We start from the raw sequence: 72,089 nt of genomic DNA, 5'->3' as shown, positions 1-72,089 counted from the left end.
TCTTGTTCCTACTCATTTGTGAATGGTTGCTTCTCTAATTATTGAACCACATTGTATTTCAGTTAGTATTGTTATTACAGCAGTGGAAGCATTAGGTACTTCAATCTTGCTTGTTAGTATATTTGTGCTAATGAGGGTATAATTGACCTGCTCCATGTTTTATAGATGGTGGTAACTTGAAATGCTTGATGTTCACTATTGTTTCTAATATGCAACTGTATAGTGAAAAAATATAACAGCGGAAATGTTACTGATATAACTGTATATCTCAGACAAATGCTCTGATCAGGGGCATATACATATTTCTGTATGAGAGTAATTAGTTACATAAGTTTTTATTTTTTAAATTACACGTTTCACGCTTATCCTGTCATTAGTGTAGGTACAAGTTGTGTCCTTGGGAGCTGTCAGAACACAGCCATTACATGGTTAAGTAAAGGGTGTGGAGTCTGTCAGGTGTCAGTTTTGCTGTTTGTATGTGCATGGGATCTTAGGCTTTGACCTAGGTAGTGATTTTGTGTGCTATCCTTTGCCTTTTAGCCAGAGTCAGGGTGTAATGTTCATGCTTCCATTTGCCAGCACCATATGCAACTGGTGATTCTCCCTCAGACTCCTCATCTGTACCTGCTGCTGCTAGTCCTGCTTTTAGTCCTTGAAAGTGCTGTGCTGCCCTTTGCTGTCCTTAATGAACCTGTTTCCTGGGAATTACATTATATAACATGGCTTAGACTGTAATTATTTCAGCAGAGGTGCCTGAGTCATACTGCAGTGAACTCCTGATGTGTGTTGACACCAGTTTCTTGATTTAAGCAAACTAAACACATGCTCTTTGATATTCCTGGCTTGAGTATGGGTCTCGTATACTTACTCAGTGGGGTAATGGGTTTTATCACTGGTGTCATAAGCCAGGGCACCAGTGTATAACCTGCTTCCTCCATTAGACATCCTTGAGGAATGTCACCTCTAGCAAACAGGTGTACAGCTCACAAGTATGCCATATGTCAGAGTCATGGAAACTGCCTGGCTAACCTGCACAGACATTGTAGAAGATATTTTGGGCATTGCAGACAAACTGACAGTTTATAGAGTGGAAACCATTTTGGTTGATGTACCTCTCTGTTCCCTGGATGGTGCATTTATTTCTATATGTATGCAGTCTATGGCCACCAACACTTCAGTGAAGTGTGCTACTGCATATAATTCATACATGGTTCTGGCTCTTTCCTGCAGGTTGTGTGGGAATAAGGTGTGATGCATTGCATGTAGTAGCATTGTATTTAAAAGCGGATTTATTATTCTAGAGGCTGATGCATGTGGCTCCCCTAATATATCCTCTGTGGGTTTCTGGAAAGTACCAGTATCTAGTATACATAATGCTACATATACTTTAGGTTCCATGGGGATAAGTTCTCCATGATTTCCCTGGGGCCTGAGATGAGGGCAGTAGAGGCTGCATATTTCCTCCACTGTTTCCCTGTCTACTCTGTATCTCACGTTTTTTTCTGTCTCATTCAGTCCATGATAAGTCAAATGGAGTCAAAACACGCTTCTCCTTCCTGAGGTCTGGCAGCAGCAACATCCTGATTTACAGCCTGTTGCACATACAGCATAACAATAGCAGAAGCAACTCCTAACATGTTTGTTTTCTAAGTATGATCGTGCCTGTATTCCAAAGAGTTTTGGTGTGCAAGACAAAAGTCTACACTGAGTATACATGATTACTTTATAGCTTTCTGAATAGCTCCACCAGGTTGGATTGGATCTTTATTTTTTTCATTAGCATATTCTGCCATTTCACTTTGTTTAGCAGCTCTACAAATCATGTAGACCTGCTTAATGAATGCCAGATAGAATGCTATCATGTTTCTGGTACACACGAACTACACTTCATGTAGCTGTTAATGAATTCGGCCCTTTTTCTTATGAAGAATGATATCAAAAGCATAGGATCATCATACAAAACTAATAATCAGACTCTTTATGATGAAGTATATGAAGGCTTTCTTCTTGACCTATGTAACAGTTTTATGAACATATTTTTTGAACATTCATGTTTTCAGTAATACCTTATTTACCATTTATTTAAGTAAATGTGTAAAATATCTTGAAATAAAAAAGTACACATTTAAAAACCTTCATAATTTCTAATTATGATATTGTTTTTGAATGAGTTAAGGAAGTATAATTGGAAAAATTTGGAAGAACAGGAATGTGAAAATATGGCTTGTTGGTTATCTGCATTTTTGGAACCTAATAAGCTTTAAATGGGGAGATGTAGTAATTTACTAGCTGCAATACTTCTAAAGTGTATCAGATTAGAGTTTTTGGTAATTGCAGTAGCGACTGGATAATCTATCTAGCTACCTGCACTTGTTCATCTTTTTATGTTGGACAGATGTCAAGACCCTTCAGACACCGCATAAGCAAACATTTAAGTGAGATCAGAAATAAAAGGATTTCCAACGCCCTTTATAAGCACACACACAACTGCTAAATTCCATTTCACCATAATAGACAAAATTCAAATGCACATAACTACCAAAGCAGGTTGGCATGACATATTAAATAATAAGGAATACTCTTGGATTATTAGGTTAGGGGCTTTATTTAGACCTGGCCTTAATGAATTAAGTTAGATTCTGACTTGGTGGTTCTGTTCAACAATAGTCTTATCTATTTCAGGTGTATCTCTTTAAATACATTGATATTAAAGCAGACACTAAGATGTGCTCTAATAGAATATTTTGTTGCACTGATGAAGGTTTGAATCTTCAGCCGAAACCGGTTTGCTTGTTATTCTACATGGAGTTGCCACAATAAAGCCTTTATTTATTTTTACTTCTCCTTGTGCTGGATTACTTTTTTACAGTATGGACTAATTTGGTACAATCCGTGCACTCTGTCTACCTTGCATGGCTTTTGGTTTGTCCCTTTTGACACTCGTTCACACACTGGAGATGCTTGGGAAGGCTGGCTGCATCGATCAGTGGCCAAACACACATCGTCTGCTTTTTCTATTTTTTCAGTGGATAACTATTTTTTGTGTCAGGTGAACAAAAGTTTTTTCTTTGGGAACATTTTCATTTTTCGGATGCTGGATTAATATCGGCACGTTGGTTTCCTTACTAAATGCCCATACTGGATGCTGTATTCAGCAGATGTCACGAATTAGGGTCGCAAAAGATTTGGTCTACAATTACACTCTAATCCTAAAATTTGGACACTGAACTGTGTTCTCTGCAAAACCGATTCAATTTTGGAATTAATCTGAAGGTGAGACTGTGACTACAAGCTAGATACTTAGTGTGCGGGACTGGGCCTCAAAGCCGGGAACTGTGTTAACTTCTCCTGTGTTTGTTGCATTATCTGGTGTACAGACTTTCTAATTTGAGTAGAGCATCCTATTTTCAACATCGGTCTTGCACCTTTTGTTTCTGAACTTACAACTTCTACATGGACAGCTCGATATACACATACTACTAGATGTTTTTGTCGAAAATAATATTATTAAAATTTTTGGCATTATTAGAAATATATTTTTAGTGTAATTGGTTAGACTTGATTTTTATTAGACATTTATTCTTTATGTATCTGTCTATGGGACAGGGTTGCTAATGGTTTGAAATTGTGAATCTTGGAATGTGGATTATGGAAGGACGCCATTCTCGTAGCTAAACTGTGAGCGCCCGAGACATTCAAAACATTCAAAGTCACGTCTATATTTTTTGATGGGATTTGGATTTACTAGCTATTATTTGAGATCTGTCTATTGATCGCTGGACACTTTGGATATCTATACTCTTTAATTGTGCATTAATATTTTTCATTGTTGTAATGTTCTACATTTATATGCTGTATGGCTATTTCTGACTATGGTTTAATAGAGTGTTTTTTCTATATGTAGCCACACATCCATACATTAGTTGGAAAGGACCAGTGTTATTTGTAGTTTATACTATATAGATATCTGGATGAGGGACTTATGGTTTGAGAATGTATTTACAGACAGAAACCAATCCCGTTATTACGCACTTTTGATATACTACTTTCTAAGTTTTGGTTATTTCATTGGTGCACAGGTTTATTGAAATACAATATGTTGAAACAATAATTTTTACTTGGGGACTAAAACATGAGCTCTATAGTGTTGATTTATTATTTGAGCCTTGAATTTTGAGTTTACCAATTGCTAACTACACAACTGTGGACTCTATTGGTTGCTCACTGGTCTTAACTTTGGGGAACTTTCAGTTTTCTATGACTAAGTATTGCCATTTAAGCAGGCGACAGAGATATAACTGGCCATTTTCCATATAAGATACTAAAGAGCTATTTTTGTTACACTAAGTTCAGTTGTTTGTAGGAATATCAATGTTGCATGTGGCTAAGACGAAGGTCGGCCACAATTTTGATCTTTCTAAATAAACATACATGAACACCAATGTGATATCTGGCTAAGACAAAGGTCTGCCACAATTTTGATTCTTTCAAACAATTTTGAGCTATTCATTATTACCTATTTGGAATTTACATTTGGTCAGCAAGGCCTGTTTTCTTTTTCCAAGATATGTATGATTGGTATTTGGCCAGATAATGATTCTCCTGTTTTTTCTTTTCATATATTTATATGTGACTAGTGGTTGAGACAAAGGTCGGCCACCAATTTGATTATTTATAGTCTTTTTTCAGACTTTTGTCTATAGACTATGTTTTCCCTTTTTGTAGGGTTGTTATGAGTAGCACTTGGTTATCTCAATTGCTCTTTATATTATTAGTAATATAATTATCTGTATTAGTTTGACGAGCTCTAGTTTATGACCCAAGCAAAACGTTTATATTAGGCCAATATATTACACATATATTATATATATATTTTTGGTACAAAAAAAATTTTGATTTTTATATTCTTATATATGTGTATTTACATATATTGGCATAAGAATAATATTGCCTTATTGTGTTGCATTACTTGGCATCATGGATCTCACCGGGCCTTTCTGCTGACAAAGACAATTTGGATGTTTTTGGCTTACAGCCACCCAATTCTAGTGGTTTTACTACTGATATTGTGGATGATAAACATCTCTGTGGGGTATTATTTCTGAAACTGCCTAAGAATATGAGAACATTAAGGGCCAACATTTGACACCTTAAACTGTTTAAAGCTTATAAACTCAAAAATATAACACCACGAAGTCTAAGAGTTAGAATTCAACCACTGGTGGGCTTAATTGATGACCAGCTGTCAACAGATTGGGCCCAAACACAACACCAAGCATCTATTCTGTTTGTAGATACACTAATTGCATATTACGAAAGGATGATAGAAACATATACTTTAGAAATTAATGCCAATTGTCAAGAAGCCAAAACTTATGAGTCTGAAAGCTTTTTTAATAGCCATTTGACTAATTTAGCTAAGGACTTAGCCACATTAGAAGAACAACTCATTAAAAAGAAAACTCAGAAATTCCAAAGAGACATTGCTGACTATGAAAAAGGGAAACCTTTTGGCATCCAAAAAAGTGTCCGGTTTTCTGATCCTAGATACAAACCTACCAGCAGAAGGCAGAGACCAAGATCTATACTTAGAAAAACAATGCAATCACCAAGTGGTACTTCAGTGGAGGAGTCCTCCTCTGTCACTGATTTTGATTGCCCTCCTAACCAAGATTCTCCAGTTGCCAAACGCAAACACCCTTCAGACCCTTTAGGCACAAAAAACATAGAGGGGGGAGAAAACATAGAAAGAAACACACAGAACATACAACAATTGCTGCAGAAAATTGTAACTCAATAGACAATATTCACAATATCTCCTCATACGAATTGTCAGATATACATAATAAAGTACTAAACAAGGGTCTCAATTTTGTACCTACTTCTGTTGTACCTTAGCATGTTTTAGTTAATGAATTGAATAGTTTTTGTAGATTACTTAATCTCAAAATATTTTTTTCAGATACTGAAAACACTCAAAGATCTACTGGGTTCCAGTTTGGAAGATCCGAGTTCCAACCCCCCCATGGACAAACATGTGGCTATATTTAAAGAATGTGTTCTTAAGGATTTGCATTTCTCTCAAGAGTATCAACTAACCAGACATAATCTGACAAAGCAAGAACATCAAGCATTAAATGAGCTTAATTCTAACCATAATATAATCATTCCATTCCATTGTATCTGGCAAGGGTTCTCTAACTGAACCTCTATCGGCCTTCCTGACTCAATACTTACAACTGCTATTGTCCATGGTTAGGACCAGATTAAAAGACACTACAGAATTTTTGAATATTATTTGGGGTACACAATTGGAATCTAACTGGTATCTTTGTACACTGGATGTCACCTCCCTCTACACAAGTATACCACATGGGGCTGGATTATAGGCCATCCAATACTGGCTAGAGAAATCTAAAATATACACTCCTGTTTTCAACAACTTTCTACTTACCACAACAGAACATGTGTTAAAAAAAAATATTTTCTATTTTTATGGTAAGTCTTATTGGCAGGTCAGAGATACAGCTATGGGAGCATCCTTTGCTCCCATTTATGCTGACCTATTTATGGGTTTTTTTGAAGAGCAGTTAATTTATGACACCAATAACAATTCCTTTTTAGAAGAGTTAGACATTTGGAGACGTTATCTGGATGATTGTTGGATGGTGTGGCGAGGAGATGTAACATATGCACATGAATTCGTTAGATGTCTCAATAATAACAGATGGGATATTCAGTTTACACTAAACATTGAATATCAACAAATTATTTTTTTTGATGTAGTTGTTACTCGACAAGAAGATCATACGTTGGAAACCCGGGTACATAGAAAATTTCCAAAATATAATACTTTACTTCATGCTTCCAGTCATCATCCCTGCCACATCATCAACAACATCCCCAAGTCCCAATATTTACGTATCAAACGTATATGCTCTTCTGAACAAACTCACCAAGAGTGTCAACAAGATTTAACAAATAGGCTGGTAACCAGAGGCTATAGTAAAGATCACATTTCCCAAGTTGTAACCCAGGTAAAACAAACTGAGAGATCCCAACTTTTGGAATACCAAAATAGAACTAGTCAACATAAGATAAAAGAATCACAACCGGTTAGACTAGTGAAAACATTTCATAGTAACGAAGATTCAGAGATATTATTAACAATCACTGGGACATTCTACTTGCACATGAACACTTGAATGGGGTTCTTCAAGACATATGTTTATTTTCTTATCGGAGAGGCAGAACCATTAATTCATATTTCACTCATTACAAACGTTACAATCCACCTATACCTACGCAGAAAACACTATTTGGTGATACACTAGTTGGTTGTGTCCCCTGTGGTCACTGTAGCGCATGTACACACATTTTCAAAACAAAAGAATTTACTAGCTGCAATACTTCTAAAGTGTATCAGATTAGAGTTTTTGGTAATTGCAGTACCAACTGGATAATCTATCTAGCTACTTGCACTTGTTCATCTTTTTATGTTGGACAGACATCAAGACCCTTCAGACACCGCATAAGCGAACATTTAAGTGAGATCAGAAATAAAAGGATTTCCAATGCCCTTTATAAGCATACCATCACATACACAACTGCTAAATTCCATTTCACCATAATAGACAAAATTCAAATGCACAGAACTACCAAAGCAGGTTGGCATGACATATTAAATAATAAGGAATCCTCTTGGATTATTAGGCTAGTGGCTTTATTTAGACCTGACCTTAATGAATTAAGTTGGATTCTGACTAGGTGGTTCTGTTCAACAATAGTCTATTTCAGGTGTATCTCTTTAAATAGATTGATATAAAAGCAGACACTAGGATGTGCTCTAATGGAATATTTTGTTGCACTGATGAAGGCTTGAGTCTTCAGCCAAAAACGGTTTGCTTGTTATTCTACATGGAGTTGCCACAATAAAGCCTTTATTTATTTTTACTTCTCCTTGTGCTGGATTACTTTTATACAGTAGAGATGTAGTAATCTACAATATTTCATTTATTGTTGAGGTTAACTTATTCATGCTTAAGAGAATACTGGTAACTTAAATACAGCACTAGAGTTTACTTTAGCATAAATTATATTGATTTTACAGTCTAAGGATTACCAGGAGAATATGTATGTATGTTTCAGGTGAAAGAAAACCTGAACTGATCGATGCACAAAGGCATCAGAAGAGTATTGTAAGGGGGTAAACACCCTGGGCATAAGCTGTTAAGGTACATGATTGGCAGTTTGAAGGACCCTGGGCATAAGCTGGTAAGGTACATGATTGGCAGTTTGAAAGATGTGTCATTAAATCTCTGAAAGCTGTAATTATCATTATGTATATAAATTATAACACAGTCAGGGTTTTCTAGGAGAAAAAAAGTGCTATTATGGGTTTGCATAACAGTTTTACACAGATTAATTTACTTGTAGTCATCATTCTAGTTTGTCAGAAGCTATTTGCTACAGTTTAGCAGGGGCTATTATGCTCTTATGAGAAAAAGTGTAACAAAAAGCTATGATGCACGTACATAATCCCTCTCTCATTATGCTGAATAAATCTGTAATTTCATTTTGGTCCTCAAATTTGATGGCTTCTTAAGGTTGTCACTCAGGTGATGGGGAACCAAAAGCGGGGATTACTTAAGGTACCAATCGACCTTGCTGAAATTCTGTTAACATGCATTTTATTTTAATAAGAGCATGATGTATTAGATGTTTTACATTTAGAACTTTCTCTACACTTTGTCTGTATAATAATCTCAGCTAATTATGCTATAAAATTAACACATCAGACACTCCCTTGCAATACATAAAGCTGCATTTTAGAAATACTAAAATGTTATGACTTTTTGTATGCCACAAAATCATATTGAGTTATTATTGATATTACATAATTTTTCATACTGTCTGATTCTATCTAGCTTTCTTCAGCTGGGCTGATTTTAAACATGGAAGTTAAATTTTCCAACTATTTCCCAGTTCTAGGTTGTGGAAAACAATGGGAAGATAAGACATTGGTGTGTACCAGAGAAGAAAAATAAAGAAGAAATAAAATAAGAAAATGAAAAATAACAGAAAATCACAATATACTTCCTTATACAAGACCACAAATAAAGTTTTGAAAGCAGCTCTGGTGTGAACTGAATGTGATACTTTAGTTTTCAAATCAGATATTGCATAAACATTTTTTACTCAGTACAAAGATCTCATTTCTGAATAAATTATAACAAAGCAAAGTAAGATGCAATAAATATTTTTCTATTGCTTAGAAGAAGGCTTCAAGTTGTATTTCCAATAACATGAAATAAAATGAAATAGTTCAGGCATGGTACTGCAGTTATAGTCAATAGACTTTATTTTGATAGAGCACTCTGTGTATTATAAATTTAGATATTTGCAGGATATTTTTATACATAGTCCTAAAATACTGAAAGCTTAGACTGAATCTGTGGAAACCCCCATTTTCCATGTTGGTGTTGGACAGAAGATGAAATGATAGCCTTTTTATGAAAGAGTATCTTGGTATTTAGTCTGTTCACATTGCAATGACTTTGCTTTAAACATTTTCTGCTCAGAATTAAAAGAAATTCACAGGTTAGCAGTGGTATAGCTTCTTTTGAAAGACATCTTCCCAGGGGTCTACTACACTGACAATATGCTCCACAGAGGTGATCCAGTTTTTTCTTTTTTTTTTTTTTTTGATTTAGAAACTTATTTGGACTGTGACCTAACCTTTTACCAACATGTGTCTCTTGTTTTAAGAAAGTCCTTCTATATTGCACAGCTTATAAACAAAAGGACTGTGTCTAGATCTAAAAATGTCATTGTCCCCCATTACTCAGCCCTTATTAGGCCAATCATTGAATACAATACCCCATTTAGCTTGTATCTGTCTAGACACATGCAACAGCTGGAATGCCCATAGGGAACCCTTACTAAAAGAATACAAGGCCTAAACAATATGTCCTACATTGAGCAACTCAAAACCCTGTCAGGATGCTTGGTATTCTATAGACTGCCAAGAGGTGACCTTGGCTGTCATGCAAGGCATATACTGACTGATTACTGACAGATGTACTGTACATCAGCAAGTCAAATGGCATCAGAAATACTCGGTCTAGAGATCTAAACCTCTTCTGTAACATCAACAGAAAGGTTTGCAGTAATAGGTACATCTCATAGAGGATATTGCTGCTGTGGAACAGACTCATCCATATTCAAGTGCAACTTGGATCTATGAAAGGAAAACAGAAAATTTGCACCAGAACTTCCCCCTGTACTACAAATGGACAGATATGCCTCCTAAATGCTTTATCTCATGTATGAATCGACACAAAATATGTATGGTTTGATCCCAGTTTTTGTATCGGGGTAATATGTAATTATCAACCACAGGGTGGGTAAGACCAATCTCTAATCAGAGGAGATAGGTTATTTTGAGCTCAAAAAGGGGAATCGGTTAGGAAAGAACAGCTGGACTGTTACTTAGCTATAAAGCAATGATAAGCATTTATCATGAATGAAATGCTTTCATATTTACTACACTGTTATGATTGTCCTCCTCTTTTTTTGAGTAAGTTAGCAGAATCAGTGTGATCAGAAAAAAATACTTTAAAGTGCTGTTTCTTAATATCCCATGCTGTTTTTAATAACATTTGGAATAGTTACACATCCAGAAGGCAATATAATGACCGTTTACACAGGCATGACAGCCAAATCTTTAGTAACCACTTCAAATAATTATATTACACCTCTATAGTTATCAGAAATTTCTAGAAAAATTAAACACAGACCGCTAACTGATCAGATTTAGGGTCTGTTAATAAATCTGAAAGTGTAATAATAATTTTAATAATTCTTGTACAGCGTCCCTTATATTCAGTAAAAAAGTGCAATGTATCATGAAACAATTCTCTTCAACATGTTGCATTTAAGATGTGTGGCTAGCATAAATCCTCCATGAATCTGCCGGATTTGTATACTTCTTTGGATGATAGGATCATAGGAGGTTACTAGGCTATTGGCCCTATGGCCTCTACAAGCTTAGCAATGTTATACCCTTGTTCCCTTATGGACCCAAGATATACAGTCTATGTTTACATGCAAATCTAAGATCAGCACTGGCTGCCCCTGTCTAACAGGGACATGGGTAATCCCAGTATAAATTTATGGCTTCCCATCCAATTGTCCAGTTATCCTGAAATAGGGTAATTGAGGAGCTCTGTTTTACATGAATTGGGAGGTTGTTCCAGAGGATTGGCAACCTCTGGGAGACATATCTGTCTCTCCAGCATGTCCTGTTAATATCACAGGCTAGGTTAAGATCCATAGAGTGAGTGACTCTTGTCCCATTGAATTTGCAGATGTGCAGCAGTTTCATCAAGGCAGCATCTGAGACTGCTCTGTAGGCCAGGCACAAGTTACCTCTAAGAAGTCTATACAATACTGAGTAACGTGATAAGGCCTTCAGTCTGTCCACATAGGTCATGTGTTGTAAGCCCTGAATTTTCTTGATGAGAAACCTCTGAGGTTTCTCCAGCTGCTGCAATGTCTGGTGAGGTACATATAGAAGGGAGCATTGTATTCTATTATTGGCCTGATGAGAGCCGAATACAGGGGAGTTATAACCTCCTTAGCTTTGGATGCTATACGCTTGCTTGCCAATTTACAGGCCATGAGTATAAACTTTTTATGGCATTATAATTAGATGATGTTAATATTTCCAATGTTTTCTTTAGCCGATAGACTTTAAGCATAGGCGGAGTTCTGAGCATATAAATCCGTAAAGTTTTGTTCATTTCTGACAGCATTAATTTCTTTTTCCTGACAATTTACTAATGAAATAGCAAATGCATTTGGACATAGCTTAACATTTTTTCTCAACAACTTCATATATTTGCTTTTATTTCATGTTAGAAAATCCTAGATTGTTCAATGTGATAGCATGCTTCTTGGTTACAGAGTTTGAAGTGTTTCATCACACTCTCTCATTGCATTTTGTTAAAATCCTCTGTCTGAATTATCTAATTCATATTTCTACTCATTAGATTGTATTATATATTTTAATATTTTAATTTTATACAACTCTGACCTCTCTTCTGCTTTTGCATGTCTTCTTCAAATTTAGTCTTCATAACCTGTATTTTATGATCACATTATTCCACTGAGCATTTCTATTAATTTTTCGCAAGGCTATGGATAGACCATTGTTGCAAACCATATCATGTCCTATTAGTACTGCATGTGCCTTTGATCTGTTTTAATTTTCTACTCCCAATCAGGCAAAATCTTTCTGATGTGCAATGAATAACCCAAGCTCCAACAATGGGCTATCCTTGCCTGGAGTTGTTGTTGTTTATCTGTTTTATTATTATTATTATTATTATTATTATTATTATTATTATTATTAATTTTACTATTATTATTATTATTATTATTACAGGCAGTATGCACATTTTATCAAGAATATTGTCAAAACATGCCAAATACATATCACAATTCACAGCATTTTTTTCATCTCTCGTAATTATGATAATACTCAATTGAATGTTCTCTCTATTCATTTAGAAAAGGTTCATTTTTATGTTTATTAGGTTATAATTGTACATCATCCTTTGCAAGCTTGTCATCATTTTTTTTAAATATCAATAAAGTGCATATAAAAACACTGAACATTTGTTATATGGCTTAATTCAGAGCTTTGCTGTTATGCTTATACAATTAATTTGTTTAAAAATAGTTACTGCATCTGGTATGAGGGCAGAAGCAACAGAAACAAAGTGTATCATGGATTGCAATGCTACCATGCATTTAGTTAACATACCTGACAGTAATGCTTTAAGACTGAATTAAATAGAGACTTGATCCATTATTTCAGGAATCCAAGAAGTTGATGGATAGTGGGAGATGCCCTGAAGTTTATTAACAAAAGCAGCAGAAATATTAAACAGTTGTTGACAAATTAACTCAAACCTATCATGGACAGCCACAATAGTAAAAATGGAATTTATAAGTATTTTTCTTGTTGAATCTGAGCATTTATGAGTATAATTAAGCAGCTAAAAACAAAATATACTGAACCTACTGATATTGCCATCATCCTGGCAGATAGATTCACTGCAAACTTCACCCCCCTCTCACCTTCAAAAGGGCCCACAACAATACCAGAAAAGTGTAGTGTCCCAAAAATCACAGACACACAGGTGAAAACAGCCCTTACAAAAGACAAAAACACAGAGTCAATGGGACCAGATGGTGTCCCAAGCTGCGTCTTGCATAAACTAACCCCCCACCCAAACAGGCTGTTCAACCTCAGCCTCTCCACAGGCTATGTGCCCACAGAATGGCACACAGCAATGGTTATTCCTCTCCACAAAGGAGGGGCCACAACTGACCCTGGTAACTATCACCCCATAAACCTGACTAATCTGGTCTGCAAGGCTATGGAGTGCATCATCATGGAACTCGTTAACAAAGACATTGTGAGCCTCCAAACACATGACCTGACCCAGTTTGGCTTTGTTAAGGGCAGATCATGCCTACTAAACCTGGTTGACATTTTTGAGACAGTCACCAAGGCCATAGATGAAGGAAAGGTGATTCACACAGCCTACCTTGACCTCACCAAGGCGTTTGACACAATTCCCCATTCAGGTATTACAGAAAAACTCACCAGCTTGAACATAAACCCCTACATCACGAGATGGGTTGCCAACTGGCTTACAGACAGAACTCACACAGTAAGAATAGCGGGCTCCAGGTCCGACTCTAAACCAGTCACGAGTGGTGTCCCACAAGGCTCAGTCCTGGGACCCCTACTGTTTGGCATATACTTCTCAGAAGTACAGGCAAACACAGGAGGACTATGGCTAACCAAGTTCGCCAATGACTGCCAACTGCGAGCCATAATTGACTCTCTGGCTGACACGGACATCCTCCAAAAGGGCCTTGCTGAGATGGACACCTGGTGTCAAAGTCATGGCCTCAAACTAAATGCCAAAAAATGCATAGTCATCCCATTTGGGAAAAACAAAACACCCACGAATTACAACATAAGAGGCAGTCCCCTTAATACAGAAGAGGTAATAAGAGATCTGGGGACCCAGGTAGATAGCAATCTCTCCTTTGCAATCATATTGCCAAAATAGATAGGAAATCCTTCTATGTGGCCCATCTAATTACTAAAGGATTCACATCTAGAAATAAAGAGGTTATAGTGCCCCTCTACGCGGCACTCATTAGACCCATCATAGAGTACAATGCCCCAATTGGGATGTACCTCACAAGACACTTCCAACAGCTGGACACAAAAGTACCTCACAAGCAAATTACTGGCCTCAAACATATGTCCTATGCAGCCCAACTGAAAAAACTCTGGCTGTACTCAGTGGCATATCGCTTACTCAGAGGTGATCTCTGTCTGACTTACAAAGCCATGTCCAATTCAGAATTGATGGACATGCTCCACCTAAAGAAATCCAAGCAACTGCGAGACACGTGCTCCAGTGAGCTAAACCTCACCACAACAATAAATAGAACATGCTGGAGGAATAGATTCCTGTCACAGAAACTCCCCATGCTTTGGAACAAAATTCCAAATTACATCAGGCAGAGCCCCTCACTAACACTCTTCAAGGTTAACAGAAAATACACCCCTGGGATCACTTCATTGGCTCTGCTTGACAGAGGATCAGTTAATTAATCAATGGGGTGGCAAAAGCTGACACACTCTGGCTAGGCATATAAAGGACCTCGGGCAGATAGCCTAGTACCTACCTATGAATGATGTGTAACTAATGCCTTGACTAAGCATACCACTAGCTTTGGAATTTTTTACAATTTTTTTTTTTACATGAAACTGCCAGGTAAGAGGAAAAGAGGAAGGCCTAAGATAAGGTTTATGGATGTAGTGAGAGAGGTCATGCAGGCAGTTGGTGTGACAGAGCAAGATGCAGAGGACAGGAAGAAATGGAAACAGTTGATCTGCTGTGGTGACCCCTAACGGGAGCAGCCGAAAGAAGAAGAAGAAGCTCGATTTCTTTCTGGTTAGACTATTATCAGAATTATATTATTTTACTAACTAGAGTTTTTAGTATGTTTTTTATTTCCTTATCTGACTGGGATTTAGTGGTATCTGTAACAGTTTACCCACAGATGTCTGCATGTTATTATCATAACAGACATTTTTTTCTGCTGAATCCTGCAAGTTTTTGAATTCTTTAAACTCTGCTCTGAAATCTGAAGGAATTATTCCACTGTTGCTGAGTAAATGTCAAAGAAATTTTCTGCATCTTGCTGCGGTGGCTTATTTAGTCAGATCTCAGTTTGTATGGCTTAGAAATGGCACAGAATGGTGTATCACAGATTTAATCAGATTGCCTTTTGACAAACATGTCAGAGGTGCAACAGGTAGGACATTCATCTTTGGTGCATAACACTGTGGGTCCTATTCCAGAAACAGGAAGATGGTTTGCTGACACTTAATGAAGCATAAACAGGGTGTGCATTCCAGCATATGTCATCCTTCAAATGAGACTTGAAACTGAGGTCTCATCGGCTTGGGTTGATAGCATCTCATGTCCATGTAAACAATCCCATGACACCTATGTAATTAAAAGAATAGAGTATGCTCCCTGATGCCCTGGCTCAGTTTCCCCCTAATAGTGTAAATACCACCTTGGGTCTCCACTGAAAAGAGGCTACTCATTCAACAAAGGATAAATAAACTAAATGCTTTTATTTAATACAACCATACAATGATAGTGTACATTCAATAGAAAGGATTTCTTTCTTTTTTATTGAATATTCATAGTTCATCAATAAATCTCAGTGGTGCCTTTTAAAACTAGCATTCCCAATGGAGGCTTATTTGAACAAGGTCTAAGTCAGTAACTGTATTTTTACTTTCAAATTAATATCAATATGAATTTTATATGGAGAGGTTACTTTTATAATAGGGACCCTCTTCTTGTTCCCTGACGGTTTGAGTCTGAATGTTGGATCTCCATATATTTTTTAAATATAGGAGAATGAAGAGAATCAAAAGTAGCTGGGTGGGGATGCTATGGCCTCAGTGCTTTTTCACCCTAAGCAAGGGTTTCAGGTTTGGGTTAGGATTTCTTGACACTGGTAAATAGTGAAGTATCATAGAAACAGTGATTGCCTTTCTTTATGACAGTATCTCTGCACTTGAATAGAGATCTTTGACCGGTATGCAAACCCATCCACTTATTGCCATGTGGAGGGCTATCCCTTTAAAGTGCGATATATATGGTACAAGATGGGCCTAGCCACAGACTTACTTTATGGTAGTGCTATAATTGTTTCATTAAAATTGCACTATGCCCTGTGGTTTCTATCCCTCCAGGTCTCTAGACCATATATTGTCCAATGCAAGGCAAAAACTATAAAAGTTGTAATTGGAAATGAAATTCATCTAAGTAGACTGCACCACATTTAACTAATTTGAGAATGTTCCAGGATCAAGACATTGCATATTTCATATGGTGTACCATCCATCAGTTTACATTCTGTTTTTTTTCTGAAAGAATCCATTGATTTTCATCTTGCTCTAATTCATAGATCTACTAGATGGCTGATCCTTGCTGACTTTCATGAGAGGATTGATGATGACACCAGCAAGTATGCCATGGTGCTTCTGAGACTTTTAGAGAGATTCAGCTGCAACCAGTATTTGGACTTGATATTCTAACTTGGTCTTAAAACCCAGAACTTGTTATAAGAGCTATACATATGAGTTGACCATTTCCTGGTCCATTTCAAACTTGAATTCCTAAGTTATCACCCACTGATATGGACCTAGTCACATTTTCAGACCTAAGGAAGGTCAAAGATATGATTATGTGTCTCTGATTAACTAGCTTCTAGAGGGGATCAGTGGAATGGATACAAATTCACATCTAATAACATCAAAGCCTTATTAGTTATTCTGTATAGTCATCCTCAAGCTTCACTGCATTTTAGGCCTGTTGCATGGAAATCGTTAGTTGACTATGATCTGCTTTTATTGAGTAGGCTTGGATGGAGGTTGAAACAAAAATAGTAGATGACTCATTATCTAGAATAAGATTAGCCTCATTAATATTATGCCTGGATGGAACGCCTTCTCTGTCCTCCCCGCATTTGAGTGATGTTTGAAAGATATGCAGGTAGGTGTATGCATGAATGGGTGTGCCTTCTTTGAATGTTGGGCATTGGGCTGGCAACTTGGCACCAAAAAACCCACTGCCAATCATTAGCGGACTGCAGTTCCACTGTGGTGACCCCTAACCGGGAAAAGCCAAAAGAAGACCAGATGGTAAGATTACATAAGCAAACATTGTTTATATAATTGAGATCTTGTATACATTAAATCATCCATCTCTGTTCTTCCAGGTGTTTGGTAGGTTGTACTACTCAAAGTGTCTTACAGCTCTGTTTTTGGCATCAGATTATTTTGGTGAAGTTGTATGTGGATAAAGTAATAATGTTAAAGCAAGACATAACAGCCCCTTACCCCAGAGGAACTAATTTTTGCCATCTTGCGTCATTGTGTGGACTATCTGGATTTTTGTTGAGCGGAATTCAACTGCATGGATTATAATGAATCCTTGAAAGTTTTTAAAACTATGCATTCCACTGTCAGGACATTGGATCCTTGCCCCAAAAGGCTGATTCTATCTTGCTTTAACTCATTGGATACAATTATTTTCCAGACTGTGAGATACTTTTTGAGGTCAGGGGTGTTCTCTTCTTTGTTAAAAGGATAAATCATCCATCTCTATTCTCAAATAGTCAACATGGGATCCTGCCTATTTTTAAAATTGCTGCACAGTCTCCAGCCTCCTCTTTGTTATGGAAACAGCCGAGAAAGTAGTTTATATTATTTTTTTCATTTCTCATGACCTGTGAAATCACTGTCAGTCTATTTTTTGGTCTTATTATACTGACATTATCTCAGTTGCCTAACCCATTCATGGTGAAAGATTCATGTTTAGCATTAATCTTCATTCTATGTGATCTCCTGGTGTTTTTTTACCACCGTGAATGATGGGATTTTTAATCTCTTGCAATATGGTGTACTGTATGTCTTGTATATTTTTTGTATAATCTCTATATATGGAGCTTTTCTCCCCGGGCCTCCACTGAAAATAGGTCTTATCCCAGTTGGACTTTCCCTGTAAACAAATGCAAAATAAATAAATAATGATGGTTTTAAATGGACTGCTATGCAATGTCATACATCTTAACTTTTGGGCCTCTTTCAAATGGTGTTGCCTTGAGCAACTTATCCTTTTCATTACTTAACAGATATGGAGTGCCTCAGTATTTTCGTCTCACTCTCATGTTTGACAAAGTCTTTATGTCTCAAAGTGTTGTCCTTATGGGGCATGTATTTATTATTGATCATATGCTGATGATATTTAGCTTTACCTTTCATTGTACAGGATTCTGTGCCTGCCAATATTACTGCTAAATAACTTTAGGATTGAAATGCTCAGTGAGTGAGTTCAACCCAGCTACAACTGTGGTAAAATCTACTCATGCAACCATTTACCCATAACATCTTCCACTATCAGATAACTGATGGGATAAGAGGTTGGATTATATGTCTTATGTTCAAGATCTTGGTATATATCTTGGAAAAGGACAGTAAAGGGTTAAATATTAGCATTTGTCAAGACACCTTCCTTCCGTCAAATGAATAATATTACTAAACAAGATAAAATCCTATTATACGTGGATGTCAGTGTCAGTTCATGTGTTACTTCACATTAGAATTACTGTAATCACTTTAACATTGGTCTTACAGGTGGTGATATAGTTTGGCTAGATTAGGTATAGAATTCAACAAAATATCAAAATATATTTGGAAGTCAGAATTTAAAATAACTTAATTAGCTCCTCTAGTTAGACTCTTGGGGCATGGCCAAGACAGTGACTTGGTAGCAGCTTAGTCTCTTAGGTCTCTTACATTAGAACTATTTCTGACAGAATTTTACATTTCAAGAAATATTTAACTATCAACATTTTTGAAAAAAAAGTGGGATTCTTATTGAAGGACTTGAACTTTTGACATTTAAAAATTCCTGTCAATTTCAACTGTACAAGAACAGTTCTCTCAGCTGTGCAGAATGAGTCATACAAAGAGCTTTTCATAGGATTCTTCTCTCAAAAAGGATCTACATTCTCTGTTGTCAAACATCCAGCACTTACCACTAAAAATTGATCAAACAGATAACAAACTGTATTCTTTTAAGGACAAATGTTCTCAACAACTGGAACAACTTCAAGAAATTATCATGCAGCAAAAGGGTCAGATTCCAGCCATGGAACAATCTCTTAATGATATGGAGAGTAGATTTTCTGAAGAAGAACCTCAAACAGAATTCTTATTAAAATAAAATGTTTATTTACTAGACAGGCTAGATGACCTGGAAAATAGATCTAGGAGGAACAATATTTGAATCTATGGGCTTCCTGAGAAAAACAAAAAACAACATAATCAGTTTTCTCACATCCTGGATCCCTACCACAATGAACCTACCTAAATCACTTTCTTTTGGCATCTTATGTGCCCACAGATCTATAACTCCTTCAGAAAATTCTGATTCAACAAAAATAAACCAAAATCTATAATTCTGAGACTCTTCTCTAGTAAGGACAAATAACTCATTTTGAAAACTTCCTGGGCAAATGCACCTGCTAAATTCCAAGGTTCAGTAATAAGATGTGACAATGATTACTTCTCAGCTGTGGTCACAAAAAGAAATTTTTTTTCCCTGATAAAAGCATTAAAAAAGAAACAACTCAAAACACATTTATTATTCTCAGCCAGGCTGAAAATCTTTTTTCCTGAAGGCATACAAATATTTGATTCAGTGGACCTGGCAACTAAATAATTCTTCAATAATAATATATTTAGTCAAGTGGAAGCAATGGACTGGACTATTAGCACAGCTAAAAGAATTGCTGATAAGAATGGATAGAAAACTGTTGAACAAAAAAAGAAAACAACGAAGGACAAAAATTCAATTATTGTATGTTTATATTCCTTTTCTTTGCTCAAACTTTTATATTAAATTTTCCAACAACAACAGAGAAAAAAATTACAATTTAAATGACAAATTATAATAAACTATGTACAAAATTTACAAAGGCCTCAAGAGCAAAAGTAAAAGGAATAGCAAAGTAATATAAACATATAAAGGAGGTTCCTCCATAGGGGTTCCCCAAGGATCCATCCCTGAACCCCTACTCTTCTCTGTTTTCACCAATAATCTAGCCTCTGCCACCAAACATGGTACACTCATACTATACACAGATGACTCAACCATCATCTACTCAGCCCAGTCCCTACCCAAACTGCAAAAAGTCACACAGGAAGCCTTTTCCTCTGTTGAAACTTGGTTATCCGATGCCCAATTAATACTCAACCCAATCAAAACTAAACTACTCATCTTCCAACCCACCAAACATACTCAAAACAACTCTCACTTTAACATCACAGCAAAAGACAACATGACTATATACCCAACTGAACACACCAAATTGCTAGGGGTGGAAATAGACAATAAACTAAAATCTGACATTCACATATCCATGACCATAAAAAAATCCACAAAAAACTAGGAGCGTTATACAGAAATAAGCAACTTCTCACCAAAGCAGCAAAGATTTCAATAGCAAATTCCCATCTTATCTCCACCCTACTTTAGGCCTCTCCAATATATAGCAACCTAAGGCAATGTGTTCTAAACAAATTAGAGACCTGCTACAGCAAAATTGTCAAATTCACCACAGGGGCATCCTACCGTATTCACCATTGTCTCTCACTTGCTGAACTGGGCTGGCTTAAATTCCCTCACCTCCTTCAATGGTATCAACTCTCACTCACCCACAAACTAGTAAACCATCCATTAAATGTCCCATCCCTCCAGAATCTACTCCAACCCTATCGCACCACCAGACTACTAAGATCCAGCAACAAAAATCACTTGCAGATCACTAAAGCCAATAACTCTGCTGGTGAAGCATTATTCTCTTGCACCATAGCTAAATTATGGAACTCCCTCCCACTCACAATTACCTCCGTACCATCATGCACCCACTTCAAAACTTTACTAAAAGCACACCTAAAAACATGCTGGCTATGCCCTTGCAACTCCCACTCTAAAATCACCCACCCCATCCAACCACTACCTTTCTTTCCACTACACTAACTACCTTGATTATAGCAAGCTCAGATGCTCATAAGCCTAGTACTTATTATACAGCAGGAACTTCTTATTGTAACATTTGTTAATGTCTGTTATGTACTTCACAGATAGAGATTCTAGTTGCCTACTGATGTACTATGTTCTTCATCTGTAAATATGTTGTAAGTAATTGCTATTTTATATTGTTAATCGCTGTGTAATCCATTGTAACTACTGTCTGTTTTAACTGTGGAACTTTTGTCCCCGGGCCTCTGCTGAAAATGGACCTACATCCAGTCGGACACTCACGGTCAACAAATGTAAATAAATAAATAAAAAATAAATAAAGGTTATACAATATCCAACAATTCTTGCTTCCAATTTGATTAAGTAGATGAAAGTACATCTTGATTCATTGTCTTAATAAGACAGAGAACTTTCTCCCAAGGATTATTAGTCCATTTTCTGGGAAACATTCTTAGTTTTTTCAGCTTTTATTTCCATTAATGCTACTTCATCCAATAAAATCATGAAGTCTTCGAAGGTTGGAAGGGAAGATGATTTCCATCTTCATGTAATGCATTTTTTGGCTACTGCCAAAATTGTCCAGAGAAGATATTTATTTTTGGTATTCATTGTAATAGATTAATTTACTTTCAGAAAAATTAAAGATTTTGATAATATAAATGAATCAGTAAAGATAGCTTGAAGTTAATTACCAATTTCTTTCCAAAATTTCTTAATGAGAGAGCATTCATAAACAAATATGAGATCAATCGGCCTTGCATTTTAGAGAGCATCTCCAACATGTTACCTCCTTAGAAAGATTAAATTTAGCAATTTTACTAGGAGTATAGAAAGCTCTATGCAAGAATTTCAAGGAAAAATATTCCGAACTTGTAAATTAGAGGTTAATTTAATGGAATGTAAAAGATTAGTTTTTTTCTCAGAGATTAAGGACAATGTATAATCTTTAGTAATAAAATTCTAAAATTTCTGATTAGGAATAGTTTTATAGTTAATAATGATTTTATAAAGTTTTGGAAATTAAATTCTTCCAATTAAATTCTCCATGTAGTATTTCATGTATAAGAAATATAAATTTGGGCAATGATTTAAAGGAAGAATTCTCTATTGTTCTGCATAGAGCTTGAGTAAATGGAAGTAAGCTGATGAGATCTAACCAATCTGATTTTGATAAATTAAATGTTGTAATTAAATTTTGTGCATCCAGGGTAACTACGTTCTTTGTGCAATGATACCAGAATGTAAAAGTTTTCATTTCCCAATTACTAAGAGTATTTGTGCTGATATTATTAAAAAAAGTTTTTGTAATTTTAAAGGGGAATAGTAACTGTATCGATAGTTTAATGTCAATATTGTTGTTGACAAAACTTCTAAAAGTATTGTAAATACAGTTTATATAATTTAGAGTTGTGGGTTTAATAATATTATATTGTAAGTTGACACAAAGTGCATACCAAAGTTTGTTGCTCAGTTCATTTATTTGTAAGTTTTTTTTTTAATTTATATTCATTTAGTATAGTAGTAGCATATAGGGATTTCCAAGCTGAATAAAATTTTGGATCAATCCAATTTAAGATTGTTTTAAGGTTAGAAGTTTTAATATAGGATTCTAAATCTGGAAAATGTATTCATGCAAGCTCCCAGGGTCTAATATGATTTGATAAAGCTATTCTATTTTTTTTTTGGATGCCATAAAAAATTTAAGATAATTTTATTTATTTCTCTTAAAAGACTTTTACTGGGTAATATAGGACTAGATAAAGCAATGTCATTTATTTTTGGTAATGGAATCATTTAATTAATTGTAGCCTATCTTCAAATTTTAAATGTAATGTATTCCATTTCCCTGTAAGAGATTTTAATAAGTTCACAATATTGTTATAGTTTGTATTTAAAGTCAAATCAGTATTTTCACATAGTACAATCCCTAAATATTTTAAAGAAGAGACCTGTTTCCCAATTATTTCATTTATAGTTGATTTAGTGCTATCATTGAGTTTTTTTTTTATTTAGTAGCATGTGGTTAGATTTAGAACTGCTAATTTTTAATCCTGAGATACAGTATTTTTTTAACTAGTTAGTCTAATTATTGTAAGGATTCTTCTGAGTTTATTAAAGTAAGATATTGTTTGCAAATAGCATTATCTTAGAGTCAAATTGATTTTATATATATATATATATATATATATATATATATATATATATATATATATATATATGGATTGCCAATGAAAAGGGTTCTATTGCTATTGCAAATAAAATGGGGGACATTGGGCATCCTTGTTTGGTATCTTTAGTACTTTCATTAGAGACAGACCTAAATGGTCCTAATTTTACATAGGCTAAATTATTATTATAAATATTTTTTATAAACATAATGAATTGTTTAAGGAACTTATATGATTCAAGAATTTTAAATAGAAAATGCCAATTTAATGAGTCAAAGGCTTTTTCAATATCAAGAGTGATTATAAGAGCTTCTTAATTATCTCTGTTTACAATATCTATGGTGGTTAGGATTCTTTGAATGTTTTCTTGAGTATGTCTATTATAAACAAAGCCTGTTTGATCTTCAGTGATGAGATGTGTTAGTGATTTTTTTAAATCTGTTAACTAAAATAGACATTAAAATTTTATAATCATTATTAATCAGAGAAATTGGCTACATGAACTACAAAGATATGATTCTTTATTTTCTTTTAGTACAGGGGGTAATTAATGAATACCTCCATGAAGGTGGAATTATACCTTGTAAGTATGATTCATTCAGAGCCTTTTGTAAGACTGATATAGCAGAGAATGATTGAAGCTTATACATTTCATTAATAATACCGTCTATGCCTGCTGCTTTGTTATTTTTGCTTTCTTAAATTTTTTCATTAATTTCTTTTAGGGAAATTCATTTCTGAATACCATTAATTAAATTTTCTGGTAGTTTTTTTTTAATTTGGAAAAGTCCAAGCCATGATCTGAAATTCTATTTTGAAAATCTTTATTTTTGTACCGTTCTGAGAAGTGATATTTAAAAGCATCTAAAATATCACTATCAGAAACTTTTGTATTATTCCTCCCTTCATGAGTCACACTCACAATATTACTTTCAATGGAATGTCTTTTTATTCTCATTGCTAGGTTGTGCATATATTCTGGAGACACAGAGGAAGAAATTAGTTTTAACTTTTCTAGGGCCAAATTAGTTTTGTGAGTTAGGATGTTGTTATATCTTTTATTTAAAATTCAATTTCCTTTTTCTTATTCCAGAAATTTTTTGTATTATCATTGTTAATTAATGCAATTTGTTTTTGTATATTAGATAATTCAGACTCCCATTCCTTTGTTTTATTATTAAACCATGTAATAGTTTTGCCATATAAATATGCTTTCAAGGAATCCCAGAGAATTACTACATTTATCTTATTGGTTAGGTTTATATCTAGGAAACATTTTATTTTTGAGTCTAACCAAGGTTTAAACTGTTTTAATTTAGTAATATAGGCTAGAATTCTTTTAGTGAAAAACAATTTCTTAAAATTCATTTGAAGATTAAAAATGAGTGCATTATGATCAGATATAGGGCACGGGGTTATTGTAAAGTATGATATTTTTATTTTTAGATCTTGGGATATAAAAATGTTATCAGTTCTAGGCTGAGTCTTATATCTAAAATCACAGTGAGCAAATTCTATTGAGTTATCATTTTTGAGTAAAAATAAATCATATAGCTGTAAGTTATCTATCCATTTTTTAAGATTTTTCTCTATAAAGGTAATATGAAAAGGTCTTTTATTATAGGTTTCTGAATCATTAAGTAAAGAGTTAAAGTCTCCTCCTAGGATTAAACTACCCTTAGTATTTTTAGTGATAAGTTCTAAGTGTTTTTTTTATTGTTTTTACTCCAATTCATGGAAACCAATAAGCATTCCCTAATGTTCAAATACTGTTACAAAATGTTATTACTATAATTGATAAAGACCTTCCTTATCTTCATAATTGTAAATAATTTGAGGTGAGATAATGTTTTTCTTCCACAGTGTTAAGACTCCTCTAGTTTTTTTAGTGTGTGAACAATTGGATAGTTTCAAGTATTCATTTGGATTCCAAATAAAGCTATCATTTGTTTTAAAGTTAGTTTCTTGAAAAAAAAAATACTTGTGCTTTATTTAATTTCAGGTATTTTAGTAAATTAAATCTTTACCTTGGGTGATTTAAGCCATTAACATTTAGAGAAAGAAATGTCAAGTCCATCTTATTTACTCAATGACTAAGAATGTTAGCATGATATAGTAGCAAGCATTTATAGTATTTAAATCTTGTGCAGCCTTCTTGAAAAGGTTATATTTTGATGACAGATTGCTAATTCCCATTAAAAAATACAACTTAAAATTAGGCTGAGGCCTGAAAAAGGAAAAAAAATTAAAAAGTGATTAAACTTCAGTAAATCCTTTAACTGACATGGAATGAAAACCATTTCTAATCTGACAGAACAAAGGTATTCAGTCAGATTAACCATCATTCTAAAGATTTGAACAAAATTGCCCAACTTGAGGCTCCAGAATATGTATTCTCTGGAAATTCTATAAGTTAATTGGTAAGAGAGAACAATGATACATTGATATAACATATATTTTTTTATTATAATCAGTGCAATTTAGACTTCACAAATGAATAACACTGTTTGATTGAAAAAAGAACACATACTCATTACTGTATGAATCTTTACCGAGTCAAATAATTAATAACTTTACATTTGTTTTTGTATGAGAAGGTTTGTCAAAAGTGAGGTATTCAAATAAACTATTGATTGTGTAAGCACTTCTATTAGAATTAATAAATAAACAATATTAGCATCAGTTAGAATAAATCAGTAAAACAGTAGATCAGCACATAAAGAAAATTTATAGTGACAGTAATACATTTGCACATATTGATGAATTAAGAGTCACTTAAATATATTACATTCTTCACAAAGCAAATATTAGTTACATGACAGGCAATGAATAGGGAAAATTTTATCAAGGCAACTTTAACTCAGTTAGATCAATTCCCTTACTATGAAGTGCTTTTTAAATGGTGCTTCCCTGTAGAATAATTTCCCGTATCACTTTACTGTTTCTAATAACTAGACAACACTACAATTATGGGCAAGGGAACAGGATATTAGTATGTACGATTGCAAATGGTGATGATTAAGGGAAACCAAAACTGATCAATTAGTGGTTTCTATCTGCTTGCATGTTTAGAGAGCTTCCGATGACCATTCAGAGATGTCAACATTAATTAACAAATCACCGTTTATGTTTCCAAATAAAACAAGTACAATACAGATATACAATTTTAAGACATCTATCATTGCTTCCAGTTTGTTATAGTTTTAATAATCATTTATTACATAAGTTATATATTATCTAATATACTATTCTCTGCTAGATTAACAGAATAGGCAAACCAACGCAGACAAACACACAGGTCTCACAAAAAATTAAAAAAAGGAAGCATGCCACACTACTCAGTCTGCATTCAAACAAGTGCCACCCATATTGAATGAAGCTTAGGGAATTAAGCAATTGCAGGCATATTTGAAGAAAAGGAAACTGCTTTTTACTCAGATAAGCATTCTGTATATGTCAGCAGGTCTGCAAAGCTAACTCTGATCATTTCTCTCTCTACAAAATCCATGTTAAATGATGCTTCCCTATAAAGTAACTTTCCAATTCACTCTACTGTTCCCCAATAACTGAACAACATTACAATTATGGGCATCAATGTGTATATTTACAAGTGGTGGTGATTGTAGGAAATCAAACTGTTTGTTGATGGATTCTATTCTATAGATTCTATGCACTCAGATGTTCCCAATAACTGAAAAATACAACAATTATGGGCAAGGAAACAGGGTGTTAGTGTGTGTGATTACAATTGGTGGTGATATGGGAAACCAAAACTGTTTATTTGAATTATCTATCCTTTCGGATGTTTGAAGAATTTTCGATGATCATGCAATGAGGTCATCGTTAATTAGCATAACACCACCCAAGTTTTTATGGAGACCAAGTACTATACAAATGTTTAACTCATATTGCGTCTAGCATTACCTCCAGCCCACCACAATTTCAAAAATAAATCATCAAATAGGTCATGTATCATCCAAAAAACTGTTCTCTGTTGAATCAACAAAGCAGGCAAACCAATGTAGACTACATGAAAGTCTCATGAAGCATAAAAAAAAAGGTAAACTCACTATACCACTCGGTCTGCAGTCAAAACAAGCCTTACCCGTATCGAGTGAAGCCTAGCAGATTAAACAATTGCGGGTATATTTAAGGGGAACAAAACTGCTTCTCTTTTCAAAAAGTAACACTCAAGACTATTTTTCCGTGAAGGGTATCAGTAAATTGTCAGCTTAGAATGCTAAAACGCTAAGCAGACAAAAAAATATTTACAAGGGGAGAGAAGTCTGTACCAAGTTTAAGTCACATATTATAATAAAATTTGTTGAATGGACCTAAGTCAACATAAGTTTTGTCAAATATACACAGAACTAAGTTCTGACAGTAAACATGTCAGATTCATAAACAAAAAGCTTTTTAACTTTGTTGAAAGAAATTAAAGTCTAGGAGAGGAGATAAGTGTCTGTGCAGAACCTAACTATATATTCTTAGCTATTATATCTGATTAAGAGAGAAATAATATTAATTTTAAGTTTTTTATATATATATATATATATATATATATATATATATATATATATATATCAATAATGAGATAAATGAGGGAATATTTAGAGAGAAAGTAGTAATACATACTTCTTTAGATGTTCATAGACATTTTATGATTTAGTTTGGTCTTTGAAAGAACTAGAAAGTCCAGTACTCTTAAAACCAATCTTTAACTTTTTTTTTCCATTCATCCAATTATATTTCTCAGATGATCTTTTAAGAGTTGTTGATGGTGACCAGTCCATACCTTCTGGGATTGTAATTATGTTGTTGTTTTGGATGAAAGTGACAGCTTCTTCAACATTATTGAAAGATCTCATTTCATTTTGATGAAAAATTTCAATTTTAGCTGGGTAGACAAGTTGTGCTTTGATTTTATTTTGCTTTAACAGTCTTACCAGTGGGCAAGAGTTTTTCCTCATTTCCAAGACTCTCATGGAGTAATCATTATCCAACCTTATTTGATTTCCTTTGAGTGATAAGGGACTTTTTTTCCAAGCAGTTTTGAGTATAAGTTCTTTGTTTAAGAAGGATAGGAGCTTCATGACTATGGATCTTAGGGAAGCATTAAGAGAAGAAGGAATAGATTTCCCAATGGCTCTATGTGCTCTTTCAATCCCATAAGACAAACCTTCTTTTAAGTCTAAAAAATCAGGTAGCCCGGAATTTAGAAAAGAGGTGATATGTTCTCCTTCTTTTTTTTTCAGGGAGTCCAAATATTCTTATATTTGTTCTCCTTTTTCTGTTTTCAATATCATCTGTTTTGTTTATCAGCCAGTTATTTTGTGGCAGAATGAATTGACAGTGGGATTCATCTTCCTTAAGTTTTCCATCTATATCACTCAGTGAAGTTTCAAAGTCCAGAATGTTAGATTGTTGCTGCTGAAGAATCTCCTTCAAAACATCAGTTTGTTGTTGACAGTTTATCTTTAAGTTTTCAAGGTTGTCAGTAAATCTGTCCATTTTTAAGGATAATTCCAGGAGAGTGGTAGATATAGACTGGATTTCTTTTTTTAGTGAGGAGTCAGAATGTGAGGATTTGGAGTTATTCATCTCTGCTCAGATAAATAATCATCAATTTTGACAGGAAATTCTTTAAGAAAACACTCCAAAGTTGAAGATCTAGTAGATTACAGGTTCTAAAACAAGTTGTACAACTTTAAATAGCAAAATAATAGAATTTTAAATAATAATTTTCCTGTTTCTTAGAAACTGATGTGGAGCTCAAGAAAAAAGCTGTTACCAGTTGGCCATCTAGGCTTCACCCCCTATGTTTATATTCCTAATATGACACTGTTCTAAATGTTTATCTTTCCTCCCTACAAACCATCATTTAATACAGGTATCTTGAAGATGCAAGCTCTCTAAGGCTTTCCAGCACAAGGATTACGTTATTTTAGTTGTCAGTAGCTTTTCTTTTCCCGCTGTGCTCATGAGACTTTTTTTCTTGTCATAAAACCCCATTAAGCAAATTCATCACAAAAGCAACTCTGTAATCTTCCTCTGCCATTTCAGTCCCCTTATGAGTGATGTCAGCCTCCAGGTCAAAGGAGCACTCAGTAAGGTAATTTACAAAATACTTAGTCATTTCACTTGTATACATAATAAATAGCAAAAGAAAGGCCTGGCATATAATTCTAAATGCTTTCATTGCAGCATTCTTTCCCTATAAATATATGTTATTATGTTTTTAATAGAAAACTACACTATTATGTCCATTATATATTTTAGATGCTGTGTTTGCTAATCCATGTTAACTGCAGTTATTGAAACTCTGGTCTTTATTTATGTTTCCTCATGGCCATGCATAACAATGTCACTCATCTTAGTCCAAAAAAGGCTTTAATAATTGTTTATCCATACTTTATAGCTGTGGACAGTCATGTTGAAAGGGCTGTATAGTATCAATAGTACATTCTTGCTAACAAAACAAATAATTGTAGTTTCTTTTTTCTGTTCTTCCAGAACTATTACATTACTTTCCAGCCTATCTGCATGAATATGACTGCTCAGTGATAGCACTGTACCAGGTCACTGAGCCAGCTGGGGGTTAAGAAAGGAGAAAAAAAAATAATGAAAAGAAAAGAAAGAAATGGAAAAAAGGAAAAAAAAAACAGAAAAAAAAGAAAGAAAAGAGGGGAAAAAAAGTTGTTCAATATTGCTCAGACTTATCGGTAATATTAATGAAATTACCTATTCACAGGTCCTCTAAATCTAGGCTTGTGATAGAAGATAGTGTGGTCAAACCTTGGGGTTGAGAAGTCATTCAACATACTTTTTTAGTTTTAAATCAAAATTTAGACCCAGTGCAAGCTTACTGCTTAGTTTGGGTTATGTATTCATGTTTCTGGGTATTGGAGAAAAGACAGGACTAATAGCAACTAAATGGTTGGAAATTCCCACAGTGTGAGGTCATATACAAATTGGCCCAGTGTACTGCTTTATTGTTTTTTATACTTAAGCCAGCCCTTTTAATACTTGAAACACTGGCTCACAATGAGGGGTGAGCTGTACTGAGTCGTAATGATAACATGTTGGTTTCTATTTCTAATAATTTTTTTGTAACTTGAGCACATGGCTGGTCAAACAAAAATTAACATCTTTAAAGGTGGTAGGCTTTAAAAGACTAAACTTGTAGTACCTCTTTATGAAACAGAACTGTATATTGTCTTCTGTAACCAACTGCATGACTTTAAAATTTACAAAATTATCTTTACTTGATTGAGCCTGGAAATTATTAATGCAGATAATCAGAAAGCACTTGCAGTGTAATGGTGTGCAGTATAAGATAATATTTGTTCCCTGTGATTGCAAAGTCCATGTTCATATCAATTAGAAGAGCTGATTTTCCAGTTTTGATGTTCACAAAGGGCTTATGACTGTCATTTTGTTAAACTTGATGATTCATTTGCAGGGTTTGTTTCAATGTATTCTGGGAGTCTCTTAGAAAGAAAAAAATGAGTGTGTGTGTGTGTGTGTGTGTGTGTGTGTGTGTGTGTGTGTGTGTGTGTGTGTGCACATATATATATATAAATATATATATATATGCACATGCACACACACACACACACACACACACACACACACACACATCTATATATTTATAAGGTCACACAGCCAAACTAATTAGTACAAACTTGAGAGAGATACCACTTTACAGCATTTATTAAAAGTATACTATTTAGTCCAATTAGCTGTAGGCAGAGTTATCTCTTGGAGTACTTGTAGTTGTTTTGAAATGTACAAATTAGGATTCTTCCTGTGACAGATTTGGTGTCTGTGCATCTAATAGTCCAGCCTAAAGCATTGTTTTATATTACTGCACTCATATACATGTATATACTGCTTTAACACCTATGTATAATTAATGGACTATTTAAGCAGTCCTCACTACATTTTTTTTCCACTGCACTGGCAACATATGCCATTTCATATCAGTACTACACTGTTATTTTTATGTTTTGCCTTTTACCTGCCTATTCTGCAGACAATTAAACAAAAGCAAAAAGAAAATCTGTTTGTTTAAATTTATTGACCGGTTTAGAGGTGTGACCAAATTACCCATTTTCAGACTCTTCCTGGGACAAGTGCAAAACAGGTCAGTCAGTAATTTCATATCTAACAGTGTAGAAGCAAGAAGCATGCCATATAAGCTGAGTATTGGAACTTAGTAAGGTATATGTGTATATAAAATTCTAGGTTGTGAGCGTTTATGTGTACATATTGGATATAAGTAGAGGGTTTGCTTGAGTAGTCTTGCTATTTAGACAAGGTTTTTTTTTACCTCATAGTGTTGAACATTGGTTTTATTGATAGAATTCCTAAGTTTCTCGAGTATTGTTTATTTGGTGTCTATCTGGAAAGTACATATTTTTCTTACACATTGTTTATTTTCTCTAATCACTTATTTATCATATTATGTCATATGTGTATACCATTATATAACCTCAAATTTATCTTAAGAGTATGACGTGTTTATCAATCAATGGTAATGGTGTAAATAATAATATTAAAAGGAGAAGTTTATTCAAATACATCAATTGATATAAACCTCATTTGGTATTTCTTCAAGAAACACACCCTTTAGAGGAAGACACAAATAAGTTAAATCTCAATTACACAGTGTTGATAAGCTCTCAATTTAAACAGAAAAAGAAGGGGTAGCTATTTTACTCAGAGATACAATGCTTTCTTTTAAAATAATCAATTCCTATCATGATTTCTATGGTATGATTTGTTTAGTATCTCTTGAAATAAACAGAAAAGTTTATAGTTTAGTCAACCTATATTGGATTCCAGGAGTTGGAGCTAAGGCAGTTAATTATCATTTTGAGGATATAATTAATTTTGCCAAAGGTAGTTTAATACTGGCAGGAGATTTCAATTTTATCATGGATTATAAAGATATTGACTCAAAATGTAAGCAAAATAAATCTCCCGCATCAAGAGCACTTTCAAAATTCATAGACACAACAATTATTAAAGATATCAATGAATTTGCTGGCTCAGATTAATTATTTTTCACTTTTTATTCACATAGGCACAATTCTCACTCTAGAATTGACAGTGTATATATATATATATTAAATGATTTAACAACAAAATTATATGCAGTTAAGGTCATAACCTGCCCTTTAGCAGATCACAATGCATTAGTTTTTAAAATACACCTTGTTCCAAATCATTTCATGCCTGTCAGTAGAATATTGTCATATATAACAAACTTAACAGAGTTTAAAGATTTTCACATAAAGGAAACACTTTTCTTGAAATGAACACTATAGAAGACATATCAGAAATATATATTTGGAACTCTCTAAAAGCATATATGTATGGCAAAGTTTTATCTTGGTATGTTAATAAGAAAACATGGAACAAAGACATGTTAGACCTACAAAATAAAGGAGATAAGCTTAAATTAGGAAATACAAAAAGGCAATACTGATCTAGTATTCGAACGTGTTCACACCAACAATAAATATTCTGAAATACTTGATCACAAAACTATGATCAACCTGGAGAAAATTAAATTAAATTCTTACTCTATGAATCCTGCCAAAGTCAATTAACAAAGATCACCAACAAATGATTAAATCTTAACAAATAAAAGAACTTTACATCCCTCACACAAAGAATAAAGTTTCTGATCTAAACAACATTCTAGAAGCTTTCAGACTCAACTACAATGCACTTAATTCATCAAACCCTGCAACTTTATCAGCCAAAGATATTAAATTATTTCTTAATAAAAATATCTCCACTAGGTTAACACAGAAGCAAACAGATATTATTAGTAAGCCAATCACTATGACTGAACTAACATCTAAAATTAGCAAACTTAAAACAAATAAAGCCCCAAGTCTGGACAATTTCTTACCAAAAATGTGTAAACTATTGACAGGTCAGTCTTTACATTTACTTTTAAAAGTATACACTACAAAGAAGATATAAATATACCCTCCTCTTGGAAATATTCATTAATATCCTCAATAATAAAATCTGGTAAAGATGAAAAATTGTATTCGTTATATAGGGCCAAAACTTTACTAAATGTCAACTACAAAATGTTTATGGAAATTTTTGCAAACAAAATCAAACATTTTCTCCATTTATTAAAACACAAAGATCAAACAGGCTTTATAAAAGGGAGAAATACCTATGACAATATTACAAGAATCCTAACATTAATTGACCATAATAAACTACGAGGTATAGACCTGACTATAGTCTCTTTGGATATTAACAGTGCCTTTGATTCTGTTAACTGGAATTACCTACTTTTAGATTAATATAAATGTCCAATAGCTTTCAATACATTTCTGATCAAATCAATAGCTTTTCCTAATGTATTGTCATACAAGTCTTTTCTCTCCCTCCTTCCAGACACATTATACAAAAATATAACACATTGATATTAAGTTTTCTATGGTTTCCAAATAAACCTTGAATTGCCATAAACAATCACTTGCTGGACTGGGAGGATGGAGGAATTAATCTACCAGATAAAGAAACATATGTCCTCTCTTCTCTGTTATTAAAAATATAGCACTGCGGTTAAATATATCTTACTCTCCTATATGGAAACAAATACATGAACAGATCTGTTTACAATATATACAATCTCAGATTCATGATCACCTTTCCATTTTATCAAATCTCTTTTACTGGATACTTAAAGATTGCATCCTAAAAAGTAAAAACATTAAAATTCCATCTCATTATATAAATCTTACATTATCTATTTTTTTAAAAAGAATCCTAGCATCAACTTTTGGTTATTCTTACTTCTACCTATTGCCTTTGCACCTAATAATCTTGAAACATCTCAAACCTATAAGATGGATGCTCTGAGAAAAGGAAATCTATTATATTGGCATCAATTAATAGAATTAGGCAGGGTCCTCCCTATTAACCAAATAATGAATAAATACAAAATAGGTAAGGATATGCTGTTACTTTTAAACTCTCTGAGCCAATGTATTATAAACAAGATGGTATTAATGCAATTATCTGTTAAACATGACACTCCTAAACTTGTTGAATATATTATAATTACTACTAATCAACCTTTTCAAGGAAATGGCTATTTGTGATATAAATATACCCTCCTCTTGGAAATATTCATTAATACCCTCAATAATAAAATCTGGTAAAGATGAAAAATTGTATTTGTTATATAGGGCCAAAACTTTACTAAATGTCAACTACAAAATGTTTATGGAAATTTTTGCAAACAAAATCAAACATTTTCTCCATTTATTAAAACACAAAGATCAAACAGGCTTTATAAAAGGGAGAAATACCTATGACAATATTACAAGATTCCTAACATTAATTGACCATAATAAACTACGAGGTATAGACCTGACTATAGTCTCTTTGGATATTAACAGTGCCTTTGATTCTGTTAACTGGAATTACCTACTTTTAGATTAATATAAATGTCCAATAGATTTTAATACATTAATCAAATCCTTATATGAAAACTCTCTAGCCAATGTTAAGTTAGGATCCCATGGACCTATTACAATTATGAAAGCAACTAAACAAGGATGTCCCTTGTCACCCTTATTTGCATTATTGATAGAGCCTTTTGCAAAAAGTGTTAGATTAGATGTTAATATTAAAGATATGGAAATCACTAGAGCTTTAAACTTAAAACTTCAATTGTTTGCTGATGACATATTTTTGACCTTGTCTGATTCAAACAATTCCTTGCAAGCACTATTTAACTCTATTTCTACTTATCAAAACATTTCTGGATTACAGTTTAATGTAGATAAAACAAACATTTTACTTTCAAACTGTAAAATAAATTATATAAGCAAAACATTTTCTAAATATATAGTAAATCAATTTGTTATCCTTCTCAAGTATAGGGAGTATCATCTGCTCTCTCAGAGCCTTATTCTATGTCTCTGCTTTTTCTCTGATAGTAAATCTATCACAGGAATCCTAAACTTAGGAATATCTTATAAAATTTAATATTATATTGTAGAGAACTAATGTATACTGTTAGTTAATATGCATGTCAAAGTCTCTTCTATGGAAATTGTATGTCAAAAATCTGTCCTTAAAACTATGTTTTGTAAAAAAAAATTGTTCTCTTGGAGCTTTTCTCCCCAGGCCTCCACTGAAAATGGGCTTGTAATCCAGTTAGACTCTACCGGTCAACAAATGTAAAATAAATAAAAATAAATATGTTGTAACAGATGCAGACTTCATTATCTAGGTATTTACTTATCAGATGACTTAAATGAGTCACTCTTGTTCAACTATAACATAGTATTAAAATTGAACTAATCATGTCTAACTGGAACAAACACTTATTTACAATGGAATATATATGTTATTTCTGATCAAATCAATAGCTTTTCCTAATGTATTATGTCATACAAGTCTTTTCTCTCCCTCCTTCCAGACACATTATACAAAAATATAGCAAATTGATATTAAGTTTTCTATGGTTTCCAAATAAACCTTGAATTGCCATAAACAATCACTTGATGGACTGGGAGGATGGAGGAATTAATCTACCAGATAAAGAAACATATGTCCTCTCTTCTCTGTTATTAAAAATATAGCACTGTGGTTAAATATATCTTACTCTCCTATATGGAAACAAATACATGAACAGATCTGTTTACAATATATACAATCTCAGACTCATGATCACCTTTCCATTTTATCAAATCTCTTTTACTGGATACTTAAAGATTGCATCCTAAAAAGTAAAAACATTAAAATACCATCTCACTATATAAATCTTACATTATCTATTTTTTAAAAAAAATTGTAAATAAGAATCCTAGCATCAACTTTTGTTTTTTCTTACTTCTACCTATTGCCTTTGCACCTAATAATCTTGAAACATCTCAACTCTACAAGATGAATGCTCTGAAAAAAGGAACTCTATTATATTGGCATCAATTAATAGAATTAGGCAGGGTCCTCCCTATTAACCAAATAATGAATAAATACAAAATAGGTAAGGATATGCTGTTACTTTTACACTCTCTGAGCCAATGTATCATAAACAAGATGGTATTAACACAATTATCTGTTAGACATGACACTTCTAAACTTGTTGAATATATTATAATTACTACTAATCAACCTTTTCAAGGAAATGGCTATTTGTCTAACATTTACACAATTAAGAAAAAAAAAAAAACGCCATAATACATTATACTGGAACTACTTTGTATCAGCAAATGGCCATCTTCCAGCAGATGAAGATAAAAAATATATTTTCAAATCCTCAAAACATTCTATGCTATCACTTCATTGGCAATTGTTTACTTGGAGATTTTTACACCTCATAAACTAGCCTTGATGTTTACTAATGAAGATATATGTTGGAGATGTGAGAGAACATTAAAAGCAGATTGGCAACATATCTTTTTATAAATGCAATTGCCTTAATGTATAGTGGAGTAATATTAGTTATATTTTTTCAGACGGTCATCAATGATAACTTCCAATTAACTAAATCTTTTTTTTTATTTAATTTTCCTATAGCCGTGTGTTGTTTCAAAAAAAAAGTGCAATCCTCTGGACTTGCTGTAGATCATAAGATCATCACCATCAATTGGGAAAGTATATCTTCTCCTTCCCTCAATGAATTTAAAAATCTTGCTTTGGTAGTTGGCCGCATGGAGATCTCTTCTTTAAACAACAGAACCAACAGAATCACTTTTATACTACAATATCTGGCTGAAAGTAATGGAAGTAATGGAGAAAATGGACAAAAATATTAATTAATATGATTTATAGTCAATACAATGATAAAGTCATTACATAATCTGTTTAGACAACAGTAAAATATTTGATGTTATGATGTTATATGGTTTTATAGTTGTATAAATTGTTTTCATTTCTTCCTTTTCTATGATGTATATATGATCAATGATATATTGTATTTTTTTTCATTTAGTGTTTGAAAGATGTTATTTTAATGAAAAATAAATAAAAATACTTTAAAGTTAAACTCTTCAAAGCTTAAAAACTCACATGGAAATTGATCAGATATATGCACACATACCCCTTCCCCAACACAAACAATTCACCTGTAAAAATGACCCTCCATGCCAAATCAGTGTTCAAGCCATTGGGTGCTAAGGTTTTAAACTGTAGTGTATATATAGCTTCTATTCCACCTAATAATTTCTTCCTAGCTTTTTAAGTGTATCTTGCAGCCATAACAACAGAAAAAGATTAATTTGCTGCACATTACCTTCATGATATTTCCTCAAATGTTAAGTCATGGAGTTCTCCATATTTTATTCTTGCAGTCTTTTAGATGTTCCATTATTCTAACTTTCATCATTCTGGTAGTTTTTAAAATATAAAATAACTTGCAGGAATATACAGTAATATAAATTGCTATATATGTTTGACAAAAAAAAAAAAAAAAAACAAATAATATAAAAGGTACCAGAAGGAAACTGCCAAAAATCATCCATGGTAACTAACTGACACAAACTACAAAGTAAATAAGGTTTGATAATATTAGTTTCCCTTTATCTCATATAGATACTATGTTCCTTAAAATCAAATTTACTTAAAACTAATTCCTTTTTTAAACTGGCCCTAGTGGAATAAGTAACAGATGGCTCATCTTGAAGAACAGAGGACAAACAAAGTAAAACATACCAGTGTCATTTAACTGACACCATATGCTTTACAGTATAACTATAGTTACTAATGAACTAGATGAAGTCCACTCTCTTATTTTCATATTTTGGATTTCTAAAAACATTTCTTTTTCCTATAGAATTAAAGGATTTGAAGGCATTCTTGTATTCATACCAGCCACCTCACAATAAATAGAATCAAAACTGTTAAATAAGTTTTTCACACAAATAAATTCCCCTTTAGGTAATATTTTCAAGATATGCCCAGGATGCTGATAAGTAGACCATAATAAGGGACTGCTCTCCACATCCTTCTTAAATAAGAAAGTATGCATCCCACAATTTTCTATAGTAATTTCAATATCTAATAATCTAATGACTGTACCTAAACTATTACTAGAAAATGCAATACCAAGATTATTTGAGTTAAAATACAACAAAAAATCATGGAATGATTTTCCTAGGACCCAGAAATATAAAGAACACAGTTCATAAATATTTGTGAAGAATAAATCATTTTTGTTCAAAATAGTTGATCAAAATATTGGATATGACAGAGTAAAATGTACCTGTAATTCTGTCCCTTGTTTTTATAAATATTTTCCAGCAAAATAGAAAATTGTGTCAAGCAAAATTACAATTAATATGAAATCACGTTTTTCAGGGAATTTACAGTAAATATTGAATCACATTTTTTCAGGTCTATCTGGCATAATGTAATTAATGGCCTGTAGTCCAGCATTATGTCTAATAATGCTGCATAAAGCTTGCACACTAAAAGTTGCCATGAAACCTACATCAAATATACTGACATTCTGTATCTGTTCTAATAAAGTGATGAGTCCTTTATATAGGAGCTGTCAATTTTTTCCTAAGGTTGCAAGCACTTATCCTATAATATTAGCAATTTTTTTCCATCATCATCTCATAAAAGGATAAAATGGGACTTACAGCTGGATCTACTATGATCCGTAAACATTAGGATGTTCATAAAAGATAAGTGTCCATGAGAACTCATACTGCAATGGCTTAAACTGTGATGCAATGACACTAAACTACAAGATCTTAACAAAACAAATTTATATTAATTTAGAAAAAAAATCTGTAAGATCCTTGTCCAATATTTTATGAGATAAATCATCAAATAATTATTGTAGGCACACTTTTTACATTGTAAACATCCATAAATACCATATTTCCAGTGGTGTCAGCCTCTTTTATGACTAAACAACATTCCTTACGTTTTTTACTTTAGGTATAAAATTCTACTATCATACATTTGACTGGCACTTCTTGTGCAAGTAATTTTACCCTGGACTTGTCAGATCTGCACTAACTTCTGGGTACAACCAGATGCATCCATAAAATTGTAATGAGCATCTATTATGTCATTACAATGTTTACCCACAAAGGCACTAGCTGTTCCATCAGCCAGGTGAGCAACATCAGTTAGAGTTTATTTTACATTTCTTACCCTAGTCTTGTGAAATCAACTAACATTCCTTATTCAAGCGAGTTATTCTGAGAATTTTATAGCTGATCCCTAATGTTCCATTTTTTTTAGAAGAGTCTACTTCAACACCCCCCCCCCCCCAAGAATAAAGATTTGTCAACTCCAAGTAAGGAAGGTAGCACACTGCAGTGGTTTAAGTAGACTGGGATCTTGTTTATTCATGAGGGTGAAGGAAACTAGAAAATTCACCATGGAAGTGAAGGTATCATAATAGAAACTTATAGTGAAATAAGAAGTGATTTACAGGTTAAACCATTCAATTTACTAGTCCTGTCAATGTCTCTTTCCTCACCAACAGTCATAAATGTAGTTCGCTGACTCACCAAATGAGTTCAAAAATGCAAATAGTAAAATGAACGTCTTTGCAATGTTAGTCATAGACTTCATGTATTGACCCAGTGGAGGAGTTTAAAATGCAAGTAGTGGAGATTATTGATTTATTTTATTTATTTACATTTTTTGACCAGGAGAGTCTGGCTAGATGTAGGTCCATTTTCAGTGGAGGCCCAGGGAGAAAAGCTTCACACTTACATTACAGACATAATTACAGTTGGAGAACATAGCAATTAAAAATTACATAGTTACAGATGTAGAACATAGTACATCAGTAGACAACTAGAATCTTTGTCATCTGCGAAGTACATAACAGACATTAGCAACCATTACAATAAGAAGTTCCTGCTATATAATAAGTAGCTAGGCTTATGAGCATCTGAGCTTGCTGTAATCAAGGTAGTTAGTGGGGTGGAAAGAGAGGTAGTGGGTGGATTGAGTGGGTGATATTAGAGGGGGAGTTGCAAGGGCATAGCCAACATGTGTTTAGGTGTGCTTTTAGTAAAGTTTTGAAGTGGGTGCAAGACGTTACAGAGGTTATTGTGGGTGGCTGGGAGGGAGTTCCACAATTGCTATAGTGCAGGAGAATAGTGCTTCTCCAGTAGAGTTATTGGCTCTAATAACCTGTAAGTGTTTTTTGTTGCTGGATCTTAGTGGTCTAGTGGTAAGATAGGGTTGGAGTAGATTCTGGAGGGATGGGACTTTTAGTGGCTGGTTTACTAGTTTGTAGGTGAGTGCGAGTTGATACCATTGAAGGAGGTGGAGGAGTTCTAGCCAGCCCAGTTCAGCAAATGAGAGACAGTGGTGACTATGGTAGGATGCCCCTGTGGCGAATTTGGCGATTTTGTTGTAGCAAGTCTTGAGCTTATTTAGATTGCATTGCCTTAGGTTGGTATATACTGGAGAGGCATAACACAGGGTGGAGATAAGGTGAGAATTTTCTACTGAAATCTTTGCTGCTTTGGTGAGAAGTTGCGTATTTCTGTATAATGCTCCTAGTTATTTTGTGGATTTTTTTTATGGTCATGGATATGTGAATGTCAAAATTTAGTTTATTGTCTATTTCCACTCCTAACAATTTGGTGTGTTCTGTAGGATGGACAGTGGTGTTGTCTTTTACTGTGATGTTAAAATGAGAGTTGTTTTGAGTATGTTTGGTGTGTTGGAAGATGTTTAAGTTTTGTTTGGGTTGAGTATTAATTGGACATCTGATAAATTAATAAAAGAGAGTAAGGCAGTGATGGTGTTATGGTTTGGTTAGAAACCATGTTGGGTATTGGAGAGGAGATTGTTAGTAAGGAGGTGGTTTGAGACCTGAGAATGAATGCATCTCTCTAGTATTTTGGAAAGAGAATAGCTATGGGGTGATAATTGGTTAGTTCTGTGGAGGGGAATTATGTGTGATACTTTCCATAGTGTGGGAATGTAACTTTCTGACAGAGATTGGTTAATCAAGATGGACACTGAGTAGGCTAGGCAGTCAGCAGCGATTTGTAGGTATTCACTTGGGAGGTTGTCTGCTGCTAATTTGGTGGGTTTAAGTTTTGTTAACATTTTTTTTTTTTTTTTTGAGGTAGGAACAGGAAAAAAAGAGAAGACAATGGGGAGAATGCTAGCTGAAGTTGAATATGTGGGTTGGAGGGGAGGGGGTTGTGTTGTCTAGCTAGTGATAGTATGGTTTGTGTGAATTGTGTGTTGAAAGATGTAGCAATATTTTCGGAGAAGTGAGGGATGTTAGGAGGAGGGGTACTGACTTTACCTGGGTGGAGGATGGAGTTTATTGAGGACCAGAATTGTTTGGGGTTGTGTTGGGAGGAGTTAAGGGCAGACTGGTAGTATTGGATTTTGTCCTGTTTTATTAGATTTTTTGACTCTCTTGCATAGTTCTAGGAATTTCTGTCTCATTGAGGGGGTTTTGGTTCTGTGCCAGTGCTCCCAGGCTTTATCCCCGTTTTTCATTTCTGACTTAGTGGTTTTCTGTAGCCAGGGGGAGGGTTGGGCTTTGGTTCTGGAAAGTCTTATGGGGGCATTGTAATTAAGGATGCTCAGGAAGGTATTATTAAAAAATTCAACTACGTCATCTAGACTGAGGCACTTTAGAGGTTGCCAGTTACATTCTTTAAGGGATGAGCTGAATATGACTGGGTTACAGTTTAGTTTTTTATGTATTTGACAGTAGATGACAGGTTTAATTTTGCATAAGTGTTTTCTGAGTAGGAATGTTTGGGAGTGATCAATGAGGCTGTCCGACAGGCAGCCTGCTATATATGACTGGGGACGCTTACTGACTAGTATCCAATCCAGGGTAGTGTGCTTGTTGGAGCTTTTATTTATCCTGGTTGGTGACTGGACTACTTGGGTGAAGCCACGAAGGTTTAGATGATGGGTTGGATGTTGCTGGAACAGGATTTCCAATCAATATTGAAGTCACCTAAAATTATAGTTTCTTGGGGGAGATGGTGGGTAGTCCAGCTGAGGAGTTTTTCTAATGGAGTAATGTTTTAGCCAGGTGGAAAGTAGCATCCTACTATGTTGATGGTTTTATTTGGAGGATGGTATATATTATTTCTTCATTGCCTATTTGGGGAGCTGATAAGTTTAAGATCTGCATGTTTAGATGCTGTTTAAATATTATAGCTGAGTTTTGCTTTAATGTTGATCTACTCATTCTCCATGATACAGTGAGAAGCTCAGTGAGAAGCTCAGTAATGTTAAAAGACCTAATCATAAAGCTGTTGTTCCACTTAGTTGAGCTGAGTTATTTGTCATGGTTTCACAACTAGTGAGGATGCCTTGAACCACATTATTTTTGAGGTGTAACAGGCACACTATTCTAAAATGAAAACACAGGACAAACCCATGACATATTGCAGACATTTGCTGTGGGAATCGTGTATACTTCGCTAGAAGCTAACAGTGTCTTTACATGTTAGTGCAATAAGCAGCAGTGATGATTGCATATGCATGCTGCTCATCACACACATGCAAATGCAAGCACATTTTTGTGCCCAGCAGCAGTATTGGAAGCCAGTAAAATGTGCTGAGCAACATGAGCACACACAGTAAACAAACAATCTTGCCTATGGGAAAACCTGTTAAGAGTGCTCATGCTGACAGCAAGAAAAGCTACATATGAGGTTTGGAAAACAAACCAATTTGTCCAGGGACATCTTCAGGGAAAGGTCAGGTAGGAATAGCTATGGGATTTAAGATGGTATTAGAAGGTTAGGGTGGTGGGGATGGAAGGCTTAAATTGTGAGGGCAGGATGTTTGGGAGGAAATGAAGTAAGTGCAAGGAGGGGCTTCAGATTTTGGCATGAACTTGCTACCCGCTCTCCCTCCCTTTGTTAGCAATATTGGGGATTGTGTGATTATTTTAAAGGTTTGGTGCTGAGGTGGAGAAGAGGGGCAGGCTTCTTCCTCTTCTGTTCCCTCTCCAGTGTTTGATGTTTAATTCAATGAGTTGTGGAGTGAAAGTGAGTGTTGGGATGCTGCTTGGTAAGTAAGGAAGCAAGCAGAGGTGAGGATGCTACTTGATAAGTAAGGAAGTGACCGGAGGTGAGGATGCTATTTCACAAGTAAAAATAAGTAAGTGGAGATGATAACATCCTTATTGTGTTAGGGTGAGTGGGGTTATGCTGCCCTTAAATGGTTAAATGGATGTAAGGAAGTAACTGGCAGTAAGGACCCCTAGTAAATTAAAATGTTGTTTAATGAAGTTATGTTTATGCAAGTTTAATAAAGGTCATCAAATGTCATTTGGTGTGCTGTATTTATTGAAGGTGATCTGGACAAATGCCAAATAATGCAAGCTACTGTATATCGAGCAGACAAACTGTACTGAGTGTAATGTGCACATAATTCAAGCATACAAATACAGAAAGAACTAAGAGGGTAGGGGAAATGACAAGGGCAACTACAATAGGATGGTTACCAGACAAGGAAAATGCTGAGGGTCAAAGAGATGCATACAGAAATATGCAAGACGGAGAGTAAATATTGTTTACCTGTTGTAGGCTACACACTCAAATGTGATAGCCATTTCTCTGCATTTAAAGTATATTTTTGATTGTATCTGCTTTATTTTCTGAAAAAAAAACAAAAAATATATACTTGTTTTCCTGCCTTTCTAAGCTAGTATGGTCCAGTTTTTAGGTTAGTGATGAATTCAGGGCTGTGTTACAAGTTTCTGTGTCTGCCCATACCTTACTTGGATAGAAAGAAGTTTTTCTGTTCACTGAGAGAGAGGAAGCTTTGAGCAGCTTATCTATCCCTGGAGGAGTGGTTTCAGCCCAGAAATGAGTGGTTTATTGGCCATTTTGGGCTAATTTCTATCTATTTCATTTCCCTGCTATAAAACCTGCATTTGAGCGGTTTTGCGTGCTGGGCAGCACCGGTTAGCTAGAGTATAACTATTCCCTGCTCCACAAAGTCTACTCTTCATTTTTTCCCTTGGAACTAGACAAACTTTCAACTTAAGCACTCAAACCATTCACTTCTCATCCCACTAGCAAGCACTAATAAACCTTTGCACTAGACCATCCCCCTATACTGTAGAGAAGCATAAGGCTCTCTATTCGACCTTACCAGCCAATCAGTAAAACAGTTCACTGTACCTATCCAGGCATGTCCAAAGGACAGTTTCAGGTGTACTCTCTGGTCCAACTGGTGAATATGGGCATTTTGAGGCAATGTTACAATTGCCTCATGTACACAGACAACCATCTCTTCCTTCCATCAAACACTAATACATGCGAGAGATGCAATTATACAGCCAAACTGGAAGCTAAGCTCTCTCAACCAAAGACAGGACCAGGCAGTCAAGAGGGGAAGGGAATTACTTGCATCACACCACCAGTCTCACATAGACCTATAAAACCAGTACCGGCAAAAAACACACATATATACACGAAAACATACCCGGAGGCGCTAAATAAAAATCTGCAAAAGCAACAGAGACCTCCAAAGCAGACATTCAAGTAACATCCACCCCCAATACATACCATGAAACGCATACTTCACAAAACCAGTGTGCCATGCAATCACAACCCTTACGGCAAAATAACATACCCAACTCATTAATAATAGGTGACTCTATAGTCAGGCACACTGAAGTCCCACTCACTAGGCTGAACAAGGAGAAGGTTACTGTTAGCTGCCTGTCGGGTGCCAGGATCCGCCACATAACACAAGCACTCAGGTAACTCCACAACAAGTACAGATAGGACTCTGTCATTGTCCATGTTGGTGTGAATGACCTGAGCCGTACCTCCCTGGACTACATGAAAATAGACATAGAGGAGCTCTCTGATCACGTAGCCCAGGCCGGTATGACCCTGACCCTGAGAAGCATCCTGCCCTCACCAAGAATGATTCCACAGTATAGAGAAAAAATTATCAATTTCAACAATTGACTAAGCTTCTGGCGTCATTCAAAGGGGATCCAGTATCTGTCAGCCTGGGATGACATGCTTGACAAGCCACGCTGCTTCACTAGAAATGGCTTGCACCTGTCACCCTTAGGCTTTCGAATACTGGCCAAGGCTCTTGCCACCTCCATAGTGCCATTTTTAAGCAAGACTCAAAAGACAAACCCACCGCCATAAATAGCACAAGTAACAAAAAACTGAGGGTAATGCTACTCAAGGCCAGAAGTCTAAACCTCAAAATGCATGCACTCGAGGCACTCCTCAGTATGGAGAAAATCAATATATGTGCAGTAACAGAAACCTGGTTTAAGGCTCCAGAGAGCACCCCAGCACTACCAGGCTACAACTCATACCATACATTTCGGCCACAAAACCCAGACTGAAATACAAAAGGTGGGGGAGTATCTATATTCATCAAGGATACCCACACCTCCAGGTTAGTGGCACAGCATGATGCTTCAGAGATCATCCACATGCAACTAACAACAGGCAAAACTCCTATTCAAATCATAGCTTGCTACAGATCACCTTCCATGTCCCAGGACACCCACTACACATTCCTGGAAACACTGGGAAACATAAAGGTCCTAACAAACACCCTGATATTGGGTGATTTCAATTACCCAAACATTAACTGGGAAAACTACTCGAGTACAAACTCCCTTGCCCAACATTTCCTAGAATTTATAAACTCAAAAGCCCTGGATCAACTGGTCAACACCCCCACCAGAGGTGACAAAATATTGGACCTGATCATCACCAACATGGGCGACCGGTGTTCCACACCAGTGGTCAACCCCTCGCTAGTCAGATCAGACCATAAACTAATCACTCTGGATATTCACATTCCGCCAACACCCCGGTCAAAGAAACCACCGTGAAAAACTTTTCAAAAGTAAACCATGTTACTTAAGACCAAGGTGGGAGGTTTCAAAGCCCCCATGCTAAAGGATAATGCTGTCCAAGCTGCAAAATCCTTTACTAATTTACTCTATGGTCACCTACAAGAATGCATGGATCATGCTATCCCAAACAAAAACCAAGACTCACTCCTCCAAGAAAAGGAAACCAGCCTGCTGGACCCTTGCCATAAACAAGCTATGCAATAGAAGGAAGAAACTAGTAAAGAAAAGAGTAAAATCCCAAGAAGGGAAGACATCCCTGATCAGTATCAGTAAGAAACTACGATCCCTCATAAAATCATCCAAGGCGAGCTTCGAAAGAAAAATTACCATGGACTCCAAAGATAACCACAAGGTATTCTTTAGCTATGTCAAGAATCTAAGCGGTAATTCTCAGATCTGCTCGGAGTTAGTGCAGAATGGCTCTAAATAAACTGAACCAAATGATATAGCCAACATCCTGGCAGAGAGGTTCAGTGCAAACTTCACCTCCCTCTCACCCCCAAAAGGACCCATAACTATACCAGAAGAATGTAGTGCCCTGAAATCACAGACACTCAGGTTAAAATAGCCCTCTCCAAAGCCAAAAATACAGCATCAATGGGACTGGGCAGTGTTGCAGGCTACATCCTACACAAGCTCAAAGATGAACTAACCCCTCACACTGTTTAAACTCAGCCTCTTCACAGGCTACGTGCCCACAGAATGGCACACAGCAATGGTTATTCCACTCCACAAAGGTGGAGCCACAACAGGCCCCGGGAACTATCGCGCTATAAGCCTGACTAGCTAGGTCCGCACAGCTATGGAGCACACATCATGGATCTCATTAACAGAGACATTGGGAACCTTCAAACACTGGACCCTACCCATTTCAGCTTTGTTAAGGGTAGATCATGCCTCCTAAACCAGGTGGACTTCTTTGAGACAGTTACCAAGGCTATTGACAAAGGAAAGGTGATCCACACAGCCTACCTAGACCTCACAAAGGCCTTCGACACCATTCCCCACTCAGGTATTATAGACAAGCTCACCAGCCTGAACATAAACCCCTACATCATGAGATGGGTTGCCAACTGGCTCATGGACAGAACCCACATGGTAAGAGTTGCAGAAGCTAGGTCTGACTCTAAACCGGTTACAAGTGGCGTTCCACAGGGCTCAGTCCTAAGATCTCTCCTGTTCAGCATATACTTCTCAGAGGTACAAGCAAGCACAGGAGGACTATGGCTGACCAAGTTCACAGACAACTGCAAATTAGGGGCTATAATTGACTCTCCGGCTGACTCAGACATCCTCCAACAGGGTCTCACTGAGACAGATACCTGGTGTCAAAATCATGGCCTCAAGCAAAATGTCAAAAAGTGCATAGTCATCCCCTTTGGAAAAAACAAAGTACCCACAAACTACCACATAGGTGGTAGCACCCTAAATACAAAAGACGTAATAAGGGATCTGGGGACCTGAGTAGATAGTAACCTCTCCTTTAATAATCACATTGCCAAAGTGGTTAGAAAATCCTTCTATGTGGCCCACCTAATCACAAAAGGGTTTGCATCCAGATCAAAAGAGGTCATTGGGCCCCCTCTACGTGTCACTCATTAGACCCATCATAGAGTACAATGCCCCATTTGGGATGTACCGTACAAGACACCTGCAACAAATGAAAAGACCACAGAAGTACCTTACTAACAGGATCACTGGCCTCAAGCCGATGCCCTATGCAGCTCGACTGAAGAAACTCCAGCTGTACTCAGTTGCATACCGCCTACACAGAGGTGATCTCTGCCTGACACACAAGGCCATGTCCAACCCAGAATTGATGGACATTCTCCACCTAAAGAAAACCATATCCCCTCGAGCCACATGCTCCAGGGATCTAAACCTCACCACAACAATAAATAAGACATGTTGGAGGGATCGATTCCTGTCCCAGAGACTTCCCCCGTGCTCTGGAACAAGATTCCAATCTACATTAGGCAGAGCTCCTCACTAACCCTCTTCAAGAGAAACCTTGATGAGTGGATGGGAAACAGAAAGCTTACCCCAGGGATCACTTCAATGATTCTGCTGGACAGAGTCACAGGGAACTAATCTAAGGCAGCGGCGAAAGCCAACACATTCCAGCTAGGCTTATAAATGCCTTCAGGCAGATAGCCTAGTACCTCCCTATGAACCTATATTATAATAAGATAATTTATGTGAAGGTGCTTATGTCACAACAAGAGAATTTTGTAATCATTGAATGCAGTTCTCTAGTAATGTTTTGAGCAAAGAAAGTATAGCAACTAGCTAACTGTGCTCGACTTTTATAGATAGTGTAGAAGCTGTATTTGACTTTGGTCAGAAAAATACTGTTCAGACCAATGTACATTTCATTTTTACTTTTACTACTCACTCTGACAGCTTACTGATTGAGATTCACACAGTGTTACTGGGCCTACCCCCTGAACTGAACAATTGCTAACACTGTACTTGCATTCTTTAACATACTTAACAGTAAACTGCTATTGGGAAGATCTTATCCTTTTCTAGTTACTTCCCATTAACATATTTTCTTTCTTTCTGAACTGAAGCATGCCCAACTTCAAAAATGGCCACTAGCTGGTGTTATTAACCCAGAAGATATGCCTGATCTCCCATATCCTGTATTCTACCTCTTAACTCCTAGATATTCCTTTTAATTCAGATTAGAAAATTGGCTCAGTTAAATTTGATATAGCCTCAGTACAGTTATACCCCTATATTTAATTGACGCTGCTATACTGTATTATTCCAAGACTAGAAAATATCAGTTTATTGCATTACAAGCCTAACTGGTAAGACCGTATTTTTGGTGTAGTTTCTGAGTTCTTTATTGCCAACTCTCAATTAATGTGTTTAGCACTGTTAAATATGAACTAGGTGAATCAGCCACATCTTTTCTGTTATAAGCTATTATTAGCTGATTTTAACATCTACCAGGTTAGTTTTCTGGGTCCTACTTACACCTTTGTTTGCACTATGTCCTGCAGATACCATACAGTTAACTAAGCTATTCACCCTGTCTTTCTATTTCAACCAGCTAGTACCTACTAACAGTTCTTAACATTTATTCTCTCTACTTGTTAGGAAGTGCTACATTAAACTCTCCCTCCACCTTGGTTGACACAGTGAAGTCCAAGCCAAGTCTGATCCCAGTGAATTTATAGTTCTATCAGTGGAAGCCTGTACCTACCCTCCTGGAGTCTTGTTCTCTTGCAGGGAATGTATGTGACTTAGCACTGTCTTGCAAATTTTTTCCCTGTACCTAGGTCTCTTACTTCCAGTTCCAGCATACATCACCCTCTCCTGTCTCCCAAGCATCCTTCACTCCATACCACCCTACCTTTCCCTGTATGTCAGCCTAAAATCCCCTATTTCCTTTTACTGGCAGCCTTCATAAACAGGATAGGAGCCTGACAATACCATTCTTCTACCTCTAGTTTTATTACTCTGTCCTCTATATAGGGCATCTTAGTTATTTAGACATTTCTTTCTCTGCTCTTATTACCTACTTGCCCCATCTCTCTGCTGCTATTACCTATGAAAGCACCCCTCTACTTTTCCTCCAGTATTCTAGCTCTGTTTTTTTTATTTCAAATAAAACTTACCTTACTGATTTGTTTTTCTTCTTACAGAGCTGCACAAGGGGACTGGGTCATCCTATTCCATTCCCACTCACTTCGCTCAGGCTCTTTCTGCTCTCCTACTCTACCCTTCCCTCATTCCCACCCGCCCCCAATTTTAATTAAATTTATACCTAGCAACCTCACCCACATAACTTCCAGTCACCACCTAGACCTAGCCTAATTAATCCAATTAGAAGATCACCTTCAAACCACCCTTACTCTACATTGATAGTAGTTAAGTTTAATAATTACACTCCCTGCTGCAAATAAACACTTACTCACATACAAACCTCTACACTTCCAGTTTACCACTATACTAACACACTAATCATTTCACATATATAATTCTCATTCTGACTGCCTTTCCCACCATTTAGTTACTTTCAAATAACCCTCCGCCAAACTGTCACTACCGGCATCTTACTACTCTTATATTCCCTCACATCATACCATACTCTACTACAAAATACCAGTTCCCCTCACTGGCAAACCACTTCACTTGCATACCTAAACAAACCATCATACTATATTAGAACACCCACCGTTTTATTTACCACTGACACTGACTATCATCTAAAAAGATCCCATCCTCCAAGATACATTTCCCCCTACTCTCAAAGACATGAAAAAAATACTTAAACTTATGCATCTCTACTTACACATTCTTAATCAGTTAAATCAATCTGGGGACATACACCCCAACCCCAGTACCATGCCACCATCTGACATGACAAGTAGCTCAAACTCTGTCAACATAGGACAATTGCACAAAAAAAAAAAAAAAAAAAACAATTCATCCCTACTCCTCAACATGAATGTAAGGAGTATTGCAAATAAAGTTCATGACCTGCATGCCCTACTATCTCTTTACTCCCACAATATAATAATATTGACTGAAACATGGCTAAAATCCAACAGTAACAACAATGAGAAAACAGCTCCGGGATATAATATCCTGTGTAAAGACAGGTTAACAAGAAAGGGTGGAGGAGTAGCAATCCTCTTCAGAAATCACCTACATTCTTGACCACATAGATATATCTACCCCTGATTTTGATAATTCTGAACTTTTATTTGTCAAGTTAAAGATTAACCCCAAAAAGCACATTAACATCATAGGAGGTTATAGTCCACCAGGCAAAAATATCCCTACCTTGGAAAATATATTTCATTGAATCACCACATTCCTGCCACAAGAAACAATCCTGCTAGGTGACTTCAATTTTGATTGGGTAAATTGCTCCTCACAAAAATTTGACAGACCACATAAACCTCTATGAGCTCACCCAACTAATCACATCCCCTACTAGAACTGACAAATCTTCTATACAACAGTCAATCCCTGACTGGATTTCAGTTAGCAATCCTTCCCTAGCATCTCAAACAAGCTGTCTTCCTTAGAGCCTAAGTGACCATCATTCACCCTTTCTTCTTCAAACATGCACTCCCCAATCCATCAAGACCACCTATCCCTTATCAGAAACAAAAAAATAAAAACCTTCAATCCAAACAGTTTAATCTCTGCACTAAATAGCTGCAACTGGGATTCACTACAACAGCTACTTCTAGAGGGTGCAGTATACACCTTTAACACCACCTTTCTAGACAAACTAAACTACCATGCAATACCTAGAACTATCAGAATTAGATCCAATTATGGACCCTGGCTAACTAAATAATGTAGATCCCCACGTAAGGCTAGAGACAATGCATGGGAGCAATTTCACAAAAATAAAACTGAACTAGCAAGGTAAAAATACATTGAGCTATGTGACAAAGTAAAAAAATTACTTAGATTAGATAAAATCAACTACTACCATAATATTCAGAATAAACATGCAAAACAGCCTCAAAAATGCTGGGTGGCCATTAATAACATAGTTCTTCCATGTAAATCAGCTACCCCAACCCAAAAACAACTAACATTACTGACAATATAGCAACCCAATTCAATAATTACTTTATAGAAACTATTCAACCCCTGGTAAACTCTAGTATCTGTTAAATGCATAACAAATATACTTCAATAACTGAAACCAACCACACTAGCCACAGATACCACCTGACTTTTTAAATTGCTACGTAATTGTTACTGAAGCTATAGCTTATCCAGTAGCCATTCTCATCAAGTCAATATCGGAGAATCATGTGCCTAGTATTGAAAATCCTCCCACAGACTGCCACTACACAAAGGAAGAATTCCACAGAATTCACAAATTACCACCCTATTGCCATCCTATCTACCTTATCCAAAATACTTGAAAGAGTAGTGCATACCCAACTAATTATGGTCAATATTATGTTGTTAAAAGACGTTTTTATCTACACAAACAGTGAAAATATGTAACAGTGAATGGCCACATCAGCAAATTTTTTTCCCGGGGAAAAAACTGCTTGGCCAAACAAAAAAAAAACTTTCAAACCCTACAAGTTGCGGGCTGTGCCCCCCAAATTAAGTATACAAACTCTGAAATTGCACTAGAGTGGGGAAAATGGCAAATCCCTGATTACGGCCAAGTAATTTTTCTCTTGGGGAAAAAATCGATGAAGTGGCCATTCACTGTTACTTGCTTTTGCTGTTTATGTGCTTTTGAAGACATGTTCGATGAACACGTCTTTTAACAACATAATATAGACCCACTAATTAACCACCTTCTCACACACAAACTGCTATCACACACCTAACATGGCCTCTGACTGTTATCATAGCACCACTACCCCATTAATGTCCTTTACTAATATTGTAAAACAACATGGAAATGATGGACAATATGTATCTACAATATTCTTAGACCTTTCCAAAGCCTTTGATATGGTAGATCACAATAAACTTACTAACATTCTCCACCCTAAATCTTAGCAACTCTAGCATTGCATGGTTCCAAAGCTACCTAATTGGATGACTACAAGCTGTTCAGTGGCAAAATCAACTCTTCCCTCTGATCCGAGTTCTCTTAGGGGCTCCATAAGCCTCCATCCTTGGATCTCTACTTTTCTCTGTATCCACCAAGACCTCCACACCTTACCCCAAGATTCCTTCCTATCTGTCAAAACATGGCTCACTAACTCACAACTCATTCTGAATCCCAATAAAGCTAAACTCCTTCTCTTTAGCCCAGCTAGATCTCATTCAGGTTCACAGTTATTTACTGTATTGTCCAAAAATAAAACCGTGATCAACACAATAACACGCACTAAATTGCTTGGGGTAGCAATCGACAATAACCTAAAATTTGATATACACATAGCCCAAACCATCATGAAAGTCCACAGAAAACTAGGTCTTTAGAAACAAACAATTTCTAACAGAAAACAAAAAAGCTACCATAGCCGATTTACACCTCCTATCAACCCTCCTCTACACTTTCCCAATATTAACCAACTGACCCTTGCAAACAAAATTCTCCACCAACTGGATAAAACTCTTGCTGTCCAAAATATTATATACCCATACACAAGTTCTTGTTGTCTCTGCTCCAGTAACCTACACCTTTTAGATACTACTAAAGCCAACAATCATGCAGAGAATTCTCTCTTTTCTAACTGCATTCCTAAAATATGGAATAAGCTTCAAACCCTTAAAACCTCAAATCACACTATTTCACAATTTAAAAGATACTAAGTCACACTCAGAAGACATCTGGCTATGTTCTTGCAACACTCCTGGATAAGCTTTTTTTAATCTCTCTACCAGTTTATTATCCTTAGAAATAATGTACATCAGAATATCTAATTGATTCAAACAATCACTTATAGGTGAACACCCTTCTGCATCTCTGAATTGTATGTCACTATAGTTGATGCATCCTTCTTGAATGCACATGTGAATGCTTCTAACTATAAAGCTCATTCTTTATGTATTTCAGTTTACTTCCAAAGTAATCTACTTAATATAGTTTTGTGATTCTATGTTTAAATCTGTAACTTCACCATAACTTCTCCCATACATGTTGAAGAAAATTTACTGCTTCCTTCTTACATGCATTTCTAATTTGTATTGCACGCGTATTTCACATTTGTAATTTTTTATTCCTGGAGCTTTTCTCTCTGGGCCTCTACTGAAAAAGGACCTGCGTCCAGTTGGACTTTCTCAGTAAACAAATGTATAATAAATAAAATAAAAATAAAATTTTGCAATTCATATATCATAAAAATTAATGGTGGTCACACTTCCTAAGCAAATATAAGTAAATAAAAGCAGGCGTGATATTATAGGATGTGACAGTTATACAAAATAAAACAGAAGTGATTACATGACATATGAATGTCATTAGCATGTTGAGTTGAGATGACAGTTAGCAAGAACAGTATATACATTATGGAATAATTGCATAGAGTACATTTTGTCAATATAACATGTTGGAAAAATAGGACTGGCTTAGAAGTCACACTTTCTATTTGTAGGAATTGAACCCATCCCATCAATGTTACTGCTGACCTGTATATTAACTGTATACACCATAGAAATAGGCCTAACACAGGTACAAGGTGGATCACCCTTGAAGGGTGTTATGCACCTCAATATTCTAATGGTTATGCATCCCATATGTAGGTGGGTGTGGTGTTACATAATACCCTTGTGTAAGGCACTCCTGCCTGATACAGTTATTGTGCAGACAGATGAAAAACAGATGCAAATGCCTCACTATGATGCAATGTATTTAAATTATATAGCTAATATCACAGGCTAATGAAGATTTGCCGAAACACAAGCACTACTACAGATTTTTTTGATACCTGTGACACTGCACATTTTAATGGTTGACATCACCATTGTGTATTGCCTTCATGTTTCCACTAAAAAGTGGTTGCATAGGACAAGCACACTGCATAGATGTACCTCATATATATTCTGCACAGTAAGAGGAGGAAATACAAACTAGCACATATAACAGTCATTCTGCATCTGAACTCCATACCTATGTACTAAACAAGCTACACACAACTGTATTATATGCACATGCCACAGGAGAAGTATGACTACATGTGAACCACACTGTATCTTGTAAAGGATGACAACAGCTGTGTCAATCAAAGGAGATGTGTGTGCAAAAATGACTTCTACAACCATATAAGATTCTAAAGATCAATAATGAGAAGTGTAAGACACTCCTGCATCCATTTACATGCACATACACATACACACAGTCAGGAGAGTCTCTTCGCTGTATTTAAACTCCCTACCTATCAAATAATACAATTGACACTCAAGAGTATTATATACAAGCACCACCGGAGACGTCTGACTGCATACAAGCAACACTGCATCTTGGAAAGGATAACATCAGCTGCACCTTGCAAAGGAGATGTGTGCAAAAATCACTTCTACAGTCTTTGAATTCTAAATGTTGTCAATACTAAGAGGTGTAAAACACTCCTGCATCCACAGTCAGAAGAGTCTCACTGCTGTATTCCAACTCCCCACCCACTGCCTGGCACAATCAATACACAAATGTATTATATGCACCTGCCACAGGAGAAGTCTGACACTAGGGGTGTGAAAATGCATTATTGATATGATGACATCAGTGTGTAGCAGACAGTATACTTTTGTAGACAGAGTGAAAAGAAGATGTGGGATTGATCTGATGATATGTGTCTCATGAGTGGGAGTCAAATGAGCACAGCTGTTGAATTAATCCTCCAGTGGTGTTAGGGACCCACCAATGTACACACAAGTAGATTGTGAGAGTAGACCCCACTAACTATCCAGTTATATAATCTAGATGACACAATACTTAAGGTAAAGTGTCACCGCAGGCATCACTTTGTAGAGGATGACATCAACATTGCATTTTATAAAAGATGATGTTGGGAAAAGGGTCATACATTGATGTGGACCCAACCTGAGGTGTAAAATTAAATCCAGGTTACTATATTATTGAGGCTAGCTGTAAGTCAGTTCACATTTGCACAACTGCCATACACACACACACAGACACAGACACACACATACACATTGACTGCTGTGAGATTAGAACCCCTTACCTATCTAGAGGACACAGTTCCAATTTTAAGTACTACCAAAGAAGCCAGATTTTATAGTGTGAGAGCACACTTTATAAAAGATGATATCAATGTTGTGTTTGAGAGAAAATGATGTCAGGAGAAGAGTCTGAAACTGATGTGGACTCACCCTGCACTGTAAAAGTTTCTCTAGACTACTACTTTATTGAGGCCAGAAGTAGTTAAGGTCATATTTACATGACTCTATACACACAGACACAGGAACATACACAAGATGAGTGCTGTGAGATTACAAACCCCTATCTATACAAGATAGCGAACACAGTGCTTAACACAAGCACCACCACAGAAATCTGACTGTAACAGTGCAGTGAAGATACAATTAGCTGTTCATTTTGTGTCAGAGAATATATTGTGATATTTAAGGTTTTGTGTAAATCCATATTTGTTGATATGAAGTAAGTTCGATGTTATGATCAATAATAAATACAGAATACTGAAATATGTCAGCTATGCTGTCATTAATATGTATTGCAGAACTGAGAGTGGCATGCTCCTTTGTCATGTAGATGACACACACACTTGTAAAAAACAGGATGGACAATGAAGCATTCAAGGATCATCAGGTTATGATGATGGTATGTATACCTTAATGAAAGATACTAATATTAGCAATGGAATGTGCCCATGCATGGGCAATGTGCACTGTCAATACCAAGCAATACGTCCCAATGCAGGAGAGAGAAATAATGATGAAGTGTGTGTGTCAAGTCTGTATGTCATTATATATCATTTGTAAATGTCAGTGCTTCATTGCAGACCCAGAATGAAGTTGTCAATTAACCACGCAGTTCACTGTATTTCATACAAGTACATTAAGCAGTTTCCATGCAATGAAGAAATACAATCCAGTAGCAAAGTATTAATGCACGTATGATTATAATCTGAAGTGCTGAATTCAGACTGTGAAGTACCAGTGTTTAGTGGTGTTCACTGCTGCTCCATGCCAACCTTTGCACAAATCAAAATCAGAGAAGAAATGTGATTCCAATTATATTTACAACAGATCTGTTTTATCTTAGCATGTTGCATACGTATGCTTCATATGTTGTATTATTCCTTTCAGTGTTAGGACCAAAGCCCAATTCAAAAATTAAGTGTTGTGGTTGCCTTCCCTATTTGCATGATGTTAAGCTGTGGGCAAATGGGTTGTCTGCTGAAGGAAGAAGTGAAAATCTTAAATTTGGTTTGACTTCTATAGCACAAACAGATTCAAAAGGCAATGTGTTGCTATCAACACTCTGGGCAGTACCTAGTGGAGAAAATCCACCTGTCAAGCTTCTCTGTGGCAAAAGGTGTATGCTCATTGAGTTAAATAAAAAAGCACAGCTGAACAAGGGTTGAATTCCAGTATATAGATCATTTTATAAAGGGTGTCATAATGTAATTATTATAATTAATTTTTATGAAGACTTTAAAAATACATATGAATGACTGGTATAAATATATTCCCTAGTCAAACTGTATCAGTAATAGCTAAGGAAAAAACTCATCACATTTAAATAAGTATAGACTTGATCATTATCACAGCATATCAACAAGAAATCTTACTTCATGCATCTCAAAATCATGCAGCCAATGGAATGTGTAGGTATTATTCTTCAGCAAAGTAATGGCAGTCTGAAAATGTCATAATATGACATTTACATCCATCAGCCTAATGAAGAGTCAACAGTACAAAGGGACAAGAGATAAGGGGACAGAGACAGATATACAGAAACATGTGAAAGGGTGGTGTTATGGGTCATTAGTGCACATCATTATGTTGTGTCCTCTGTATTCATTTGTCATGCTCTATATCAGAAAATAACATCTTGGGGGATCAAGATGCTGTAGGGGGTTCCATACACTAGATCAAAATATCACTAATTTGAAATAGTGCATGGAATGCTCACTGCAGGTAAAGTGCATTTAATCGAAAGTGCACTTACGCAAAGTTCAGTACAACGAACGGGTGTTGTACTGAACTTCCATGCAGTACTCACGGACCTTAGGGTTAGGGCATGGGTCATAGTAAGGTGATAGCCCATAGGGCTATCCCCTTGCCATGACCTGTGCCCTAACCCTAAGGTCAGTGATGAGTGCAGCGCAGTGAAGGACATAGAAATGTCCTCCACTATGGTGTGATAGTCACGGACCTTAGGGTTAGGGTAAGGGGATAGCTTTACTAACTATCCACTTACCCCAACACATGCCCTAACCCAAAGGTCCGTGACTATTGCACCATAGTGGAGGACATAGCTTGTTTTTTACGTCCTGCACTGTGCTGCTGTGTTTTCGGTGACGTGCACTTATGCAAAAGTTCACTTTCATTAAAGAGAACTTTCGCAAAAGTGAAGCATCCTATTACAAGTTTGAACTAGTGAACTTACATTCTTGTAATAGGAATCCATCGTAGGATAGGCAAAACCTGATGAAGACATGAGGAGAATATGGATTGTTTACTGAATCTTCCTTATGGTCCTGGATGTGTTGGGAAAAGTAAGACATTATGCCATGGTCAAAAATGAATAATCAGACAACTGATTTATGTTAACACTCCGCAGAGGAAGTTGCACTTAGAAATCATTGGCAACAGTTACTCTAACATTTTTTTTAACTATTGGATGTAGCCTTTACTTTTTCTTTACTCTGTATTCTGATAGCAAGGCACATAGAACCACCTTTGCGTGAGAATATCCAAACTATTTTAGGTGAAAAACTGATCAGTCATAGGACATGAACAGCCATTCAATGTCACTTGGCATTACTGTGCAGTGCCAAACTCCATGCAAATACTGAGGGAAAAAAAGTGAAGGCTTTCTTATGGGCCATTTCTATCCATATGTGACTATTTGTTTACCAGATTAAATGTGTGAAAATGGGTTGACAGGAATGTGGTGAAATGGGTTTGTAAGCAGAGTGGAGGACAGGGGAAAAATAAAGGAATTTACCGGAAGGTAGTGGGAGAGAACTATAGCTATCAACTTCTTCAGAACATAAATGCAGAATTGTAGACAGAGTTTGCTGAATTTGGACTGCTGCCACACCAAGCATAAGTGACAACAAGAGAAAAAAATTGTAAAGCTAATTATACCAAATGAAGTGTGTCAGGAAGACACATAGGTGAAATGGAGAGCTATGAATGGGTCATTATTTTATGGTTCAACAGGTGCCCATTTTTTTTTTTTACTTTTTTTTTACTTTCAAAGAGAGATGAATGCTGGGGAAGGAACTTAGGAATGTAAGGGTCAAGCAGGAAAGTTAGCTGAGGAAGTAGGTGCAGACATACAGGACAAACAAGACAGACAAGGATGGTGATGAACACAAAAGGTTGGGGACACCATAACTGGGGATAGGTAGAGGACATTGGAGACTCACCCATGTCAAACTTGAGAACAGTCCTTCATTTAAAGAAATACCTAAATTTACGAAATACATATATGAAATCATATATAAATGACTGACATGGGAAACAGTATTTCAAAATTTTACAAAATATTGAAAAAACTATAAAAAAACACCCAAAATCTCATATTCGAAATATATAACAAACGGACATTCAATACAGTTAACTGAAGATATTAAAACAAATATCTTATCATTGATAAAATATACATCCTTTACACAATACTGGAAAGTGTTTAATTGTAAATGCTTGCACAGAGCATGCTTTACCCCAGACGGAATCAGTAAAATGAGCTCTTCCATAAGAGGAATATATTGGAGATGTGATCAAGTACACAATGCAGATTGGAACCACATTTTCTATGATTGTGTTAAAATTAAGCCACTTTGGAATAGTATTAATAACTTTCTACAAGCTTTATTTAATGAATCATTTTATTTAACTAAAGCTCTAGTATTATTAAATGTAAATGAAGGTCCTCATTTGAATAGGTCAAGCATGTATATAGTATGGACTATACTTGCAATTTCAAGCAAGTGTATAACAAGAAGATGGAAAACAAACAATACCAACTTTGGAAGATGTCTACAGCCTACTGAAGACAACAGCATTATTGGAAATTAAAATTAAAGAACTAAAAATTTATCCAAAGCCATTTATCAACAACCCTTGGGGAAAAGTCTTATCATTGATTGACAACATACAATAATTGATCAGACACTCTGATAATGGATTGGACATACTTAAAAAGTAACTGTATACAGTGTCAGATGTAAATAGTGCACATAGTTATTTAAGATGTTATGTATAAATACTATGGAATTCATTCAAATGTATTTGAAAAAAAAAATAAAAACTGAGAACAGTGAGAATCTAGTCCTCCCCTTCAGAATTGTCATCACAGTCTCCTGCCTTAGTTTCCTGTGTCGGTACTCAGCATAGCATCATCTTGGCAATATGACGAAGCACCTTTTCTACACAGCCGATTTGGGCCCCAGGATACCCTTCACCAGCTCTGTCAGCTTTTCACAGATGACAAAATCACCAGCTCCATACTACTATTCCTGGTGGGTACCAGTGCACCAGCTGCCTTGCCCAGGTAGGCAGTGGTTTTGAAGGCAGATCTGACAGCTTGGGACCCTGAAGTGCTAGGTATTGGTACTGCAACCTGTGGAAGGATAGCAGGCTGATCCACAGTGGTTAGTCTACCTCTCTGTGCTGCGTGTCAGATTTTGTAAGCAGAAATGTATGATAACAGAACATTTTTAAGCCATATAAAATTTCCCACAAAAGGAGAGAAAAGGGGTTGGGTGAGACAAAAAAGAGAGACAGAGAGAATTAGATCTGTGGCATATCACACAAGTCCATAATTTCAGAAAATACACAGTTATGAATATCCAGTCTATACACCTTTTTCCACATCCAGTCATGATGGAAAGGTCTTAATCTGTGAAACATTAATCAATGGCACTGCTTTAATGTCATTAATACAACTATTTACTTCAGATTGCCGTATTGCATACAATTACAAAAGTTGTTAGACTTACAGCGAGCAGTGATGCATTTATAACCAGTGCCTCTCTGAGGCAAACTGACCTGTCTTGGTGTGCTTCCTTGTTCGTTGCAATGTTGTCAGCAGTTCTTCAACAGAGAAGAACAGACATGATAGCATATTGAATAACAGTTAAGCCTGTGTCCTGCATTCTATATCATTTAATGCTGATGGGTCAGCATACTTACATGACTGAGGGATGCCAGCAATTCTAAACTCATCCTTCCATTGGCTAAGAGGACCTTATTGTGCTTTTTCAGGTCACTATAGCAGTGATGACAATTCTCTTCAGTGCATGGAATACCAGTTGCACTGGAGACAGCCTTGGCTAATCTATTCCAAGCCTCAGTTATATACTGAGACCCAGTGTAATACCCCTATAACAATCTATGGCTATGGAACAAGAGGAGTGCCACAAAAATCCTGGATGCCTCAGCACCCCACTTCTGTGCTCTAAATTCAGAACCATCATATCCCAGACCAGCCATGCCTGCAGAGGTCAAGCATCAATGCTTTTGTCTGAACTGACACCTCATTCCTATCCACATTTAACAGCTATTGCACAAACATGCACAACCATGCCATCTGCTTTTGTGAGATGGGAACCACAGAAAGGCATTGGCAAACAAAGAGGAAGTTAGTTTGTCCAAAAGAAATGAAGGTGAAAACATGGCAGGGAGACTTGCCTTGTAAGATGCTCAACCTACTCACACTTTTTCAGATGGTCAACACTGACGTGCTTAATGGCTTGGCTTGTTATCCTTGGAGCTTTAGAGGTTAAATATGATGACCTAGCACATAATTTTCTGGAATTACACACTGCAAAAAGTTAGTTGACCAATGTGGAAATTGGACCCAAGAAAGAAATAATGCATAAACTTAAAAGTAAACTGATCATTTATCAGTGCTACAGGAGAACCCACTTTCAGGCATGTTCATTAGAGATAAACATCATTCGGTATGAAAGGAGATATACTTCAGATAGACCTGTATGCGTGTGACTTTGGGAAGTTGCATTTCATGAAAGAGACAGTATAACCTGTTTGCAAATCTATGTCAGATGGATAGACTTTCATGAGCTGATTAATACAGATTGGGGTATGATACATACATACTTCACTACATATAATGTCCCAAAAAACAGAGTTGGGCGTTACTAGGTGATAAGATGATTTTAACTTTAGTATTTTGCCAATCGTAGCTATGCAAGTGCATTTTAATTAATTAACATAATTATCCTGCTTAAATAATTACACGCACATTCAACTGCATTTCATAACTAAATCATTAATGAGATACATGGGTGGCTCATGGTACTGGACTGCAGCTCCCACCCATAACTTTTCTGGCAGAGTTAACCATATTTTACACAGGCAGGTTCAACCAGATACTAGTGGTCTGTGTGTTTTGGGGGCTGTTGATGACTATTTTTTTTTTTAATATAATATCTTGGTGGGTTTACCCAGATACTGGGGGGGGGGAGGCAATGTGTTTTGGGGACTGTTGATGGTTTTATTTTCTTAATATAATACACTGTCAGGGTCAACCAGATACTAGTGGTCTGTGTGTTTTGGGGCTGCTGATAAATGTTTTTCTTAATATAATTTAATTTTCTGGAAACGTTAACCAGATATTAGGGAGACAATGTGTTTTGGGGACTGTTGATGATTTTCTTTTTTTTCTTTTTTAATATAATATACTAGCTGTAGACAAACAGATGGTAGGTGTGCAGTGTGTTCTGGGGGGCTGTTTGTGGATGACATGCATTTCATTTTAACCTAATATCTTTTTGCAGGATTCGTTTTGCCAATGTTTTGTTGCTGAAACAAAGTCTACTCTTGCATGAGTAAAGTGTGTACAGGTAAACAGAAGTAAGATCAAGTACAAGTTCTTGGCTACATGATGTGAAAGAAATATAGTAATGCAACCAGGATCTTCTATTTTCATTATTTTGAACCTTGCAGGCTCAAAGCAGATTCTCTGGGTAGGCAGCTGTGAAAGGAATAACTAGAGTTCTGGGTTGCTTCGCAAGAGTAATGTGCATTTTAGTGAAGCAAGATCGACTACAAGCTCTGAAATGTAAGTATTGGTTATATGAAAAAAAGAATACTTAGCTGAATGACAGTGTTCACATTTTTGTTGCTATTGTTTTTGTTTTTAACCTCACAAGATCAAATCAGATACTGTGGGTGGTATAGGTAATGGAGATTGGGGCTATGTATGAATGAAGCAACTGGCCCTGCTGCTTACTGTTATTGTAATTCCAACTTTGCAAAACTTGAATACCTTTCTATCTGTACTTTAAGATGAATGCAAAATAATTACAAAGTTTATAAGTAGTTCACAATGTATGTTATTTCATATATGTTCATGTATATACTAAATGTTTGTTTACAAATGTTTTCTAATATGGTGTACCTTTTCTCCCTAGACATATACGATGCTGAAAAGTTTTTTTTCAACTAAATGTAGTTGCAGAAACCTTGGTAAAAGTAAAATAAAATCAAATGTGTACTTATCTGCACATACACAAGCTGTGACTACTGTTTCTGTCAAGGAGATGAAAGTAATGCAAGCATGCAACCCACTCTGTTGCTATTATTTCTACTTTAATCCTGGCAGGGTAAAGAGCAGCTGCTTTAGTAAGGTAATGGGGGTGTTTTGAATGAAATGAGTTGACTGGTCTTGTTGTTTACTGTTATAATTGTGGCTTTGCCAGATTAATGTGTGTTTGGGTAAAGTCAGCTGTCATACAAGCCTGTAACTACTGTTTCTGTGCAACACAGTAAATTAATGGAATCATTGCTATTTTCATTTTAATCCTGGCAGGGTCAAAGCAGATACTTTAGGTCACCAATTGATATGATGGCTGTTTGTGGATGAAATGTTTGGCACTGTAGCTTTGGTGTAATAATTCTGGCTTTGCAGGACTATGTATTTGGATGAAACAAGACAGAATGCAAACTGAGTATTTGCATGCATCAAATCAATACAGTATTGAAAACATTATTACTGATGCTGGTGAGGCTAAACCACCTACTTTAAGTAGGTAATGGGTATGGGGGGGGTTGTTTGTAAATGAAATTAGTGGTCCTACTATTTACTGTTATAATTCTGCCTTTGCAAGACTGCTGTGCATTTGGGTATAGTGAGATGGAGGGAGTACAAGCATTGGCCTTTGGCTAATGTTTATGTGAAAGTAATACAGTAATATAACTGCTGCCTTTTTTTTCATTTTTTTAACTTTCTAAGTTCTTTTTTTCATTTTTTTAACTTTCTAGTTCAATACCAAATTCCATGGGTAGGCAATTGAAATGGGGGGGGGGGGGGCTAGGTCAGTATCAGAATGAAATAACTGATCCTGCCATTTACTGTTGTAATTCTGGCTTTGCAAAACTAATGTGTATGGGGGAGTGTAAGCATACAGACTGTGATTACAGTCTCTGTGCAGCAAATATTAAACTAGCACAAATCTACTATTGTTTTAATACTGGAAGGAACAAAACAAAAACTGCAGTGGGCAATAAAATTACTGGCCCTGTTTTATTCTTTTAATTCTGGTTTTGCACGACTAATGTGTATTTGGGAGAAACAAGGTGGTATGCAAGCTGTGACAATGTATGTATCAAAATACATTAATAAAAGCATTACTATTAATTTTTTAATCCTAGCAAAGATAAGCCAGATACTTTACGTCGGTCATGGACATGAGGGACTGTTAATGAAATGAGAACCATACATGAAGGTGTACTTAAAATGTAAACAAAAGTGGCACTTAATAATTTCTGTAATATGTTTACTTCAGGGTTACCACCATGGTTAACACCAGAATGAGTGAGCAAAGTGTTACAGTGGTCTATCTAAAATCTATTAATATTAGAGACTTGATTTTTGATGAGAAGTTAAGAAACAAGAGGAGTGGAAGACCCAAACCTGAAGATGAAGTCTCAAGGTCAAAGTAGGTCAAGAACATATACCCACAGCTTCAGCAGCTCAGTCTATGACAAGCACACCTGGATCTGTGGATGTGAGGAAACAGAGTTTGTACTGCTTCCCATGCATATGGTTCGGTGGAGAGGATGCTTGACCTAGAGAGAATGGTAGTTATGGTTAGAAAACATGAACAGTCTGCTAAGCATTTTGACAACAAAATGAGTCTATCAATGTTGGGAATTCTGGATATTAGGTCTCAGTTAAGTACTGGATAACATTTATCAATGGAAGACTTCACCTGAGGACTGATCGGAAGTTAGCCAAATACATAAAAACATCAACTGTTTTTAAAGGAACATCAAAAACCATTCAGAATGAGCTCCTGGACTGCATGCTAACTATATGCAGAGAAGAAATAAAATAGAGAGATCTGTACTGCAATTTTTGTAGCAGCAATTGCAAAAGAAACCACTTGTTTTGTGGAGTTTTGGCAAACTGCCATTGTGTTTCATTATGTTGTCTATGGCCAGATGTTGGAACATTTTGGAGACATTTTATGCCACCTGGACAGACTGCAGAACATATTGCTGGTGTTATAGGTGAATACTTGAAGAAAGTAGTTGGAGACCAACATGAAAAAGTGGTTGCTCAGAGTTATGATGGTGCATCTGTTATGAGTGGAGTTCAGCATGGAGCCCAGGCCATCACAAGACAGGAATTTAAATATGCTTATCATGTACATTGCTATGCCCACTGACTTAATCTGGTAAGATAAAGAGCCACACTACATAATACTGAAGAAAGGAATTTTTTAAGCTCTTGGTAGAATTCCAGCCTGTTTCCCATGTTCAGTTCAAAGATGAGCTGCTCTGGGCAATATAATGGCACGATGCATGCCACAAATGTCTGGAACATGGTGTAATTTTTAATATCCATACAGTAAATGAAGTGTATGAAAACCTGTCCTGCTGTTAAGAGTGATTTTATTAATTGTACAAGTGTTCTACATCTTTTGCAGCAAACGTAGAGGAAGCAAATGGGCTACTGCAAACACTTGATTATGATGAACTTAAGTTTTGGCTGTTTTCCACTGTACAATGTCCTATCCCATGATGCACCTTGATCTTTCCCCAGATCTCGTTTGCTGCTGCAACTTGATAGGACATTCACCATCTCTGGCTAGTGAAAGTTATTGGTTTTCTCTCTTTAAAACTTGTTAAAGCTTAAATTAGATATTTAGAGATTTAGTTATTTAGATAGTTTAAATAAGTTAGTTATAAGTGGCTAGGCCTTTAGTTTCTCCCTATCTCATATTTCTTCATAGTTGTGTGTTCTGAGTTAGAGCCCTTTTATTTACAGGGCAAGTACATTGATATTTAGATAATTAGATATTAAGAGTTAGTGTGCTGTGTTGATACAGGTATATATTCTATATTTAGATAGTTAGATATCTGAAATAACTTAGCCTAGTTGTTTAGGATATTAATACTGCTTACTGATCTTGCATTATTAAGAGTTAGTGTGTGGTGCTGTGCATACATATATATATTATTCTGCTCATCGCTTAGAGACTGTAGATATTTCTGAGTGTTTTTTCTTACATATATAGTTTTTTTTATCTAGTTTGTTACTGATAGGATGTCTCATCAAGAGAAAGAGAAATACAAGTCTGGGTTTAAAAAATGCCCAAGATGTGGGCAAAAGATGTCCATCACTGCTGGACATACTGACTGTGTCTATTGTTTAGGTGAGGTGCATCTACAAGAAAGCTATTCAATATGCCACTCTTTCAGTGCTAGAGTCTTGCATGAGAGGTTTTGAAATCCTCTTTCCAAGAGGCACTAGATAAGCATGACAAACACTCGAAGACATCTTCTAGTTCTTCAGAGCCAAAAAAAGTCCATCAACTCCAAAAACCGGATCCAGTAAAGCTTCAACATCAGCTCCACAGCCAACAGAGCTGACTGTTGTTTTGGTTAGGAGCTGGTCTCCGACATTGGAGCCAGTATCTCCTACATTGAAATCCCACATCTTACAGTCAGTGGCTTCATCCACACATTCTTCTCAGGCATCAAGTAGACTCTCTGATTTGGATGTGGATCATGTGGTGTAGAGGCTTCTGCAGATACCAGCACTTGCAAAACTTTTATTGGCACCGACCCCTGGGACTTTACAGGTGACACACAATTCCCCACTGTCTTCTGTTCCTCCTCCGATCTCCCTCGAAGTTTCAGAGTTGGAAGAGCTTGGAACTGATGATCGTGGAGCCCTCAGGCCAACACCTACCTTAGGTTTGTTGGCTCCAACTGCCCTGATAGCTTTGGTGCTGACCGAGGGATCTCAGAGCCGATGCTCGCCAGTTGGGTCTGGGGAGGACTGTCAAACCTACTTGTCAGTTCCTACTTTGCCTCTTGGGGCCTCGGCTTGAGTGAGTTTGGCCCCAACCTCAGGTTCAGAGCCCTCTATTCTGCTGCTGAGTGAGTCCCTTGTATCCTTGGATCCAGAGGATTCCTTGCGTTGGGACAGAGAGGCCCTTCAAGGCCATGATGAGGGTATTGTCCAAGCTGACAATCACTCCATCAGTACCGGCAGCTCTCTCCCTTAAAACACTGGTGTCTCCTCTACAACACACATGCCATTAAAGCGTAGAGACCCTGAGCCTCAGGAAGCCCCACTGAGTAAGCCATGCTCTTTTGAGACCTCTCCAGAAGCTCCCATTGAAGAAGTTACCAGGAAGAGACTTTGCCATGGTCCCCCTCAGAGGATATCTCATTCACAGATATCTTAGAAATTCTTAAACAGAGGGGCAGCTGGAAATCCCTTAACTCTACTGATGAGGAATCAGTCCTCCTGAAGGGTTTTGGGTCTCACCTCTCCATCACTTGGGTGCCTCCACCCTTTGATGAGTTGATTGAGTTACTCTCTCAGAGGGCATGCGAGTCCCTGGATACCATAGAGCCTGTTCCCAGGAGGCCTGATAAATTTATAACTTGCCCTCAAGACAAAACCTAACTAAATGAGTGCCTGTTGATGCCATGGTGGTGGTAGTGGCCACCAAAAAGGAACTATCAGAAACGTCTATGTATGTTCATCCTCCTAATAGAGTTCAGGATCATGGACAGGTATGGGAAGCATATGGTTAGTTCAGTGGCTTTTGTCCTTTGTTCGCTAAACTATTTCACACATTTCACTAGGTTACAAAGGGATCTCCTGGAGGAACTAGGAGATACCCTGCAGGGATCAGTAGCTGCGGGAGTTTCAGACAAGGTAACTTCCTAGCTCTGTACTCTTAATTCTATTGGTAACTCTTCCATGTGTCTGCTGTCATATGCAGCTGATGGAACAAGAAGAGCAGCGGGTACAGCCCTTAGGAGACATTCCTGGATGCACCTATGTTCTTTTGTGGAATCCTTTAAGTCTTCCTTTACACCCCTTTTGATGGCTCATCCCTTTTTGGACCAAAAGTAAAGGAAATACTTAACCAGGAGTAAGAAAGATTGAAGGACCTTTTCTGGAGTCAGAGTACATTTTTCTACCCCGATTAGACCTTACCCTAAAGGGAGGGGGGTTGGAAAGATGTGGTTCTGAAAATCTCAAGGATCTTTCCAGGACACTCATGGTGAACCTCCTTTCAAGATGCAGAAGAGGGGGAAATAATGCAAGACACTGTCTAGGTGGAAGAGGGGGTCTGCAGAATCAGGGCGACAGAGATCAGTTCTTTGGAAAGCCCTATCAGCACTCCTGAGAGGAGGCCTGACTGTTCATCTCTAGAGGCAGCCTGGGGATGCCTTACTTTGTATCCAGACACCTGGCTAAAAATAATAAAAGACAGCTGTATACAAAGTATCATATCCAGAGGATACTCAATTCCCTTTGCCACACCGTCCCCTTATGTGAAAAAAGTCCCAGACGTTCCACCCAGTCACAGGGAAAAAGCAGCCATAGAGGTCCAAAGGTTGTGGTAAATAGAGTCATCCAACCAATCCCAGCAGACCAGAAAGGATCCAGAACTTACTCAAGGTTCTTTTCAGGTCCAAAGAAAATGGGGCAAGGGAGACCTATTCTAGACATCAGCAGACTAAACAAGTTGCAAAAAAAGACAAAATTCCAGATGGTCACCCTACAATGAATACTCCCCTTTCTGGGGAAAGACAACTGGATGTGCTTGATAGATCTCCAGGATACTACTAAATAAAAATAGACAGGCCATCCAGGGATCATCTACGCTTCCAGCTGAGAGCCAGTCATTATCAATTTCACTGTCTGCCCTTTGGTCTCACTACAGTCTCCAGAGTGTTCACCAAATGCATAGCAGTAGTCATGGCTCACCTGAGATGTTTGGCATTCCAGGTGTTTCCATACTTAGATGACTGTCTTCTCACTGCCACCACCACGCATCAACTCATACATTCAAGGGATACAACTTTAAATCTTTGCAATCAATTGGGGATTACCATAAACCCCTTAAGTCTTCCTCCAGAAACAGTTTGTCTTTTACGAAAACAAATCCTAGACCTGCTTCCAAAGACAAAAGCCCCAGTCTCATTGGTACTTGCTAGGAACAATGATGGCAGCATTCATTGCCATTCCTCTGGGTTGGATGCATATGTGAGTACTACAGTGGCTCCTGATCTCTCAATGGTCCTTTCAGGAACTTCCAATGTCACACCAAATCATGATAACGAATACATGCAAGAAGGACTTTCAGTGGTGGCTGACATCTCAAAAAGTAACTCTAGGCTGTCCATTTGTTCTACCCACTCCTGTAAGCCACAGTGACCATGGACGCTTCCTTGATGGGGGGGGGGGCATTATCAGGGAAGAACAGCCCAGGGTACGTGGAAGAAGCATGAGGCTCATCTGCATATCAATGTCCTGGAGATGAGAGCGATACTCCTAGTGCTGCAATCCTTTCAAGCTCTCTCTCTCTCTGGGAACAATTGCAATTCAGACAGACAATATGTCAGTGGTCTGGTACATAAACAAACAAGGAGGAACCAAATCTTATCCCCTGTGTCGAGAGGCCCTGAGAGTATGCCAGAGTGCAACTTCCACCCAACGCTTTCTGATAGCAATGCACATCCCGGTGAAATCCAACGTGATAGCAGACAAGCTAAGCAGGGAAATTCTCTTGCCTCATGAGTGGTCCCTAAAGAAACAAGTAGCAGAAAGGATCTTCAGCAGATGGGGCCAGCCTTGCTGTGATCTCTTTGCAACCCCAACAAACACGAAATGCAGGAGCTACTTCACCCTAATCCCCCCGCCAGGGGATGCCTCAAGGGATGCACTGGTGTGCAATTGGCCCCTGGGTCTCTTTTATGGCTTTCCTCCTTATACCCAGAGTATTACAGAAAGCACGGATGCTGTGAAAGACCATAATCTTAATAACCCCTTACTGGTCTCATCAAATTTGGTTTCCCTTCCTTCAGCCTCATCTATTGGAAGAACCTTGGATCCTCGACCTGGTTTCGGATCTTCTGACCCATTCATCAGGGCTCTTCATCCTTCCCTTCACTCCTTCAAACTGACAGCTTGGCTCTCCAATTCCAAACATAGTCAAGATTCACAACCTCTCAGCCGAGGCTCAACATATTTTAACATCCTCTCATAAATCATTGACCAGAAAGTTATATCTTAGCAAATGGAAGAGATTTTCTATATGGGCATCTCAAAATGATATTGTTCTGTACCTAGCTTCAATTTCATCCATTCTGGAGTTTCTGACTAAACTTTTCAGTGAAGGGGGTGCTGCTGCTACCATAAGAGTTCAATTAGTAGCAATTTTGAACTTTCATCTTGGTGTCCTGGGTTATAAAGTCATGTCACATTGACTCTCTAAAGCCTTTCGCAAGGGTACTATTCACATGAGACCACCCGTCAAAACTCTAGCCATGCCATGCAATTGAAATTTTGTTCTTTCCCTAATTATATTACCCCCTTTTGAACCAGCCTTGTGTGATTTGAAATATCTCTCATGGAAGATCATATTTTTAATAGCCAACACTTCTGCTCAGAGGATTTCTGAGTTACAGGCCTTGACCATCAAATATCTTTATCTGATTTTACAGGAAGCAGTTGTGTACTTTAACAGTGAATTCCTTGAGATCCTTGACTTACACGCACCTATTCACTCAAAAAGAACAAAGGCAAAAACTGCACCATGACTTTCAAAAGAGACTAGACTCAAAATTAGCATTAGAAACAAAGCCTGGGCTTTATGGTGTTCAACTAAACACCCCCAAGATCAATTTAAATACAGGCAACTTAGGGACAAAACTAAACAATTCATATTACTAGACAAAAACAATACTACTGCAAATTACAGACAGAAAATCAAAATAACCCTAGGAAGTTTTGGGCAGGCTTGAATAAACTGCTACACCCTGGACAAACTACTACCCTCATCCCAGAGGATGTTTCACATAGTTTTAACTGATTCTTTACAAAGGCAATTCAGGCCCTAGCCAGCCAACTACCTCCTAGCTCCCTTGGCCCAGAAAGTACCACCTCTAGAAACCTACTCTCATTTAGTTTTCAACCTGTTGCCGCATCACTTATCCATACCCTAATCAAAAAAGTAAAACCCACCACACTATCAGCTGACCAACTTCCTGCTGAATACCTACAAATGTCATCTGATGCTATTGCATACCCGGTATCGATACTTATCAATCAAACCATACAAGAAGCTAAAATTCCCACTATCTGGAAAATATCCTATGTAATCCCACTCCATAAAGGAGGTAGCTCTACTGCTCTCTCCAACTGTAAGCCTATAGCTATACTCTCTCCACTTGCAAGGATTATGGAAAAATGTATTCAGAGACAGTCCATGCACCACCTAATCCATAACCACCTCATGGCAGATACCCAGCATGGTTTCAGACCTCAGCCCTACTAGCCTTTACCAACACCATAAACCATAATCGAAACAATGACCATATTTCATCAGCCCTCTTCTTGTATCTCTCCAAGGCATACAATGTGGTTTACCACCTATTAATAAACACCCTGCAAACACTCTGTCAAGATCCTAAAGCCCTTCAATGGTTTTAAATCCTATCTAAGTGGGAGACAGCAGGCTGTGCTTTGGCAAAATAAACTCCTGAACTAGGACATCCAGCAGCCTCTACCCCCCCCCCCCCCGCTGTACCTCAGACACTCTCTTCCCATCCCCTTTTTAAAACTCCCTTTGTCCAGCAACCTTTTCCTTGTTTGTACTCTAACTCCCTCTCTTATCAGCCTTGTAAATATCAGACCTGTCCACTAGGGGGCTCCCG

This window comes from Protopterus annectens, chromosome 3.part0 (genome assembly GCF_019279795.1).
Source record: "Protopterus annectens isolate FY-2018-M chromosome 3.part0, PAN1.0, whole genome shotgun sequence".
NCBI lineage: Eukaryota > Metazoa > Chordata > Ceratodontiformes > Protopteridae > Protopterus > Protopterus annectens.
This window is presented reverse-complemented; position numbering follows the sequence as displayed.